The following is a 60,948-nucleotide window of genomic DNA, read 5'->3' on the forward strand; positions in this document are numbered from 1 at the left end:
AATTGCATTTTTCTGTATGTTTTTATATTCAAAGTAATTTGTCTACCATTGTTCTTTTTATGTTTTCTTTTTCTTAGAAATAGATGTAAGCTTTTCAGAAAATATAAGACGCTTCTATCTTAAGTTAAGCTCGATTCTTCATTTTTTTTAAAATTTAAGCTATACATGTGTTTATTTCAACTAAATTATTTTCGTTAAAAAAGACAGTGTCTTTCATACATCAAAGAAAAAGAAGAATAGTCCAGCCATCTGGGTACGTTTTACTCTCACATTTTTGCATTTAAACAAAATGAAAAATATGTCCAGTCTATAAGTGATTTATTTAATTTTCTCAAGGTTTTTACTGGACACAATTGTCCTATCTGTTTTTATTTTGTATATATGTGTGAGCGCGTGTCTGTATCTGTTTTTGTATGTATGAATGATTTATTGATTTATTTGCGTTTTGTTCACATTACCTTCTTTGGAACGTGTATTTTTCTTTTTCGAATATATACGTTTTAGATGAATTCAAGTAGCCTAAATATCCTATCTTTGAATTGTAGAGGTCTTAACGGTTTAAAAAAAGAATTGAGTTATTTAGATTTTTGAAGCAGAATAATAGCAGTATTTACTGTTTACAAGATACACACTTAATGTTAAATATGTATAAAAATATATACTGTGAATGGAATAGAAAATGTTTCCTGGGCCAAGGAACATCCAATTCACGGGGAGTTGCAATTCTTTTGAATAAAAATATTGAATATAGGGAGTCATGTTTTCATCTCGCTCCGTAAATAAACTGTTTTTTTACACTGTTGGACAAGGAATACAATAGGTGATTCATAAAATATTGAAAAGGTATCAAACTTAAACTAAAATGTGTTTGCATTAACAAAAAACAAGTTGATAGGTTGAAATGACTTTTTGAAGTTTTTCCTAAAAGTTCATAAAATAGAACATTGTACACGAGTCACGCTCGAAATACCAAGAAGTACAGGGTGTGCGAAAAGTTGTGAAAAGTTATGAGTAACAATAATAAAAGAAACCGCAGTGCAGTTAGTAGTACTAGTGAAGTCTATTCTAGCATCAATGAATCCCCAGTAATAAACCCTAAGAAGAAACCTAATAAGAAAAATCCTACAAATAATACAGAGCAAGATATCCTAGTAAAAATGTCAGAAAAACATGAACACAAAGAAAGCGAAATGACGCTGCAGACGATCAAACAAGAACTATCTCAAATCAATAAGAAACTTGCAAACGTAATGCAAAAAGACGACGGCTCAATACGTACACTGATTAAAGAAACAATTGCTGAAATGAAAGAAGAACTTCTAAAATCCGTAGATAAAAGAATTGACATTTTGGAATCAAGACTTTTTGATAAGGAGGTAGAGAATGATAAATTAAAAGAAGAAATAAACAGATTAGATAAGAAGGTAGAAATGCAGAATAATGATAATAAATAATGTGCCCCCTTCATCCCCCCCCCAAACAGAAGGGGGCACATCCCCCTTCTGGCAACTCCCTGGTGTATCTTTTGGTTGGGGGCCGCGCCGAAAAAGTGGTCACTTTTTTAAACAACATTTCTCAATCAAGAAAAAGTGTTGGGGCCTAAATAAGTCATTTTTTCACCATTTGAGACAACAAAAAAGGGGGGGGGGGTGAAAAAGGCGTTAAAAGGCGTGTATATCGCGTAATGGGTTAATACGATCCCGGCTGTTTTTAATATGACTTGGCAGTGGTTAATTCCCGGGATCGCTTTATATCTAATACCATCCCGGTTTTTCTAAATGTGATATGTTAGATCAAAGATATTCTGTTTAAAATATTGTACACGTATTGTAATGATTTCATAGGGAAATGATAATCTGTCCTAATGAAACGTTTGTTTTAATATTTTTAAAGGTACAATATACTCATAATTATATTGATAGGAGTAACATTATTTGAACATTACAAGTCTGATTCTGTGTCGATAACGCCAAGAACAGGTTGTCAATTCCCGGGATTACTATATGTTTAATATGATCCCGGATCCTGGCTTTTCTATAGGCGATCCCCACCTGTATTTAGTGTATGTATTTACTCTGTTTACATGCATCGTATTTCTCTTTGTTAAACTGAGAGAACTGGCTTCCATAACTTTATATGTCACTTTTATTTTGATGTTCGCTGAAGTCTTTTCAGCTAACAGAACTGTCATTTTTACATTTAAACACAACCCTGCGAGTCGCTACTAGCTTTTCTTAAAAGCTAACCTTGTAGACTTCACAATTGAAAAAAAAATAACCCTTATAAATCTTTACGGTCCAAATACAGATCAACCATTTTGTACAGTGAATTGTTTAATATCATTGACAGAATAGGAAACGATTCTTATATCTTGTGTGGAGATTTGAACTTAGTTTTAGATCCTGAGAAAGATTATTACAACTATAAATTTGTAAATAGTAATAAAGCTAGAAATTTTATATTACAAAAAAATAAATAAATCAGCGAAATCTTTTTGATCCATTCAGAGATTAATTTTAAATCTAAACAGATACACTTGGCGTAAACCGACTCCACTCCAACAAGCACGCCTTGATTTTTTTCCTGGTAACTGAATCAATTTTTTCCTTTTGTAGAAAATATCAACATTGAGACAAGCTATTAGTCAGATCATTCAATTGTTATAATGAAGATAAAGTTTAATGATTTAATACACGGAAAAGGTCTATGGACAACAAATAATTCCCTTTTAAAAGATAAACATTGTTTGAATAAAATACAGACACAAATAATTGATATTAAAAAACAGTGTGCTTTACCTATATATAACCTTTAAAATATATCGGAAATATCAAATGATGAAATTCAGCTTACGATAAACGATCAGTTGTTTTTAGAACACTTTTAAGAAAGAAATGATGAAAAAAGTATAATATAAATGAACTACATGAAATCGAATCAAACTTGTCAGACGATAAACTTAATCGATAGCAAGAATTGCAAAATAATTTAAAAGAACTTAATAATATTCAGCTTCAAGGTTATCTTATAAGGTCAAAAGCAAAATGGACGTTAGAAGGAGAAAACCCTTCAATTTTTTGTTTGCGGTTTAGAAAAAAACAATTACATAACTAAAACTATACTAGAGATTCAAAAAGATGACGGTAGTATTTTAAATGATCAAAAGTTAATATAAAAGGAAATTAAAGATTTTTATAGAACTCTTTTCAGCAAAAAGTTGTCATATGATGCAAAGGATCAATTTTTACAATTTGTGGAAATATAGAAGCACCGGTTTTACGTGAATCGGAATCCAATGTACGAGGTATAGTCCAAAAGGACCCGAACTGGTCTATTTAAAAAGATTATTGACGTCCGATTGTCATGAAATTTACCATGAAGGTATTTTTAATTAATTTGAGTAGCAACATGTATGAAAAGAAATTAATTTAGTAAATATTTGGAAATATGCCCGCAACCTGTGTACGGAGCTTTTCAGAATTAATTTGATTTTTCTAGAAGTGAATAATACTCTTTCATGAATGTCACAAAATACTGGCGCCAGAACGTCGTGATTTTTGTACATGACGTCAGCTAAACGTTACAAGTAAACAACTGCAAAATTTCAGCGTGATCGGATGACGTATCGCCATTCTGTGCACGATTATTCAAGCCACGTGAAAATTTCTATACGAAAAAAAGACAACCTCAGAAAAATGTACGGAGCAGCGGGCATTAATAAAATTCTGTGCGAGGTCAGGAATGACTCTGACTGATACCTGGAAGTTTTTGAATCAGAAGGAGGATGTTCATAATTGTTCTAGGACACATGTGTTTGACTGGCACAAGCGTTTTAGGGAAGGTCAGACGGAAATTACCGATAGTGCACGAAGCGAGAGATCGGGTAACGATCAGCGCTCAATCCAAGATGTGAAGGACGTCATCGCCAAAGATCGGAGAACGTCGATTGATGATATCGCAGACACCGTCGGGCTTTGTCTTGGAACTGTTCATAATATAGTGACGAAGGATTTAATATGGATACGGTATGCGCCCGCTGGGTACCTAGGCTACTTACAGATGAAAACAAAGCAACCTGTGTAGACGCTTCCCGAGAATTTTTACGGCGATATGATAGAGACGGCCAACGATTCCTAAGGTGCATTATCACTACGGATGAGACGTGGGTGAACTTTTTTTTACGAACCGGAGAGTAAACGAGAGTCGATGGTGTGGAAGCGACCTTCATCACCTCCTCCCCAAGAAGGCGAAAACCTGCAAGTCGGCGTAGAAAGTTATGTATATTTTCTTCATGAATAGCCAGTGTATGCTGTTGCAACATGCGGTGACAAGATCGGCGACAGTCAACAAAGACTACTATAAAAAGGTAATCATTAGTTATGTCGCATAAAATATTTTTACTAAATTTCTATGTTTATTCATATGTAAGGTGAAAAGTATATAAAATATAACAAAAAGTGAAAGAAACTATTATTTTTATAATTTGCCGCATTTGTGGTAGTTTAAAAAAAATGAATTTGTTATTTACAGGTTGTGCGAGGGATCTAACGAACGCTTTTAGCGAAAAGCAAGCAGGGTGCGACATCGAAAATTTAATTTTTCATCAAAATAATGCACCCATTAATGTTTTGCCCGTTCGGGGGGGGGGGGGGTAAGGTTGGGTTATGGGCATACACGGGGCTTTAGCCAGAAGACCATTCCTGACAGGCGGGAATTTGACAAAATTGTGGAATCCGGGTCCCGGGTAATAGACTTTGGCCGGTTTTTACATCCCGGGAATCGGGAATTTCGACGCCACAAAATAAGAAAGGGGAGTAACCGCGAAAGGTCTAGAGACGATGGCGATATTTTTATTCGTGTTTTTGAAGTGTTTTTCAATTTATAAGAGGACATGCAATCTCGAAGTCACCGCAAGTTTAACTCGACAGAGACCTGACCTCAGGGTTTTTGTCAATTAAACGGCAGTTTATTCGAAATGAATGAATATTTTTTGTATTGCGCATATAAATATTATCAAATTATATTATTATTTGTAATAACTGTTCAATCAAAACATCATATTATAAAACTATAACAAATCGTTTTCCGATATGTCAAATTTCAAATCGTAATGCAAGTAATGGTTCTGCAGAGTGCTCTTCTCTTCATTTTAGTGTACGGAGTATTTTCATTAGTCTAAGGTTTTCACACGACCAATGAATGCATCCGTTTATACATGTGTATTTTCATTTTTGATGCAAAGGCGGCAGAGACACGGTCTTCGAAAAAAGGTATTCGGGCACAATGACATTATGAGTGGAATTTCATAAATGATTGCCTCAACATTAAATGAGTCTTAGGCCAAAAAACTATTTTTTTTTCTGAAAGCCATACAAGACATAAGGGGTATTGCATTTCTGTGATCTTAATATGCGTATTTTATCATTGACATGGTGGAGAATCATTGATATGGTGACCGCGTAACATGGTATCTTAAAGTCCATTATGCATTTGTAAACTTTATTTGTATTCACTCCAATGACATCAAGTAGATATCTGATGTAAAAATTTGCAGACATGAAAGAAAATCTTCGAAATACGCTATAAATATATTGCGCTCATGTAGCGCAAATGTAATAATTGAAGGTAGAGTATGTTTGGATAAAAAAATAATTTCTGAAGAATAGTAATGCGGAAAAGAGCCATTTTGTTCAATAAGAGGATAAGTATGATCTTGATCTGATTATTCAGTAATTGAAATTTTACTCACAAAAGCATTATGTTCCTTTAAACTTAAAATTGGTGGATTCTCCTGAAAAAGTACAATATTGTTTAATATAATGTTATTGGTGGCTACTGCAAGTCCTGTCAGTTACGCATACTCTGCGTGCTCTCAACAAAATATGTTCAGTTAAACAAAAGATATTGACACAGATTTCCAAGGTGGACATCTTAATCTGAAAGATTATCAAATGCTGCGATACCATGTCATGTGGTCTCCATATCACGTGATTCCCCACCATAATTGAAAGATAAGTTTGATAGACTACTAGTAGATTTTTGAGAAAATAATGTGTTTTCTACAAAAACGAAAAACAAAATTCAGTATCATTTTTTTCCAATAGAATTAAAAACAACCTATTGTTTTATCTATCAAAATATATGTTGGAAATCTTTGTTAAGTTGTGCTACTTAATTATTAATTTCGAAAAAATCCAGGCTCTTGAAAGCTCCTATCTAGGCTCAAGCTCCTATCCAGACTCAAGCTCCTATCATGGCTCAAGCTCCTATCCCGACTCAAGCTCCCATCGAGGCTCCTGCTCCTATCCAGGCTCTTGAGGAGAGTGCATCAGAATGTGAGTACACCATGCAACCCAGCTTAAAAAATTTTGTCAGTTCTTTTTGTAGCTTTGTGTTCATGGTGAGCTATAGTTGTCGCTTCTTCATAAAACTTTGACATAATGTTTGGCTGAAATCTCGGCAAAGTTCAAAGCTGGGTCATGTGCGGTCAAAAACTATGTCACTAGGTCGAATCTTAGAAAAAGAATGTGAACACATTAGAGGCCACATTGTTGGCCCATTCTTCATGAAACCTAGTGTAAATGTTCATCTCTATGAAATATAGAACATGTTCGAAATTAGGTCATGAGGGGTCAAAAATTAAGTCACTAGATCAAAGCTTATAACATTTTTGGTCCAATTTAAACGATCCTTAATAAAGTTTGAAACCTTAAAGATTATAAAAATGCCCTCTATTTCAGGTATAAATGTGGAAGTGGTGTCAAGGTTTGGCCGCAGGAGAAGGAAGAATCTTATTTTTAATGACTTTTTGTGTTAAATTTAATGTTAAAACACAATAAGAAGTTTAAGTTTTATAAGTGTTTTGCTCACCTGAGCTGGGAGCACAAAGCTATTGTGATCGGTGGATGACTGTCTTCGCAAGTCTAATGTCCTCAACTTTCAGTGTTTTAACACTCTAAAAGGCCACAGATATGGTTCAATCATAATTAAACTTGGTCAAGATGTTTACCATCCCTAAAGAAACTGGGTAATGTGGAGTCCGAAACCAAGTTACTAGGTTTATTTTGCAGCTAAACTATTCTAGGAAAATATTAATCCTTTACTCCATAGATACGTGTTTTAACGCATATGCGACCAGTGCAGATCCAGATCATCCTGCACATCCGTGCAGTCTGATCAGGATCTCCACTGTTTCTATTTAATATCCATAAAAGAATTTCTGACTGAAAAGAGAACAGTGGGTGTCCTGATCAGACTGCATGGAAGTGCAGGCTGATCTGGATCTGCACTGGTCGCATATGCGTTAATACACGTATTCATGGGGTAAAGAGTTAAAGTGTTTATACGATTGATTGTGTGTCAGTGTCTGCATTGGTTTAAGTCTTTTAAAAGTCATACATTCTATACTATGAAAGATATTCAACTGAAACTAGGCACCGATATTTAGGGGGACTACCACTACCATACTAAGAAGGCCTACAACCCTGGATGCATTTTTTTAGAATTAAACCCCTTTATTACTTGAAAATACCAATTTAATAAGTTTCTTCTAAGTCTAATCATTTGAATAGTATCAAAGTTATTAAACTGAAATTGATACATATATAGTCATTGGGACTATACCTACCTTACTTCAGAGGCCAATTAATCAGGATTCATTTTTTTCATTGTTTTTTATTGATTGATCTCTTAGATATTTACTCTCTCCCCTACCCTCCGGGGCATTTGATGCACCAAGCAGGCTCAAGGGTGGGGATTTAGACAAAAATGGTTGTCTTTAGGGTGAGGATTTAGACTTCAAACATTTTAAGATGTCAAATTCCCCTTGGTCAGCCCGCCCCCCCCCCCGGGCGGGCAAAATAATGACAAATGCATAACCCTCCAGAACACCGCGCAGACGAGACACTCCTTACTATTGACTTTTTAGGATATGAGCGGCTACGTTATCCCCCTTATAGCCCCGATCTCGCCCCCTTATACGTTTGTGTTTTCCCTAGACTGAAAGCAGATTTGAGGGATCGGAGGTTTGATACAGAAGATGAAATCAAATATGCTGTGAGGTCCGCAATAAGAAGTTACACTCCTGAGTGGTATGCAGACATTTACCGGAAGTGGGTACAGCGGCACAGGAAGTGTATTGAACACAATGGGGACTATTTTGAAAAAGCATGAACGTGAAGTTATTTCTGGAATATGAGAGTCATCTGAACGTCGTTAGCGTCGTCGACGTCGCCGAAGTGATCCGTACGTGACATAGTGTGTAACTTTAACGGGGTGTTAAATATGTGTAACATTTATGAAAATCATTGACTCTTATATATTCATGCAGCGATTTCTCTAAATTTTAATGTGATATATGTCATTATAAAATCATACACAAAATAACAAAGTTATCGTAAGTCCGGGAACTTTTTGACTATACCTCGTATTAGAAGGCTATATAAGTTATGAAGAAGCTAGTAAAGTTTTACAAAATATGGCAAATAAAAAAAGCCCGGGGACATCAGGCTTTAGTGCAGATTTTTATAAGCTATTCTGGAAATATTTAGGTCTTTTTGTGGTAATCAATGATGCTTATACTTCAAATAAATTGTCAGTGACCCAAACAAAAGGTGTAATAACATGTATTCCATACGAAAATAAACCTAAACAATTCGTGAAAATTGGAGACCTATAACACTTCTGAATACGGTATACAAAATTGCTGCAGGTTGCATAGTATATAAAACTAGAATAAAACTAACTCTAGATAAACTAATAAATAAAGATCAAACAAGTTTCACAAAAGGAGGATATATTGGAGTAAATACCCGTCTTTTCTATGATATCATGCAGTATACTGAAGAAAATAATATTCCTGGACTTTTCCTTTTAATAGATTTTGAATAGCTTTTGATTCACTCCCCTGGTCCATTTGTACAGAATGTAACTTTGGTTCCTCTATAAAAAAATGGTTTGATATTTTATATAAAGTTGCATCTTCTGCTTTTAATAAATGTGTGTTTTTATGTGATATTTTTTATTTTATGTGCTGAACTTCTAGCTTTAAAAATAAGAATTGAAAACATTATTAAAGTAATAAACATTAACAATGAAGAACATAAATTTTCACAATTTGCAGATGACACAACAATGCTTTTAGGTGGATCAAGTGCGTCTTGAAATAAATCTTTGGAAATCTTGTCAGATTTTGCACAACTATCGAGACTTAATGTTAAATTTGATAAAACTAAGGTTGTGTGGATAGGGAAAATGAAATATTCTGAAAACAGTATAAAAACAAGATGGAAATTGCCTTGGAATCAACATTAATTTAAAATGTTAGGCATTAATTTTCATGTTGACTTAAGTAAAATAATAGATTTAAACTGTACCGAAAGAATAGAAAATATCCGAAAGGTTATTCAAAATTTGAAAAGAAAAATTCTCACACCAATAGGTAAAATTGCTGTCATTAAATTTCTTTTGATTTCATCTCTTAATCCTTTATTCATTTCACTACCAAACACTTCTGAAGATGTAATCATTGTGTTAAATAAAATGTTTTATGGCTTTATTTGACAAGGAAATGTAAAAATTAAGTATTCCGTTATTGTCAAAACTATGCTGAGGGCGGCTTGCAGATGATAAATATTTCTGCCTTTATCATGTCATTAAAATAACATGGTTTAAATAGAGGATATTTGTTTGTTTTGCATGTAAGATTGGAATATAATTTCACTGAGTGAACACCAGATGCAATATTTTCACGAGTGGCGTAGCCATTTTAAGTATTTTTTTACTGATTGTGCCGCGTAACGTCACGCATTTGCCTTTGTGACGTCATCTTATCATGACGTCACATGATCAATTTTGAAATATAGGTCTGTTAAATTTCTCTTATTTTGTTACATTTTTAACATGATGTATGATGAAATCGACTTTCTTTTCCTAAAGAAGCAAAATTTACGCATGACGGCATTTTTTGCTGCCTGTTATTCCATTTAGTTATGATTTTCTTTTCATCCGCATTCAGATATAGTTCGGCTACAGTGAAAATTATATTTTATATATTTCACTAGTGGTTTATCAGAATATAAATATCTGATATATTACATTAAAACACTGGAAAGCATGAAATAAAAGAATAATCTCAAATGCTTGTTGGATAAGTATTCTTTACGACAAAATAGATATGCAAAAGTTTTTTCACTGCGGAAACCATTACTTTGATAAACTTGCAAAAGAAACAAACTTTTTTGAAGGATACTTTTACAGCCTAATCACGATATATAGAATAAATTCCAATCGAAAAATCATTCTTTCGGAAAACATCCTTTATTTTATAACAATAACATTTTAATGGTTTCAAAAAGCGTATATTTAAAATTGTGGTTCGATGCTGGTGTTTATAACATAGAACAGCTTATAGCACCTGATGGATTTTTTTATTTTATAATGAATTTTTTAATAGATACAATGTTCAATCTAATATCTTAATTTGCAATTGTATGATTTTATCAGTAAAGCAATTTTTAAATAGATAATATAATATATAACATCCCATAGAAAAGCATTGGCCCAGACATACCGCTATACTTTAAAGATATTATATCAGATATAAATGGAGCAAAACCTTTCTATAATATATTACATAAAAACAAATCAAAGCCAACAAGTATCGAAAATGGACAAACAACCTTAATTTAGCTTTAAGTGAAAATGAATGGAAAATTATATTCGAAATGCCTTTTCGAATTACAAAATGTGCCATGTTGCAATGGTTCAAAACAAGAATTTTACACAGGATTATTGGAACCAATCATCTTTTATACAAAATAAAGTATATAGAAAGTCCTTTATTTTCTTTTTGTAGTAATGATGTTGATAGCTATGAGCATCTATTTTGTATGTGTCCAATTGTCAAAAAAACTATGAATGAATTTTTTAAAATAAATGTAGCACCTTTTTTATCTTTGGGTATAAAAGAAATGATGTTTGGCTATAATGCAACGGATGATCTATCTAACGCAAAAAATACAACTTATTTTAAGTATACTTTAATGTAATACTATGTTTAGCAGTGTAAAATGCTTGATCTTTCTTTATCAATGATTGCAGCCAAAAAACCTTATAATACAAAAGCTCAAAACTGATAAAGAGGTAGCAATCGTAATAATAGATAACCAAAGTTTGATAATGTTTGGAGTCTTTTTAGAAAATTTATGTCTTTATTTTAAAAAAGAAAAATATCAGCTAAGACAATCGTATTTCTACACTGAAAAGTATTGTTTTGAGTAATTAAGAAATAATTCAAGCCAAAATAGCATGCATTAGATTTTATATAATGTTGATGCTTTGAAACTATTTAAAAAAATACGGTTATGATTGCGCGTGTGAATGCATATGTCGTCCTTGTCTCTTTGTGTTTTTTGTTGTTATTTTTGTGTTATTTTTTCTTTTCTTTTTGATTGTTTTGTATGTACATATAGTAAAACATAACAAATCTGCTTGTCTGACGGTACAAGGCTTAGAGCTTTGCTATTTTGTATATAATGACATCTATGAGTCCTCTACCAAAGTTGTTTAAATTATGCCCCTAGTGTTAAAATTGCCCCGCCCCAGAGGTGATAATTTTCATTATATGTATATAGTTTAAAAAGTCCTCTTTTCTGAATTGACAAAGGCTAGAGGTTAGATATATGGCATGAGACTTTGTGTTGTGAATATCTACCAAGAGTGTTCAAATTATAGCCCTAGTGTCAAATTGGCCCCTCCCCGGGGTCATTGGTGTTCACTATGTACATATAGTAAAAAATTAAAAAATCTTATTGTCTGAAGGTACAAGGCTTAGAGCTTTAATGTTTGATTTATAATATCAACCATATTTCCTCTACCACAGTTGTTTAAATTTTGCTCCTGGTGTCAAAATGGGCCCTCCCCGGGGACCTTGACACATAGTAAAAACAGAAACTAAAACAAATGTTTTCTGAATTCGAGAAAGCTACAGCTTAGATATTTGACATGAAATAATGTTTGGTGGACCTGTATCACGATTGTTTGAATTAAACCCTTGGGTCAAAATTATGCCTTGCCCAAAGGGACAGTGACCTTCTTTCTTGATATTTGATGTATAGCCATGATATTTGGACTATGTGGAGATTTCAAGTTATAAAAAATCTTTGATATCAGGTGACCTAGATTTTGATTATCTGACCTACTTTCTTGTTTTTGATGTGCAGCTATTGAAATTGATCCATGTGCACAAATTAAGATATAATGCTTTGATATCAGCTGGCCCAGGTTTTGACAGTGCCTTACTGTCTTGTCCTTTGATATACAGTCATGGAAATTTGGCCATGTGAAATATGACCATCACCACCAAATTTACTAGCCTCAACTGCATTTATAGATTCCTACTCTAATCTTCATTTGAATAACAATAGATTTTTATCCTGCTATTGTCTATATCATCAGCAGGATAGAAAAACGTGATTAAAAGCAGGATAAATCAAATACATGGTTGATGTCTCTGCGAAAGTAAATATTGGCTCGAAAAAGCTCGCCAAGATACACTTTCTTGCTCACCAGATAAACCTTCTTCCTCCCGACATCAACCATGTATTCTCTTTAACCACTAATCTAATTATAAGGATTAGATAGGTCAGTGATCGATGCATTATGGCATCTTCAATTGTATAGAAACAAACAAATCTTATTGTTGTATTAATGCGGTGGCATACCATTTTTTCACAAATGCAATCTTGTTTACTTTCAAATTAAATGTAAGCATTAATCACAGCAAAATTACATGAAAACTTCAGACTCGCTTGATTTAGTATGTACATGAGTAATAATGAAAAGTGGCACATCCCTCACGCCCCCTAGCACCGACTTAAGCTTTACTAAATTTTCAACACTTAAAAGTGCTGGATTAATGATTACAGAACCAGAAAAAACACAACACCACTGAAGTGAAGTACGTGACAACTTATTAACCATATTTTTTACTGTTGGTGTATTCCAATAATACATTTTATTTATATATTTGTTATAAAAAGGGACATTTTGAGATCTCTTTATCATAATATCTATCTCTTAATAATATCCAACCATCACAGGGACGTAGTCTTTGAGATTTTGGATAAAACCACTAGGAATCCTGAACATTTCTGAGCATTATGGTTGGATGAAGTTAAGATTTTGATGTACCTGCTAAGTATACTAATCTTTTCTTGCCCAATATATCCCAGTGAGATCCTTTTGTGTTTATCTCTCATGAATAAACTTCAATTTTTATATATGATTTTGTTTTCTTTGCTTCTTCTTTTCAAAATATTGATACGCTGTATATTGAATTCAAATTGTCTCATTTCCTGCCACCAAACTTTAAGCCTTATATCTTGGTTTAATAGATTTGATTTTATATTAAAAATTCAGATTAATTTCTATGACATAATGTGGTTTGGATCTATGTGCAATTTGTACTTTTATTGAAAATTTAGAGTTTCTGTTAATTAAAGTGTTTTACATGCATGACACAGGGAATGAACCGGGTCATTCTTATTTTTTATATGACCCCATTCTATATCTGTAAAGGTATGGGAGTTGAAGATGCACCACATAAGACGTAATATACTAGCAATTATGGTTTGACTTATATATTATTGATACACGCCTTTGTCTGCCATGTTTTTTAAAGAAATTAAAATAGAAAAGGTAAACCGATGTTAGCAACTGTTTCATTTCTAGGCTACAAACAGTGAAATTGCAGTTACAATTTTATAATACAGTTGTCCTTATATTATGCAATAAGAATGTTCTTTTAAGCAGGTAATTATCTTTATTTTCATAATATATAATTGAGCACACAATTGAAAAAAAAATTACTTAGAGCTGTCAGCGAAAGAAATGATATTGATGTATCGTTGATATTTTTCTGTTGAGCAGTACCCATTTTAGAAAAGCAATAATATTAATTTAATAATTGAATGAAATTTTGAAAATTCAACCTAAACATATGCAGACGCATATTCCATAGCAGTGATGACAAAAATATGTTTGCGAAAATCATGCAATGGGCATTTGTTTGAAACGGGACACATTTATGAAGATACCATGTTTTAACTGAAAGCATTTAAACAATTATGAAAAAGAGTTAAATATAACTAGTTGATACTTAAAGTATGTAATTATCAATATATCTGTGCATCATCAATATTTTTTCATCTTAAATTTGCTTTCCACCGAATGAATGACAGCTCTAATGTTAATTGAATTATTTAAAAATATCAACAAAATTCAAATATTGAAACATTCCTAGCTATATTGTCTGTTGTCAAATTAAAATAAAACATTTTCTTTAAATCTTAGTTTCCTAAAGTAGATGTATATATAAAATTTGTATTTCAGAAATAATTTTGCTATCTAATAATGCAATAGTGAAATATTTTCATGCAGTTACAATACTTTTTGCATCAAATCATTTTCAACTTATCTGTAAGAACATTGGCGAAAAAACCCATGTGAGTGTATTTACTGTAGCTTTTGCACCAACAAATTCTGAAGCTGCACTTACGTTTTTTATTTTTATGCCAAAAAAGTCATTTTTGTCAAAATTCAGCTTCTAAACTTCAGAGACTTGTGAAACTTAGTATTTCTAACCAAATAATGACAAAAAGTGATTTTCTCAAAAAATGTCAGTTACATGACATTGTTCTCCAAGTTGACGAAATGACTTTAAGAATAAATACACTCATTGCATTGATAGTGGTTTTTTGCCATTGCATTGCATATTCTTGCCCCCAATTTCTGGCCCCTTCGAACACATGTGGTTATCTTGTTAATTTTAAGTGACAACTTGGGTTTTTCCAATGTCTTGATTTTGCCATTCATCAGTTAGAATTTCCTTGATGAAAATTAAAAGATTTTTATTTTCATACATGACTTTAAAATATTATGAAATACAAAGTCTGGTGAATTGAGTTGTCTATTCCACATTTTTCTCTAATAATGCCCTAATTTGAAGACGCTTTTAATGGCCAAAATAATAAATGTTGTGCTTGATGAGGTAATTTTACGCGAGTTAATAACCCAAAATTTATTGGGTAAAATCATAGTTTATAATAAAAGTTATAGCGAAAAAAACATCATATTTTATCTGGTAATCCCAGTATTTATAGTAACATTTTGTAATAACACTTAACGTTTCGTTTGAAACAAAATCTAAAATTTCGACAATACATTTACTTCATAGTTTCAAGATTAAAAAAATTGTCGTCTGTATTTCTAACTCAAATTTTCAAAAGTTGCCAAGGTCTTACTTCAGGATCAAAGATCAAATAACATATTCAAACATTCATTTGTGAGTTTAACTTTAGTATTCATTGATGAATTTTGATATAACTTAGAACAAATGTTCTACTTGTTGAGTTGAGTCGCTTTCACAAGGAGGTCAAAGGTCAAATAAAGATATCAAAATGTGTTTGTACACACTGTATCTTACTTGTGCTTGAAGTGTTATGCTTATTGGTCACGGGATTTTCGACTAGCCCGCTTGCGCTTAGCTCGACATAGTTGTCAAATTGTCTGTTCAAGGTTTGTGTGTCAAAACTTGTCTATGCCATAACTTCTTTTCTTTGTGCAAGGCATAACATAAATTGAGTTTTTCAGGCACAAATGTTCACCATGAGACTATATGTCATGCATACGAACCAGGTTACTGGGTCTAAGGTCAATGTCAGCTAAGATGATGCAATGTCAAGATATTGCCTTGGGTATAAAGAGTATGTGTTGAGCACACTCACTAACTTTTTGATCTGAAACTTATAGGTTCCGGTTTAAATCAAGACGAATGGGCTCAATGTGCTGCCAATGGGCATGACTTGTTTGCTAAAATTTGCTGCAACTTTGTAAGCAATTCTTAAAATGAATTGGCTTCATACTTGTGCACAACAAGAGTTAAAAGTTGATTAAATTGAACTTGACTTTGAACTTTATTTGACCTTGACATTTAGTAAGCCTGAATATGTTCACTGTCATTAACTGTTTTTTTTTTTAAATTAGAATTTAAAGATAAATACACCAACACCTATATTCTGATATATCATCTTTATGGATGGACGTGTCATCAGTCATCCAAACTTAAAGTTTTTAAGATAAGTGCTTCTGAGCATTTTTAAACTATAAAACATAATATTGTCAAATAGAGCTCCTTACAAAATACTTAATGGTAACATACTTTGTACAAACTGCTCTTCCACTTCATTGTTGATAATATATATGATATAACTATAATCAAGTCTTAAGATTTCATTGTTAATTCATAATAGATATATAATGTGCCTGTTAAATATTAGTATAACACTGACTGCCTTCATTGTATTGTTAATCACTGTTTACTAGTACAATCATACTTTTACTGTACCCACACATTTTTTTCAGAATTTAAACTTTATTTTTAAACCCGCCATAATTTGGCCAAGGCATATAATGTTACCTTGCTCCGTCCTTTCGTCATTCTGTCATCACCAGTTCCTATTCATTTTGGTAACGGTAACTTACATTCAACGCAAATTTGACATATGTATATATCATAAAAAATGCAGGTCAAATTCGAATTTGGTCATGATCCGATGACTTTTAACAGTGTTGTGCCCTTGATGAAATTTCAGTTTTCAGTTTCCGTTCATTATCTCCCAAACCATATTACACATTCACCTCAAATTTAATATATGGGTACGTCAATGGAATGCGCAGGTCATGTTTGAATTCGGTCATGATGTGATGAATTTTGGCAGAGTAATGCCCCTTTAACTTTGCAAAAAAAGAAGAAATTTTCAGTTTTCGTTCATTATATCCCCAACAGTTGTACATAATCAACTTAAATTTAAAATATGGATATGTCATAAGAATAATATACTGGTCAAGTTCGAATTTGGTCATGGTTTGATAATTACTGACAGAGTTTTCCCTCTTGAATTTTGAGAAAAAAGAAATTTTCGGTTCCGTCCCTAATGACTGTACACATTCAACTCAAATTTGACATTAAGATACATCTTAGGAATTAGCAGGTCAATTTGAATTTGGTCGTGGTTCAATTGTTTTGAACAAAGTTATCTCTCTTGAATGTTTGAAAAAAAATGAAATTTTCAGTTTTGGCACTCAAACTTTTGTGGAAATGAACGTAGTCATTATCTCGGCTACAAATATGGAATATGCAATTTACAAAAGGTTAACACTGAATAGTTTCAGAGCCTAGAACTTTGTATAAAAATGTATAAAAATGGTGTATGTTAACATTGAATAGTGGTATGGGCTTTGAACATAGAATGAAAAGAATAGTTTGTGCAAGAAAACTGGAACTAAATATTATAAAATTTGAATTTTTAGCTGCATGCGGGGACATCAATGGCGAGACGACGCATTTTAGCTTAGTTATTTATGCAAGTATCTGTATACACTATTTATTCCTATTTCTTATTTCAAATAATCAGATAAAATGCTTTCTTTTCCCAAGCTTCAAATTATTCTGAAAACCAGTTGGATGTGGTAAGGTGGAACATATTTACTGTTATTATACTAGTATACTTTAAAAGGCATGCTCTGAGAAAATGTATCAAGTCTCAAACAACTGATTCTTCTTGTGTCCTAATATGCTTCAGTACGTGTTTCAACATTGACTTTGAAAGATGGAAGTTCAATTCTATCAAATTCATTAGAAGTAAACAGTGGAGAACCTCATACATTGACGTGTACATCTAGTGTTAGCAGACCAACAGCAACCATCATCTGGTATTTTGGAGGTCAGAAAAACAAAACAGAAACAACTAGGACATCTACCTTTACATTCACACCAGATTATTCTGATAATCAGGAACAACTTTACTGTAAAGCATTTAATATACAGTCTGAAAGCCAAGCTGTATCTTCAAATCTTGTGTCACTGTATGTTAAAGGTGAGTACAATTTTACAGTTTTAATGTATAGTTTAATTTAGAAAGTTTTATTGAAAACAAGATTTCATCATTTTATAGGAAAACATTTCTGTAGTAAGACAGTATGGGTTACTGAAATCCTTTTTGCTATAGGGACAGTTATGATCATTTTGTGACTGCTTATAATATTTGCTCATTTGCACTTTCAGTTACCTAAATAAAAAAAAACTTTTGAAAATAAAATAAAATTAATTGACATTAGTTAGAATACTGAAATATTTTGTGATGATATAATATCTTAGCTTTATAACACATAATGTTAATACATGTTTTGTTGTCCATGCCATTTTTTGTTCATTCTTCCATTGCATTTAAGTTCTGCTTTCAAAATTAGAATATATGCATTTGAGAAATTTATCTTTTTTAAGAGTTCCATGTACATTTTATTTCAGTGAAGGTAGCTAATGTTACATTAAAAGATGGCAACACTTTATCATCTGGAACACTTAAAGTGACAAATGGTGTCTCTAAAACATTGACATGTACAGCAAGTGAAAGTAGGCCAACAGCGACAATCATCTGGTATATTGGAAATGATACGAAGAAAACGGAAACTGTCACACTGTCATCTTTTAGATATACTCCAGTTATCTCTGACCATAACAAACAAATTTATTGTAAAGCTTCACAGTCAGGAAATCCAGATGTTTTTTCTAAAAGACTTTCTCTTTATGTTAAAGGTTATCCTTTTTCTTTCTATGACCTTTGTAAATAGTTTGAATTGACTATAATATATGACATCTGTACCAGCTTTTACTTTAACGTTTAGTCATATGAAAAAAAGTTTAGATAAACAGTAAATTAAATTGTTTCCGAATCAGATAGCATTTCATATTTAATTTCAGGAATTCATGTATTAATAAACATAATAGAAATATTTTGCATAGATAACCAATTCATGTTATTTTAAGTGCATGTAAAGTATTGCAAAATCAATGCCTTTATTGTTTTCCCCACTGTTATTTGTTATAATCTCAATTGTAGTCTGCTTAAATATGAAGAAATCTTGATCATTTAGACTGTTTATTCCAAATTAATGAATAGCTACTTAAAAATGAACTTTGTGCAAGTGATGTTAACAGAGTGAAAATTCAAATAACGTAAATAAAAAAATTAATGCATAGACATTTGAAAAGAAAATTTATTTTAATATCATCCTTGATATTCAAACATGTATTTTATTAGTTCTGTCACTTTTATATATATTATTATTGTGTATCACATATCTAAAATTTATGTTTTCTTCTTTTCCAACGCTTTGGCTTTCTTTGATAAAGTAAAACACATTTAACTTATATAAGGATAATTAAACAAGTGTTCTCATATTTTCAGTTTTAGCTACAACTCCTACAATCACAGATCTGACAACAGAGAAGTTAGAAGGAGATCATATAAAATATCGGTGCACTTCTTCCCAAACACGACCTGTTGCTATAGTTACATGGAAGCTGGGTACTCAAATACTGAGTGATGTGCAAAATACAGAACATAGTCATGGGAATGATCTTAAATCTGTTACAAGTATTGTAACATTTACTGCCAACAGAACTGGTAACAACAAAACAATACAATGTGAAACTACAATACCTGGTCAAAGTAATTTATCAAAGGCTCAGGATAAGATGCCTGTATATTGTAAGTAATTTTATTTAAAGCCAAACGTCCTTAAATCAATCTAATACATGTTTTGTTGATAGTTTCAAATAAAATTTGTATCCGGTTATTTGATTTAGAAACTAAGATTTACTCATTTGTGTAATAGATTTATAAATAATAAATTGGCGACCGGTTTATAAATAGTACAAAACCATTTTTTAGCTAAAATATTAAAACTATTATCAAACAGCTTTTTGTATTTATTTGCTTGAGATTGAAATAGTTTGATAATGCCAGTTATTATTATAAGAACTTTTTGTTTTTCTAATAGTAAATCATTAAACGACTACCACTTATTGTGAATGCATTCAACAGAGCAAATGTAGATAAACATTTGCATTTGCACCTTATTATAGATAAAACTAAATATGACTAGACACTGGGTTTGTTGAAACCAATGTCGATGTTACATCCTATAATAATCAACGTTAAACATCACAAATATTGTGTTTTGTTTTTGTAACTTTATTAAAGGGGTATAGTTCCAATGAAATGAATAAGTTTGAAATGCATTTACAGGGCTCCAGATAAGATGTGTAAATAACTCAGGAAAATCATGCAAATAAAATTTCAAGAACTGGTTATTACGCTATGAACAGTTCTCTTGTGTAACTGAAACTTAAACCTAAATAGTTAATGTCTTAATGTAATGCAAGTTTTTTGTCATGTTTCTCCCGTTTTGCGCTCTTTCATGAGATCAAAGAGAAATCAATTTTGCCTTAACATATTTTATCCGAAAAAGTGACGGTGCAATTAGCACTGTTTGCCCTTATGCAGATTGCAGTGGTGCGAGACAGATCAATTACTTGACAGTAAATTGACTGCGTCAGACAGACTAATTTAAAACGAGCTATTTTGCTTATTGATGTAGACACTGGTCTGCACTGACCATGTGTTTAATGGTTTAGATGAGTGTTTGCAATTTCCAGCATTGGCAACATGTAAATAGCAAACCATATTTAGAAAATAGATATGATTAAATTTGTTTTCCCAGTGAAATATTTATAAAGCAAAACGTGTCATATACATGTATTTGCTTTTGCTTATTAGTAACAGCAAAGAAGATTGTGTTTGATAATTGTTATATATGTCACTGATGCATAATTTTCATTTTGACACATAAAGATTTTGATTATTCAAGTTCAAAGAGTAACTAATTCGTGTGTATATCAAACCTAGTTGCAAAATTAATTCAAAATAACGCTTTCAATGCTTAAACAAATGGCAATTGTTTTATACATTGTACTGGATTTTGGATGAACGTCATTTCTGGTTCATAACAACAACAGCGAAATGGAGAAGTATCTATTTCTGTATTAAAATATAAAGGGGAGTAAGCTTAACAATACTGTACTACCGTAGGTATTTTTACAAATGTATACATTGTAACAGTATGAATAAATTTACAAACAAATTAAGGATTTTACTTTATTTATATATTTTGTTCCATTATTGAAGCGAGTGCCCAAAAAATAGTAAAGGCCTTTTGATGCAACCCTTAATGATAGTTAATCTGAATTTCATTGTGTTGGATTCCTTTTATTTAATATAGTTACATAGTATGAGTAAAGATATTTACTGAATTACTTAAAATATGAATGAAAATTAAACAAATCTTACTTTAAGAGTACATGTTTGTATGTTAAAAGTATATATGATCATGAAATAGGTCATTATAATGCTGTCAAGAACTATTAACAACGTATTGTTCAATGTGTTATTTTTCATATTTGTAGGGCCTCCGTCACAGCCTCGAATTATGAATGATAGTTTTCCATTTCTAGAAGGTCAGACAGGAAAGAGTATTTATTGTTCCTCATCTGATTATGGTAATCCTACAGCTACAGCAACATGGACCACACAATATGGAACACCTGATAGTGCTGATACAAGGAAACTAAGGTTACCTAAACTAACTTATCAAGTTGATAGAAGTCCAGTTAAATGTCAGTTGAATAATTTATTTACTCAGAGGAAAGGTCTTCAGATCCAGTCCAAACAATATCTATTACAAGTGGAATGTAAGAATGTTTTCAGCTTTTATTTGCTATTGATTTTAATCCAATATATAAATGTTTGTTTAAGTAACAACAACTTTCGTTTGACTAGCTAGATTTAGTCAATGCGGACTTTTGTTATATCATTCTATAATGATAACAACCTAAACAAAATGCTGAAATTACTAGCCCTGTCTAGAACTCGTAAAATTATTATCACATTCGATTATTTTATATTGTTTAAGGAGGCTACCATTTATATGAGTTCTTTGTTGAATATTGATATCAATATAAACGGTTAAGTAATATTACTCATTGCCTCAAATAATGCTGAAAACAAATCAGTCATATTAATAACCTAATTATGAAATGCCGACGGCATAATACAAATACGGTTTTTCTAAAACAACGTATATTACGTTAATGCATTTCCAAACATATGGCCTTTGATTTGACATAGATTTAGAAAGTTATTTAATATTTAACTTGTTATGTTTTTAGTTTTATTCTTTTCACACGATCTCCGGTACATAATACACATAAGGATCTCTGATTAAAGTGTTGAAATATATTCTCATTGAAAAGCGACAAGTTACTTGATAGAATGACCTGGAGGTATATATGTCTCTTCTTACATTGGTAAGATCCTTGCCAAAATATATATCGTGGTTAATATAAATTGGTATTGACATTCACCATGGTCAGTAGATAACCCTAAAACGTCTTGAAGGTCAATGTCATAATTGTACTTGGTGCAGATTCTATCTCCGATTGATAATTTGAGAAGTTGCTATCCCTATGTTTGCAATACTGGTAGACATTGTACATGGCCAGCGTGTTATATGGTTATTAATTGATTGTCATAGTAAGTCTTTATGTGAAATCCATATTGAATCATTTACTATGATTTCCTCAGGCATAGGTGTTTGTAACGTACAAGTTATCAAAAAAGAACTATTGGATAAATGATGGCTGTCTCAATCTTTGACGGACTTTTTTAAAAGCTAAATAAAAATGGTGTGAAATAAATATCTTAATATGTCATTTAATCATAAAAATGAAACATTTTCACAAATTGTCATAACAGATATCAATAAATAGCACATTTATGACATAAATGCAATAGCAACTATGTGTATCACGCCATACTAGCACGCCAAACGTCGATTTGAAATACGACGTTTAACCTACATTCTGCGCCTTTTTTAAAGTACTTTCCAACTCTCCCTGTCATTCAGGAAACGGTTCGCTAATTTTTCGTACTCTATACCCTATAGTAAATCTATCACATATACAGGGTTCCTTGCTATTTATTTAAATATCAATGCAGTTAAAATAAATTTAGCACGCACAAAAATAAATCAGCCCTTTGAGTTCTTCCGCAGCTTTTAATATGTGTAATCACTGTAAAATATTCCAAATTACAATTGATGTGTATTCTTGTGCATATTACTTCCTGAGAAAGATTTCCACTCAGAAATAAAGTCCTGCAAACTAACATTACAAACAACCTTTAGAGTACTCAGAAATGACACTTCATGTACACATTTACAAATGGAATAAACAAAGGATATTGAATGAGTGTAGATTTAATGCTTAATTTATTGAACGAGTTGAATAAATGAGTTAAATGAGTTCAATAAATTTATTATTGAATCTACATAAATATAATGTTATATCTATCACATATATAAAATCAGAACGGTAAACTGTTAAAAAAGTCATTTTTATTGACACGCCTATAGTGTTACGCTAACATAAGCGTCCTTTAACGCTATGTTTATATACAGCGCAAATGAAGTCACGTCAAAGTGTTAATACACTTGTGAAATATCGTTTTTCTTTTAATAAAATGCCTTTACTACACCACTTCGCCGCGAGTTATGTGATAATTTAAAATATCATCAGTATCACTAGGGATGGCTTGAAACAGGCAATTTAAAAATTGAAAAGAACTACTTTCTAGACTGCAACGTGATGCAACGCATAAATGGTCCCGCTAACCCATGTGTACACATGTGTTTGTTTGACAAAATAATGTCCCGTCTCGTTTAACTCGCTTCAGAAGTGGGAAATAGGCGACGGAACTCGGTCTTCCTTTCTGTCTTTTTTTTCTCTTATTTTCTCCTACTGTAGTGTACAACTCTTTTTCCGTCCAACACATTTGTAAACAAATGCTCGAAATAAATCAGAACATCCCGGCTGTTATTCATATAACACGGACTTAATATCGAGTGTAAGTAGTTCTATTGTTTGGTCATATTGACCTTAAACATCTAAATATTCAACAGCCCTTTGTTGTTAATAATCGGATTACACAGTGAACCACATGGTTCTTATGTATGATATATGTATTACAAGCTTGATACTTGACTTATTACAACAATTATTTATTATCTTTAGCAAAACTATGTTTTTATGCATGCGAACTACTTATTGTACGACTTCACGTATTGAAATAAATGAAATTAGAAATTAGAAAAAAATATAACAGCTAGACTTTATCAACTCGAGTTGCACATGATTTAAATATCTATACAAAAACTTTTGTCTAAGTTACAAACTGGAAATTCCACAGCATCAGGCCACGGCGGCCTCGAGAACTGCACAATTAATAGCCCACTGTGCGTAAAGCGAGGATGTTATCTTTGATAATGTAATGTCCTGGGACTTTTATTTTAATTTAAATGCTTGACGATTACGAAATATTATTAATCTGAATATATGGATCAATCTATTACACATTTTCTTTAGTTATAATTCAATGTTATTTAATCAAAGGGTCATATTTTCATCAAAAAACTGCATAAATTTGACTTTCAAAGGAAAATATAGTCAATTTATGAATTGATTAACAATATGTCGGACTGTTATTCGATATTTTGAAATAATCTAAGTTAACAAGTCCCATCATTAAAATACTATTTGCTAACATTGCAAAGTTTCTTAGTGTAAGTTAGACAGAAATAACGCAAGAATTGTGTGTATTCTTACTTTTCTGTTCGTGGTCTCTGTCAAAGATTTGAAGGAAATGCCCGAGAAGTTGCGATAGGTTCGAGAAATGTTGATAAACTCTTCTTTTTTGTACTTTATGTCAAACATACTATTTTACTTTTCCTAAGAAATTCATTATAAAAAATGACGCTAAACATACATTAAAATTGTGTATTAATGCTCAAGATGTGTGTTTCCCAGAGATAATGACATGCCTTGCACATTAAAATGATCTTGTTATATAGGGTTGACCGGCCAGAGTTTTAGCAATATGTCCCCAAATATGCCCCCCCCCCCCCATTTTACTGACATTTCTTCTGATCACAGTATTGACATGTTTTAAATGCAAATATCCAAATGGAAACAGTTCATAGAGACCTATAAAACAGTCCATTTTCTTAGGGAAACACTGCAGAAATAGGTTCTAAAATAATTATCATATACTTGTAAGCATCACATTTTCATCTAATCACCTGATGCCCATTTGATATATTTATTGTATTATTGAAGATAAATGTTGTTTGTACATGCGCATGTTGATACTTTTATAACAACAAGTCGACTTATAGATTTACTTTTAGACTTTTATTTACTTCATAAATAAAATTTACTATATGCTATATATACTATTTTCTACATAAACCGTACAATTCTGCAATCTAAGTCTCTAAACGCTTATTGCGTAACATGGAGATTTCAATGAATTAATATACAGGACAGCTTCCTACTATTGTGCGGACAACTGTATTTATTAACGTTGACGTCATTGATGTCGTTTCCATATCAATATTTTCATTATCCTCCTGATGATATTGTGAAACTGGTAGAGGTATAATCAAATTACATAAATTAAGTTATTTAAGTAAACACTTGCCAAACATATTATCTCTTTGTAATTAGAATTTCATATGGCGTTATTTAATTTGTTAATTATGTCAAATATACACAGGTACTTCATTATTAACTTTACTTTATCATCATGTTTATGGCAAATTACGAAATTCATGTATATAGCTATTACTTCTATGGATCTGGCTATAATATTTTTCAACCAGACTACGTTCGCTGGTTTGAGTGAAATAAGGATTATAGATTAGATTGTTTAAGTTTTAAAAAAATCAGAATTTTGCTATATAATGTTTCATTTGGCTAACAGTGTCGAAGAGAAATGGATAAAGGGTAATATTTCTATCTGTACTTTATTAAATTAATTTGGTTAACTTATGGATTTAATTTGTTTGTTTAAATGTTATATGCTGTCAAACAGTAATAAAATTTATACTCATGATAAACTGGTTAGAAGAAAACTAAGTCAAATCTCGTGACCGATGTGAAAAGTTATCTTTGATCTAGATATTCCACTTTCTACAAGGAGCCCGTGTAAAACTATTTTCCAAGTAATCTTTTCCATTAGCATGTCTGGAGTCATTTCTGATTTTATTTGATGATCTATTGATTATTATTTTGATCACCTCTTTTGTTGTTGTTTTTTTACAGTCAAAAGTTTATTAAAATGAAATTACCCGTAGTGTAATGACCAAGTGAGAAATGTTGATGTTTCTTTATAAATCGGAAACAGTCCTTTCTATATATGTCAAAGGTTTGTAAAAATGAAATGACATCTAGTGTATAAACCAATCTAAACATATATACATATTATGACACTTATTTCAAACATAAAGGTTTTAATCTAACACGTTTTCTAAATATATTATGCAGATTCTCCAAGAATTCAGATACTAGTGGATGGGAAACAAGTCAGTACTACAACAAAAGATGAGGGACAAACTTTGTCTGCTACATGCAATGCAACTGGTAACCCTAACCCAGTTGTAGACTGGTTAGGGCAACAGCCTAGAGGTCCTACTTTGTCATTTGACGATATAGATAGAACAGATCATGGAAGATACACATGTAAAGCTACAGCAACATCAACGCATTATCCAAGTCATAACTTTATTACAGAAGAAGAATTGAATGTCATTGTTAACTGTAAGTTGTTTTAAGATGTTTTTTTTGGGCATATGCAGTCTTAATCTATCGAAAAATACTGACATATTTGCATCGTTTATTCTTAAAACTTCTATTTTTATTTTTTATTTATTCATTAATTTATTTATACACATTTTGATCGTCAATCATATTGTACTAGTTCTTTGTTTAGACATATGTTTACAGCGATATGTTTTATATCTAATTTGTTCATGCTTTATTGTCATTCAATATTTCAGTGCTTTTTATATATTTCTCATATTTTGTTGGTGATGCAATTAATTCAAAACAATTACGACATATAATTATTATTTATTACATATTTGTTATGTATTGAAATTTTGATTTTAAAAATGTAAAATGTTATTACCGTATATTTAAAATTAAGGTTTTGAAAAAGTCTCTACAATTAAGCACGTACTTATTACGTTTATTAAATTTTATGTTATCTGTTATCTACAAACAGACAATAGCACGCATGCATGCACACATACAAATATCTGAAGCGTTTGTTTAAGGCCAGTTCTGATCGGTATGACGTTTACCACTTAAACTTAAGAATATAAGAATAACCGCCAATTTTCCGTTAGCTACCTAGAAAGCTACTTGACATGAAAGACTCAAAATCCTTGATGTGATTTAAACTCACATAGTTAAAGACTATATGTTCGAAATAACCGACCAAAACCATTTGTAATGATATAAGTAGCTCGATGCTATTATAATAAGAATGACGTCACAGTACAACTTCAAAAATCCTAGCAAAAGGGATCATTTGGTCGAGTGCTTTAAAGTGTTGAAAATTGTGTAGCACTCAAGCCGGTGCTAGGGACGTGAGTGATGTTGCACTTTTTCATTATCCCTAATGTATGTGAACTTAATAAAACTGAGTCTGCAATTTTCAGGTAATTTTGCTGTCTTCAATGTTTCTGAGAGATCGCTTTTTCCAGATAGTTATACATCACAACAGAAGCTGTCAAATGCTTTGTGGCAGCCATAAAAAATTGCCCCATACCTTGCTTCAGTGTTGTTATATTTTCCTGCTCCTTCCAAATATTTATGGATGGACATCTTACTGAAATGTGTTTAGAAAATCAACCCCTGTATTAAGAAAAGTTTGGAATTTCCCAACAAGTCCGGGGATACAAACAAATTTTAGTCACAGCTTTCGAAAATAAGTGCAAAATGTTGATTTATCTACTGTGAAGGGTAGCGAACCGTAAAACTACAACACGTACCGGGAATAAGCTTAAAAACCACGTTTGCAGAGTTTATAGATAACATCTATTATAACATTAATATTGACATTAATGTATATTTGTATAGTAACACAATTTATAAAGATAACGCTAAGCAGAATATATCAATGAAACGTAAATAAAGATATGAGGTATAAATTTGATTTTGTGTCGGACCTTGTACCTAAACATGTTCTAAAATTATAATTTTCTTTTTGCATTTTATTTCCCAATTACAAGTTTCATTAATACATAAAAAATAAGTAGTAGTTTTCTTTTAATGAAGTGCCAATTTGAAAATATTCTTCGAAACATTTTATTAAACATGCAGAAATCGGGTTTATTATCAACACTGTAAAATTGGGCCGATAAATCTTGGAACCGAATTTGCACATAAGGCCGATTTGGGTTTTGCCGAAAAGTATTGTTTGCCTATCAGAGAATACTTATCAGTTTATATTTCAAAGAAATTAGTTTGCCCAACATGTTGAATGTTTAGACATGTTATTCCAGCTCATTACATAACTTCTTTGAGTTTGTTTTTTTAATTTGCATACGCTGCATTTTTTGTTCGGATTAGCTGATTATATTTGCACATTTTATTGAATTCATCAATATGTACCGGATGTCACAGCCGTGTAAAAAAATTCAAACGTCCATTGTGAAGGTTAAACCTTTTTGAATCAAAGCAAGACATGATAGAACAAACAATTCAGCTTTATTTATACATGAATGTTTCTTAAAATTGTCAGATTCTTGTGCAGTAGTATAAAACATTTTATACAAATTATTAAATTATATTTAGATGCACCAGATGTCACTGTAAATGTAAGTAGCCGGAATCCAACCGAGAACAACACCTTGACAGTTAAATGTGAACCTAAAGGAAGGCCTACAGATTATCATTTCTCGTCAATTGTACATAAATGGGGAGATGTGGTTATATCTAAAGTACTTAATCCAACCAATGGTGTCAAAGAAGTACAAAATGCTCAACTTCAAGATAGCGGTACTTATATCTGTGAGGCAAATAATGGCATTCGTGACAGGAGCAAGAAGCTTGATCAAAGTGGAAACAACACCGTCAATGTTAAAGGTTTGTGATTATTAAATGTAGCACTGTAATTCTTAGAAGCTTCTTGTTTTTTTTTCTTCATGCTACTTGCGCTGAATGAGTTTGTTTTATGATACACATAAAAAAGAAAAAGAGGGCTGATTTGACATGTTAAGAAAAATAATGTACATGTACAATAAAAAGAAAAACTCCATTTTTGTCCCAAGCATTGACAATGCATATGATTGGAACCGTAATTGAAAATAGGAAAATGATAAATTTATATTGATTTTAATAAGAAGAAACTTCCACATAGGTTTTTCTATTAATTGCTATATCTATAATACAGTGCGAATACAAATGGGTATTTATATTTGTACTATCAATAGCATTCATTTGTTGGTGCCCCACTCACGATTAACTGTTAGAAAAACAAAACATACGTTCAATGCATCTTTGTACAAATTCACAAGTTTGCGAGAATTGAATATAGTATCATAATGAAAGTTTGTTTTACACTTCATTTGTTTAATGATTGAAAGATTGTACGCCGGAGAGCTGTATATACTATACTATACTATATATATAAAGTAGTATCAAAATAAAAGTTTATTGTAAAATTCAAGAATCAATTTTTCTTTATTAATTTGGAAAGTATATGTAAACATTTCTGCAACAGAAATTTTCCAAAAACGGGATAAAATATAACAAATTTAAGTTCCAGATTAACTTAAAAACTGTATATACATCTACATGTCTCCAACCACAATATTTCAAGAAAATCAAACATGAGCAAAATTTGTACCATTTGAACCATAAATATCCGTTACGTAACTTTGTCAAACCAGCTCAAAGGTTAAAGAAGCAGCAAAATTTCAGTAAAGGGTTCACTCGGTCATATAATAGTACATGGTGATATTGTACCTATAATTATCACGGTTACTATTTTTCGGAACATAAAAGATTTAAACACTATTCTTAAAACAATAATCGATTTATACAGTTTAAAGTTATGGTTCCGCTGAACGATGGTATTTTACCTTGCACCTTAGATTTCATAACTTTTTACCTAAATTATAAGTATATCCTCATTAATGATGAACTGCAATTCATTTTTAATTTCATTTCGTCGAAACACTCGGATGCAACTGGATATAACATTGTCACTATTCAAAATCCCTGCCATTTGTAAAAGCTCTTGGGATCGATCGGTTTCAGTCGGTATTTACTTAAAAAGTACGGAAATGCTTTTAAATTAATAAGAATCATCAACAAAACTGCGACACATCAGTTGTCATTCGATTTTATAAGATGAGTATTATGACGGATGCAATTTTATGTTTTGTAATTAATAAACGATATGAAAAGCTGTTTATACACTTCTATTTTGAATAATAGCGCTGTTTGAAAGTTTGTTACGAAACAATCGAAAAAAGAAGAATCCGTCGTCTGCCTATTAAATTGTAAACAAACAGATACAAATTCTAAAAAAAATTAAACATGCTTTATGTCGTACGGTTGTTGTGATTATTTCAACATTGGTGTTGAAATCGGGAAAGTACAGAGGGATTCTAACACGTTCGTTCTTTATGATCGGCTCGTACCAAAATAAAACGTACCTAAGCTTCCTTAATTTTTGTATCAAAATAAATTATTTGGCATTTTGCGCGTCATGTATATATTATTGATATCAATTGATTATAAACCGATCAAGCGTATGATATCTGATATAATGAAAGGAAAGATAATTTGTCAATCTGATGTTATAAAGTTTAGGGTATCACCAGATTAAATAACTAGAAAACTGCATACAAAATCAATTACATACATTACATCTATAGACTCCGGCCACCGAATGCTATATGATAATATATATACTTTTATTTAATAAGCAAATAAGAAATGGAAAAGAACTAAATTATCGTGAGATGCCTAGAATTTTGAAAATGATTACTCAAGACCTTGTTTTTGTAACAGCCTTTTGTAAAACTGCACATTATGGTGAATAATGTACAAATGAGAGATTTCATTCCAATTACTACAAACATAGTGCAACCTCTGCTGAGCAACCATCTGGTAAATATGAATTGCTATACCATGAACAGTTACATTCCACTGAAAATAAGATTGCAAATAATTGAATCCCCATCTCTTGTAAGAGCCACACACATTTAAGGTTCGAGTTTAACAACTTACACAGGCAAAATATTTTACCCATATTTTTCAATTGCATATAAGAATTTAGGCATTCTAGCCAAAGATAATTGTAATTGTTTTATATTTATCAAAGCAGACATGTTTTTCTTCTGTTTTGGAAAAGTTGTTCCGGTTAGGTGGTTTCCTGCTTACATTTGTTAATGCATGATTGCACGGGAAACCAGCTGTAATCGTGCCAATCGCAACTTTTCGGCCCTTTCCGCCACTCTTCGGTTTAATGATGATAGCCGATTTAGTTCCGATTGCAATTGTGACAATTCGGGCAATTCCGTCATACTGCGGAATCAAACGAAGTAATATTACGGAAAGCTAAGCTATTTTAGTTACTTTGGTAATCCCAGTTTGTTTATATAAATAGGATTTCTATTTTTACTTGATTTATCGGTTTAAACCGTAATAAATCATAAACGAAATTGTTCCGTTTCAATTCTTTTTCAAGACGCAAAAGTTAGTTTCTTTTACAATTGTTTTTGTCTGTATTAGTTTTATACAATAGAGAATGGTTACTGTAGCTCCAAAGGGTGGTCCTGCTTACCTAATCACACAGAATATTAGTGCATGATCGAGTTATATTTAGATCTAATGAACGCAATTCAACGTCTTGGTGAGGTAATCTAAAAATAGCCCATGCATATCATTAACCTTACCACGTTCTGATCTACAGATAGCGCATCGTATATGTGGTCGTGTAACATACATACATGCTTATTAATTGGTACCACGTAACGAAGTATTTAAGTGCATTTACTTGGCCATAAAGATGCTATATAAATAAAATTAGCAACTGCCAAAACGAATGATTTCTCTGCGAAAATAGTGGAAATGAAATATGCACACTTCTTTCCCTTCAGTATGAGAGATAGATCTCCACGTTAGTATTTTTACTATTGATTATTTTCTTTATTAGTTTTAAACAATAGAGAATAGATTTCAAATCGTTTTGAAAAAACATATTCGTTTTTACGCAAAAAACCAACTAAATAAACACTTTATGATATACAAATACAGTAATTCAAAAAAATTGTGATACTAAATTGAAACAAAAAAAAAACAATTTTAAAGGGTTGGGGTGAAGGCACAACTGTGCAAGCCTTTCCTTTTAAAAGGAAACTTTATTATAATTAGGTTAGTAAGTTTATTACTTATGATTCATTTTTTGCTTCTACTGAAGCAGCATTGCATAAAGGATACAATCCTACCCCTGAGATTTTTTTTTAATAAAAGATTGTGTTTCCACAAGTTAACTAGTATTTACTATCCCCTAAAATATTGCATAAATCTTCTCCCATTTGAAATTTGTGTCTCGCGTTGCTATTTAGTGCAAAGCTTGGATTTTAACTAATCAAAAGTAACCACTCTTAAACAACTAAAATATTTAGACTAAAAATCAGTTTCCCTGCAGAAACTGTGCTGTAGCTTTTCTTTATATCTATAAAGCAAACAAAAAAATTCAAATGGGTTATGTTCTGCGCATGATTCTAAATTCATTTTCCATTATCATACATGAACAGGCTCACCGAGCCTGCAACATTTCAATTTTGTGATTTTTGGCTTTCTTTAGGGTTTCATTATTTCTATTTTCTGATCAAAAGATGCCAGATGTACCTCTTCAGGTTCCTTTTTTCAAAAATTGAGAATAAGATCACATATTGTAAAAATGTTTTTCAATTACTTTTAAACGTTTAATTACACTCCACTTCTCTTCGAATGTTCCATGACACCTTTCTAAATGTTAAAATAACAAAAACACCGATACATTCACGTATTTGAACAATGGCAGTAGCTAAACAAAAATAAAATGTTTTTAAATGAACAGCATATCTTCCTTTTCCTACTCTCAAAATTATACACCGGTGACATCTTGACAGTGATAGTTTAATATATTTACATGTAACTGAAGCCTTGAACTTATAATCAAATGGACTCATCTACAAAACTACTGGCAATTAGCTGCATTCCTTCTAAGTTACATAAACCATATATACATGTTGTACTTAATGACATCCTGATCATTGACTGGGAATGGGCTTTTTTCTTACCAAACAAACAACACTTAGGGTAACGCCTTAATTAATATATTGTTTATTTCCCATCAAACTACCTACCCACAAATATCATAGCTACCTAAAATATTTTATTGTCCAGAAATTAATTTTTACTTAACATGGAAGCGGAGCGTGTCAATAAGAATCACATCTTTATATCTGATTCATGCTTTTTAAATTGTAAATATAAATATACAAATGTTGGGATATTTGTTGAATAAAACTGAAAATATGTTTTTAATCTTTGAACAGATGCTAAACATTTACAATTTGTTTGAATTCCATCTAATTTTGATAAACAAAATAACAAGAACAAATAGATTCGAAAGAATAAATATTTTTATATATATCGGCCCACATAGATTATGTAAACTGGAATGAGTTGAGGGAGTAAATTTAAAAGTGTGGTAATTTTAAGGCTTGTCTTGTTTAATTGAACAAAATTACTACATAAAGTGCCTCTATTTCAATGGCCTAATAAACTGGACTAGACAATAAACAATTCATGGACTAGTAACAAAAAATCTTGGCTTCTTCTTAGATATTTGAATTTACTCAAAAAGGAGGAAGTACAGTGGATCATCCAACACGAACCACCACTGGGCGGAGACAACGCTTGGCCATTTTACTTTGTCTGAAAGCAAACAATTAAACTGTTGAAAGAAGTCAGTTAAAAGTAAAAAAAATATATTTGTTTCTTTCTTGAATTTTAATAGGTCTGTCTAGTCACACTTGATATTTTGTCCAAGTATGAATCATTTCCATAAATAAATAACAATTTTAAAATTAGAATTTAATATTACAAAATGTCATTTAAAGGTCAAAATCATACCTAAATCCACATATCTGTTTGGTCACAAGTGTTGTTTTGCCAACATATGAACCAAATCTGTACATAGATAACAAAGATTATGACCACTTTACCGAAATAGAATACTTTGACCTTGACCGTCAAGGTCATTTAAAGCTAAAGGTCAGTTCAACCTTTTCTTATGTGTTGTGAAATTCAATAATTTTACTTTCAAAGTCAATGTCATTTATGAGTGAAGGTCAAAGTCTGTCTGGGGAATGTGAAGGTCTATACTAAAACATTAATATGTTCATGTTTAAAGACAATCAATTCAAAATAAAGTTAGATCCACTGATAGCAAAATGCGAACAAAGCCAAAATAAATTTTGACATTCAATATGAAGATCAATGTCATTTATGAATAAAGGTCATTATTTATAAGTCTGGTGTATTTACATGTCTTGTTAAATGAGCTGTTGTGACCATGTATGAAGACAATACAGCAAAAACTTTAATAGTTTTGACAAGGTACAAGTTCGTGGACAACAAAGCCAATGCCAAAGTGAATGTAACCTCTATCTTATTTAAAAACAAGTCTAGATAAAATGAATGATATATACATGTATATCAAAATAAATACTTGAATAATATTTTTAACTTTGTTTACCACATTAAAGCTTATGACAGCGCAAAATGTTCAATAGATTGGAAAATATATGTTTTTTGCACATGCATGAAAAGTAGAGTCATTTCTAACAAAATGTAAAAACAGACCTTGAGTCATGACAAAAGAATAAACGAGATAGTACAACACAATATCTAAAAAGATATTTTATAAAACTATCATGACAACCTGGTATTCAATGTCAGCTCAAATATGTTTGAATGGTTGGGCAACCAGTGTGATACTGTTTTTACCATTCTTTTCCATAAAAAGTAAGTCTTGCCTTCATAGTTTAAAAATATGAATACCTAATCATAATATGTATGGATCACATGTTGCCTTGTATGTCCATGGGTTCAATAAACCAATATAAACATGTATTCAACTGTATTTAAACTTAATCAGTTTTCGATATAAAGTTCTTCAGGATACATGTAAGTAGTACTGTACATGTGTTGGACCCTTTTAGCCATGTACGTTCAACCTTAAGAATTTCATGATCAAAAATAGCTCTACTTGTGCAAAATACTTGTCAGTTTCAGATGCAAGACATAATTCTGCTATACAAACCACTGATATTTTCACAGTTTTGTAACACAAAATATTTTTTGAAACCTAATACAAATATAACCCCTATATATTTTTTCTAATTTTGAAAGGTATTTGGTAGACTGAATTATAGCCTGCCATCACTTGGCTCCTTTCAAAAACTTTCGGCAAAGATCGAGTCCTTATTTTCCGCTTCAAATGCATTTGGGTCGAGGTAATCTTTGATGTCCCCGGTATTGCAACACATGATTATGATGAAATTGATCTTTTTCTGTTATTGAAAATATAGCATACTAGTAAAAGGTTTAACATTTTTATCATTCAAAGCCATTCAATAACTTTAACTGCGGAAATGAGACAAAAATATTGATGTATTTTTTCAACTTATTTTTTTTCCTCTCTTTTATTTCTTTGGAGATTTGAAACCCCTGGATATTAGTCCAATATATCAGACTTTACGAGCTAATTTATGTCCGTCAAGCTTACCCCAAAGCAAATATATAACATACTGACGTTATATTTAAAGGACTAGATCTACCCTTTATAGTTAGACATGCTATAGAGAAATGTCTGTTTTGTTAGTCAAATGTTTTAAACTTTTTTGAGTCACATGAGGCTATTTCACAGCAATGTAGTTACGATGCCAGTTGTACAGCCTATCTTTCTATTAACACTGACAGAAACAACAATATTGTGATCGGTAATTAATATTTTCTCAAAATCTTTAACGGTATTACAATGATAATAACATGGTTTATTAACTTATAAATTCCTAATGGATCGGGCTTATCTGACCTTTTATTTAACAGTTTAACTTAAAGGGTACGAAAATAACCGAGATCGAAAACTTAACTTACAGACGTGGATCTGCAAACTATCTTTAACATATGTCAGTACTATTCAAAGAACTATAATGCAATATATATGTTTTTATATTTATAGGTTATTTTTTTTTAATAAATGAAGACCAAGAAAAAATAAAAATCAAACAAAATATAAAGCTCATAATTATGATCACCTGTAAATTAGAAAATGTACATGTACGTAGTACAGTAGTATCTTCACGGTCGCTATTGGAACTTTTCACTGGCTTGATTCAATACCCAGGCATATCCTTGCTTGAATGAAATGACTGTTTCTATTCACTTTCCGCCTTTTCCTTTACGAACCTGAATTTCCTTTCTCGTACGTTTCTCACAGTTCGTATATTGTACGCCAATATTTTGATTTGATAATTATTTATATATTAATCACGTGACTCCAATCCGAACATTTACGGAAATAATCGAAGGGCAATTTATAAATCTTAGTTGACTAAGCCAGTCAAAAAAGTGCATTTTTTTAACGGTCAGAAATGTTACGGAGAGCATTTCTAAGTTGAAAAAATGTCAAAACTTATTAACTTATGCATTTTATGATAATAAGGTGTTATTCTGACCATTTATTTGGATGAATTTTGCCAGGAATATAACTTTAAAGGATTTAAAACGGAATGAACAATTGCTCGTAGTGTTAAGTTATGTATCTGATATTTTCCGATTTTTCCTTGTACCGATTCGTTCACTTTGACGTTAATTTTTCATTAAAATTAAGTCGTATTTTGAAGCGAAGCATGCGCATAACAATTTTCGTAGTCTGGTTCTAATTATTTAAGGCTTAAATGCGATGTATAAGCTTCAGTTTGATATTCAAAAATGGATGCATTTGGTACAATGTGTCCGGGGACTTGGTTTGAAATATGTCTAAACGAGTAAAGGTCTATACCTTTTATTTCTCGAAAATATTCAGTTACATTCTACTGTTCAATAAATAATGAACACAAATTCATCACTGTACACATTCTTCAGGTTTCCTGTTCTAGACGTAAAACTTAGAAATACTGCGGTGAAATAATCATCAAAATGTACTGCTCTAGTTGCAAGACACATAAACAGACAACTTTATCTGTTTACATGTAAATGATATGACTTTACAAGTAATCAAAAGTAATCAACTCCTACATTAGTGAACGATGGGGTGGGGAAATCATCTGGTTTCGTCTGCTTGTGTACAAGAGAGCCATTTGTTAATTGTGTTCAGTGCTGTCTTTATGTATATTTATGAAAATTTGGTCGTCATATCAATTTATTTTTGTAGATATCGCTGCCTAAATAAGACGCCGCTTTAACTATGACGCACACACATTATATTTTATATGAACTAAAAAATGACAACAACACAAAATACAACAAAGATATAATCATGTTATAATTACGTTAAAAACACACTATTATTTTTCGTTAAACATAAAACTGTGACTACTTATTGATAGTTTATATATACAAATAAGAATAAATTTCAATGGTACCATTTGGTACATGTTAATAACAGGAAAGGGTCAACTAAGATATCCTCTGTAAAATTCGCTGCGTTTTCTGACGATGATGTCAGTTTTTTTTAAGTGCGCATCTGCCACCGAAATCTTTTAATTCAGATACATATGTCAAATAAGTCTAGAAAATAAAGAAATTCCACGTATTTGTTGTTATTCTCTCGTTCTATTTTATATCTCGTATGAGACGTAATTTCATAGACTGATGCGATATCAGAGGTGAAAATCCGTAATGTTATGTTAATATCGCTCTTTCTCATCAACCTACTGATATTACCAAACGGCCCTTATCGTATACCTTGTGCCATATTTAAGTTATACCATTCGTTCAGTATATTTTGTAATAAAATGAAAATTACCTTCTGCTGAGAGTAGAAGAAATCTTGACAAGATCAAAAAACGAAGATCTAAAAAAATGTGTTTGCTAAAGCCTGGATTGATATCAATTTTCTCAAGTGAGAATTCGGTTCTATTACCGTCAGCTGTTGTAATGTTTATATAAACAAAGGCTTAGCCTAAGATTCTCTTATAAAAGCCTAAAGTTCCTAATTTCTTTAAAAAGGAAATGAAATAAATATCACATTACATGCCTTTTATTGTTATATTTTAAACAAATGATAATAAATCTAAAGAATGTAAACATTAATGCAAATTTGCAGTTAAAAATAATTTCTTGATGAGTTGAGATAAACAAAAATATTAGTTTAAAAAAATCAAAGCGTTTCATAAAGTACCCCGACATTCAGGGATATTGTAAAGTAAACACTCAAATACTTTCAACCTAAAAATCTCATTATTTAGATTTTTTTACACTCTTTGCTTACATGTTTAAACTGTCTTTTGTTTGGAATATTTGCCTTTTGTTTGGAAAATTTTAGCATCACCTACAGTAGGGTGAACGTGTCAGTTTACACGCAAAACGCACGTTACACGCTATACGAACGCACGATACACGCTATACGAACGCACGTTATACGCACGCAAAACGAAACGAAATACGCAGACGCACGCAAAACGATATACGCTAAACGAAATACGCTAAACGATATACGCACGCTAAAACGCACGCAAAATGAAAACGTTTCTAAACCTTTATTAAAATATCGTAATCATTTTAAGTTTTTAACAACTTTAGCTACATGTATCTCTATCGTTTAGTGATAAATTTTGATTATCATAATTATATATGCATGGTAGCTAGAAATGTATTTTAAACGAGTTTATGTAAGAACTGAAATGCACTCAACCTACAGTAGCACCGAAATTAATTTTTGTCACAGCCTCAACAAATGATTTTTAGAAATATTTATAAGCTATCATGCACTAATATCGAAATTAAAATAGTTATGGTAACGTGTTCCTTTTTATGCGCAATCGGATAAAGAACTATCCCTTGCGTTCACTACGTTATCTCTACGACATGGCCGACATTGAAAATGCATTGCAATGTTTCATAAATATACAGTGCTAACAATTAAATTCAGATGGATTTATTAGGCAAATCTATATATTAAGTGAGGCTGCATCATAAACAATCGAACTATATAATCTTGAGTGTGAAATAAAGGAATTAACTATTTTGACAGAAGTCACGAAAACAGATTAAAAACACAGGATTCTACCACGGATAACATTAAGGGAAATGGATAACATTAAAGGAAAAGCTTCCAGAATCAAGAATGATTAAATTGCTGGCACAATACGTAGATTTAAGTTGATGTCCTGTATGTTTCATTGGGACACCGCAATATTTACTGTGTTGTCGCCAGTAAAAGCTTCTCAAAACGAAAGTGAAAGTAGAAATAAACAATACTGAAATCCAGTGAAATCACTAAAAAAGGTAAAATTTCTAGGGCATTACAATATATGAGTATATATAAATATTAAGAACGCAATTTTATTTTAGGTCTAAAACTGTAATCGAGAGGAAAAAAATGAGGAAAATAAGGAAACTGGTTGTGATGTTAAGTTATTGGATATAAAAAGACAACACAACAGAAAATATTTTTCATATCACTTAAAATTGAAATTTATTGACATGCGCTTAATATGTATTAATATGCTTTATCACACACCGGTGCCGATTTTGCCACTCGGTAAATATGGTATTGCACATCCGTGCATATAATTTGAAGTGACGTCATTAGCGTTGTATATACAAACATTGTGTAAAGACGTGCTAAATGTTCACGTTATACTATAGGCGCGTAAATGAAAAACTAATCTTATTTCTCTTTAAACGGTCTTTATTTTGTGTATGTGATACAGTAGGGTGAATGTTCCAGTTTACACGCAAAACGCACGTTCCGGAAAAAACGCACGCACGTTACATGCTATACAAAGCACGTCAAATATCCTTATCATATAAATTTTTAACAACTTTAGCTAGATCGTTTAGTGATTTGATTAAATGATAGCTAGCCATTCATGTATTTTAAACAGGTTTATGTTAACTAACTTATCTTATGTCCCAGGTTAGAGCTGTAATGATATCAATCCGCGAATGCACTCAACCTGGCACAATATTATTTTTTGTCGGGCAGCCGAAACAAATGATTATTGAAATTATAAGCCATCAAGCGCTAATACATGCATTAAAAATGATTTAACAGGGTCGTCTTTATGCACATTTCTGAAAAAATACTTTGCTTTATACCAGGAATCTCTTAGATAGATAATAATTACTTCGACACCGCTTCTGGTGTAAACATAATAAAACAAATGGTAGTAACTTTAGCAAATCAGCGATCAAAATATCAAATCATTTACATACAGGCGAACGAAATTAATACATGACCTTTTTAAATAAAGGAAAACATACATTGCAGACCGGCACTCCAACATATTTTCCAGACAAGGGCTAAATCTATATGTTTCAGGACTTTACACCTCCTGGACGTTTCGGCCCTGAAAGTTTCAACCTCAATTTTTAACCACCTTTTTTCAATTTGATAAATATATAATAAATACCATGCATTATGGGTTATAAAATATTCTAACATGACCCGCATTTACCCTATTGAACATAGAAGAACAGAAAGTGTGTGTTATTATGCAACAGATGCACAGTTTGACATTCTATATTTAGACATGTGACGTAATCATTATACACGTGACGTAACCACTAAAAATCTGACGCGCTGAAAATAAGTACGGAAACAAATCAGGCGCAAATTTGCTTAACTATCAAGTACGGCAACATTTATTTGTTGATGTCGTGTTAGAATCGAAATAATATATCCAAATCAGTGATTTTATCGCTTGATAACATCACTATTTGTCGTTCGAATGTGCATCATTATATCACTCGGGCTACACCCTCGTGATATAATTCCTCGCATCCGAACTCCAAACAGTGATGTTATTGAGCGATAAAATCACTGTTTGGGATATATTATTTCTTAAATATATATAATATAAAACATACTTGCAAACATGATTGATATAAAAAAGCTTTTCGGTGATATAACGTATAATGAAATTTCCCTGGGAAAATAAATATTAATTTGATTTTTTATATGAGTTCTGAAAAAATTATCAGCTGTAAAACTACATGCATATATTTATTCTTTTTTTTTTCAAAAAATTAAATTCCATAAAAAGATATTGATAAAATATGTTTTAATATAACAGATAAGAACGATTATAGAAGTGTGAAAAGCCTAATGAAATTTTAATGAATTAAAGTGTTATATTAAGAATAAACTTCTATTTTGGGCCCGAAACTGTAAGCGAGAAAAAAATGAGGAAAATGGAGAAACTTGTCAACCTCATGCACCGCGATCCATAAGTGCCAGGAGGGGAGGAGTGTTGGACTCCAATAATTTGTGAATCATGTGTAAACTGTAAAGTATATGGATTTACCAAAAGAGCAGCGCATCAGAAAATATGTTTCATAGTATTGAAATTGAAATTTATTGACATTTTATGCACTATATGTTATAATATGCTATATTATTATTAAGGAACATTAAATGCCTAATACCTTCCTTTTTTGTTACTATCACAAGTTAAAAAAAAAGAAAGGTGCTGCTTCACCAGGACTTTAACCCGGGACCCTTGGAATACCGTTCCGCCACTCAACCGACTGGACTATATTGTATTAGGCTGCTTACGCATCATCTCCCTATATAGTGAACAGTTTGGAACCATTACATATTCCCCTGCTTTATTTAAATTCGTCCTTGAATGGGTACAGTGAACAATGTGAAATAGGACTTTGAGTTTTATACCATCCATCACAGTCCCCTTTGGAATAGGTGATGGTATGAAACTTCAAGGCCAATTTCACATTGTTTTATTACTAACTGTTGGGAGTCAAATGTCAAAGGGTGAGAAAAATATGCAGCCTGACTGGGACTTGAGCTAGGGACCCCTTGAATACAGTGTCGAAGCTGACTACCGACTAAGCTATCAGTCTGCTTGCACATCTTCTCCCCTCAATAGTGAACAGTTCTGAGCTGTAAAAATGAAAAAATCAGTTTTACAGTATATTTTTTGTGATTCCATATACCATGCAAGTAATGGTTCCCTGACTGGGAAGGGAACACTTCCTTACTGATAGTGGATCTGAACCCCTCTGTCTGCATTATAGGACATTTGTCATACCTTTTCTTATTTTTCAATGAAATTTGGTGGATTTTTTTTCATATCAATCAAACAGATGTAATTGTTACTCAATATTATAGTAATATGTTGCCTTACTAACTTGGTTTCATTTCCTAGGAGGTTACAATAAGGTAAAATTACCCCCATTTTCTAAAGATGTAATGTATTTGCTTGAACAAATAGGCATCATAGAAAATTTACCCTGTCTTTCTTCATTGTCAATATAATTCAATGGGTTTTCTTATTTTAGTCAATTAGATGTAGTAGTTACTTGATAGTATAACATTATTTGGCTTTACTTACTTTGTTTCAGTGACCAGAAGGTTATAACTTGATAAACTTACCCAAATTTTCAATGATTTAGTGTGGTAATGTTATTAATAAGGCATTATAGAAAATTAGCCATTATTTCTTAATTTTCAATGAAATCTGTTGGGATTTTCTTATATAAGTCAATTTGATGTAGGTATAACTTAATATAATAATACTATGTTGCTTATATAACTTGATTCATTTACCATGAGGTTATAATCAGGTAATATTACTCCCATTTTTAATGAATTAGCGTGTAAGCTTGTATAGTTATACATCATAGGAAATAAGCCATAATTTTCTGAATATTCAATGTAATTTATTGAGATATTCTTATTTTAATCAATTAGATATGCTTGTTAATTAATATCATAGATTTATGTTGCACTTATAATTCTGTTTCATTTCCTAGGCTGTTATAATAAGGTAAAAATCCCCATTTTGTAGTGAATTGGTGTTCTATCTTGAGACAGTAAGGTATCTTAGGAAATTTGCAATAACTCTTATATTTTGTAATGAAATTTGGTGGAACTTCCTTACTTAAGTCAATTAGATATGTTTGTTAATTAATATGATAGATTAATGTTCCTCCTATAGCTTTGTTTAATTTCCAAGGCTCTTATAATTAGGTAAAATTTTCATATTTTGTAGTGATTTAGTGCATTATCTTGGACATTTAGGCATCTTAGGAGATTTGCCATAATTCTCATATTTTGTAATGAAATTTGTTAGGACTACCTTATTTTAGTCAATTAGATATGTTTGTTAATTAATATAATAGATTTATGTTATATAAAAAAAATTCTGTATCATTTCCTAAGAGGTTAAGTTTAAGGTAAAATTACCCGGTGTATCAACATTTTATGTGGCACTGCTTTCTTTAATAGTTGGGGTCCACATAGAATTTACTATAACATTTATATTTTTCATGGACAATTATTGAAATCTTCTTTTTTAAGTCATCTTATTAAAGCTTTTAATTAATAAAGTTTATTTGGATTGAGTTATCAATTACATTACTTTTCATATGGATCTTGTATTATGCTCTTTTTAATGAACTGACCTACCTATGAAGCATAAAATTGATATTGTAGGAAAATTAAAATTACAATCAATTGAAATTGTACAGGTCCCAAAAGATATATTAGTATGCAAAATGGGTTTTTGTAAATTTATATAAATACATAGGTGATATTTAAGTATATTATAGTTAGAATTTTATCAGTTATGAGGTTTATAACTTACTTGAGGGAAGTTAAACAAGTGACTTGGGACTACAGCATACCTATCTAAAAATCTTCAAAGAATTATATGGTTATATATGGAAAGGTTATATACTTTTAAGTTAGCAAAGGGCGACACAGGCTCATCTCGGGTATCTCAAAGGGGTATTATGTTAAGTAATGATTACGGATTGATAAACCTTAAAAGTGATTTTAGATAATATACAGAAAAAAAATCAAGAAAGCTATATATGTTTATCAAAGTGGGTTATATTATGGACCTCATATAAGATTAAGATATATTTGAGCCGCGTCACGATAAAACCAACATAATGGGTTTGCGACCAGCATGGATCCAGACCAGCCTGCGCATCTGTTCGCCATCAGTGTTATAAGGTTTGTAAAAGCCCAGGCCACATACAAAAATAGTAGTCTATGCCTTGATTATGAGCTGTCAGATAGGGGAATTTTGTAAAGGGTGGCTAAATAGCCTGTCTGTTGTGATTACATGTCTAAAAAGTACAACATGGTATATATTAGCCACCATAGAATTTTTTATCTAGAAAAAAATCTAGCTATTTTTATTTGTACAAAAATATAGAAATAGTACAATGTATAATTATTAAAATGTTCACTATACATGTACAAATAATGAAACTATTAACAAATGTCGGTACAGCTGCGGTACGGTATTTAGAGGGTCACGGGTTCGAGTCCATGTCAGGATGCACTTTTTTCTCACCCTGTGACTGACATACATTTGTATAGCCCAGCTAGAAATTAATTCACAATGCTAAGTAACCCTGGGAAATTCGAAGAAATATTTGCATACACAGTAGGTTTATAACTATTCAGTATTTAAACAAGTAAAACGTGTAAGCGGCCGAATAGCTCAGAGGAACTCAAGAGCCGCGGAATCGTATTCCGAGTGTCAGGGGTTCGAGTCCCTGCCAGGCTGTTACATATCAATATAAATCTGTCAAGAAAAATAGGAAGGAACTGTCTAAAATAATTATCACCCTAAATAGTATTCGGATAGAATTAAAATTAAATTAAAAATTAAATTCGGACAGTCTTTGATGAAAAGTCAGAAGATGAACTTGTAAAGGGGGTGGGGTGCTAGTCTGATTACCATCATTTGATGTCTGACGAACTTCATATCTAATATATATTGGTACGCATATAAACACCTGTTTGCTGAATTGAATATCAAAAATGTTGCAATTAATTAGTAATTATATCTTATGCGTATGTAAAATAGGATTAAAACTAATTAACCTTCGGCGTAAAGCATGTAGAAATCTGACCAGTATTCACCGCGAGGTCACAAACTTTAAAACTTTAATGTAAATATCACAATAATACTTCTTTATATAATATTTCTATTCTTTGACAGGGACACAGAACATCTCTTACATGTTTAAGAAACAAGAAATTTACATAATATATCTAAGATATTCTTTTACTTCTCAATAGTAAGTTAACAGACGCAAAACGCTTAGACGAACGCAGACGCACGCTAAACGTTTCTGGGAATAAGAAACGCACGCTTTCAGACGCACGATAAACGAAAAACGATACACGGAAAACGATAAACGTTAAACGCTTGTAAACGATGCACGCTTGAGAAAGCGTTTCAGCAAACGCACGTTGCACGCTATACGCACGCACGTTACACGAAAAACGGACGCACGAAAAACGCTATTTTTGACAACCGAAACGTTCACCCTACTGTAAGATACTCTTAAAGGTAGAAGACAGAAAATACTCCGGGAAACTGGGATTTGCAGCCAATATAACAACACCATTTTACAGTGGCCACCCCACTAAAACTGTTCAATTCAAATTCCAAATACTCATTCAATGTGTGATTAACAAGATCAGTTTTATTGACTTAAATGTTTACTGAAATGTATGATGAATGTTTATTTTATATTTCAGTTTCACCAAAGTTGCTTTTAAGAATTGGTGATAGAATATTTGCTGGAGCTCCTGAGAGCACAGTCAATATAACAGCACCATTTTACAGTGACCCTCCACCTCAAATTGTGCAATTCAAATTCCAAAATGGCATTGTGATAAAAAACTCTACCAAATATAGAGTGTCATTCTTTAAAGGAAACGTCAAGGACATGTTTTATGGAAAAGAAGTGGAACTAGATGGTTACTTTGCTCAGCTTCAAATAAAGGACGAGGAAGAATCAGATTTTGATAACTACACCTTGGTCATTGATAACGGGATTGGATCTTATAAATCATGGATTTTGAAACATGTGTCCCAAAGTATGTCCTTATTATTGTTATCATTTCAAAAAATAACACTCTGTAATACTAGTGTTTGGAGTGTCATCGTATGCGCAAAAAAAATATTTTCTATCAAAGTTTTCATAGCTACTATTCCTGCACTACTATCATTGATATGTAAGGAGAAAATTGCTTATGCGTATTTTATTGTATTGCTGTTAATGCTTTAATCATTCAGTTGTTACAATTAAAGTCTGTATAAAGTGTGTAAAACATAATAGGCAGTAATTGTTAATCTCTTTTAAGATGTTTTATTTTCTTATACAACGAAAATGTTGTCATACATAGCCTTCTAATTTGTATTTTTGAATTTCTGCATTAAGCAAGAAATGCCAACGAACCGATTATTGAATTCAACCAAATAAGAAGTATATGTTCATTAAGGTATGATCCACCTAATGCATTACCTCCACTTTGAAGAGTATTCAAATAGGCTAGAACTACTGTCATCTGCATTGTAACTGAGGGGCGTGGGTTCAAGCCCCAGAAGCGGCAACTATTTTTTCTTTCTTTTTTTTTTCTTTGAACATTATTTGTGTCTCTCATATCTATCTTGAGAAGAAAAATAGTGTTTCATTTTAATTATGAAATTATTATTGGTATTTATTGGCTAAATTGTGCCAAATATTTCATCAGATATGGTACCTGATATTTGCAAAGTATAATAAAATAAAAAAAATAGACGGTAAAAGTATTTTATATTTGACAAGCGCAACCATTATTCTTTTAAGAAAATTTATGCACAATTTGAAAACAGCCCCTGATTTGAGTAAATTTAAGGGATATTTTGAATAAGGCCCTTCAAGTAGAAAATGATCGAACAAGTACTTAAAATGGGTGGAGTAGGGTAATATTTATATACATATTTCAAACATTTTGAGTAGAAACAATAATTTTGCTGGGTCATTTGCTAGCTGAATCCTATTATATGTTTCTCAAAAATGTTCTGTAGGAAAACATTTTTTCATAATGATTATATAATAGAATATTTAGAGTTTCTCATTTCTGAAAAGGAACCCTTCTAATAACCAAGTTTTACTTAAGAAAAATATCCATAACTCGCAAACTATACGATAAACTTTGTTTAAATTTTGCATTCTTGCGTCTTTTAAGGTATACAACTGACATATGTTGTCATTTTTATAGTTCATTATAGTGCCCATTTGGGGGCTCATACCTTAAAGACAATCAGAATACAGCTATGCTCTAAAAGGAATTCAAAAAAGATTCCATTGAAACTGAGAATGTCTTTTACATTTATCCATATAACTGCTATGTCGGATGCGTATGAATTAAATTTCATCCATATATGCTATAATATGATGGCCCTTCATATATATATGATAAAAAGTGACGGAACAAGAAAAATTATTCCTAACATTTTTAAAAGATGTTCTCAGTTTAATTTATTGCCTACCGGTTTCTATAATCATCAGGGCAAATAAAAATAAAACCATAGATATATATATATATATATATATATATATATATATATATATATATATATATATATATATATATATATATATATATATATATATATATATATATATATATATATATATATATATATATAAAGGAGGCTTTTGCAAAACTATTTAAAAGCACATTACAGAACAACTATTTCTTAAACAAAAATGTTCTTTTATCAAGCAAAAAGTCATTAGAAAATAATGATTAAATATCCTAAGCGACAAATATCCATTTTTAACATTTTTCATTTTAAGGCAAACCATCAGTTCCTAGGTATTTCAATTTCACCGGCTTCAAAGATGGAATACCAACATTTCTTTTAGTCGGCAATTTCAACGGAGGACTTCTTCAAACATTTGTTGTAGAAACAACTGAAGCTGGAAAGGACAACTGGATGGAGAGACTTAAATTTAATGAAACTGATACAGCATTTCTTCAGGCCGAGAAACTTACCTTTACTTTCAACATAAGCGGGTTGCAACCTAATGTATATGATGCTAGAGTACGCACTGGAAATGATATCGGCTGGATAAATGAAGCAGAATCGCCAACTGTCAAATTTACAATTTATAGTTCTAGATTAGGTGAATATGTAATTTTGTATTTTTAAATTAAGTGGTATTTTATACAGCTTTTGTTTAATTTTGAAATAATAGTGATCTTAAAATATTCTTTCACCTTTTAGCATTGTGGGTTGAAAGAGGTTCAAACTACTAGAGTCTATGCATCACTTCGCTCCAGCAGGTTAGGTTGTTGGCTTGCAGCCACGGCTGCAAGCCATCTGTTTTGGAAAAAATGTTCCGGTTAGGTGGTTTCCTGCTTCCATGTGTTAGTGCATGATTGAACGCGAAACCAGCTGCTATCGTGCCAATCGCAATTTTTCGGCCCTTTCCGTCACTCTTCGGATCAATGATAATAGCCGATGTAGTTCCGACTTCAATCGTGACAATTCGGGCGATTCCGTCACACTGCGATTTCAGACGAAGTAATATTACGGAAATCTAAGCTATTTTAGTTACTTCGGTAATCCCAGTTTGTTAATATAAATAGGATTTCTATTTTTACTTGATTTATCGGTTTAAACCGTAAAAATTACATACGAGATTGTTCCGTTACAATTCTTTTTCAAGACGCAAAAGTTAGTTTCTTTTATAATTGTTTTTTGTTTGTATTAGTTTTATACAATCGAGAATGGTTACTGTAGTAATATTCCGTCTCCAAAGAGTGGTCCTGCTTACCAAATCACACAGAATATTAGTGTATGATCGAGTTATATTTAGATCTACTGAACACAGTTCAACGTCTTGGTGAGGTTATCTAAATATAGCCCATGCATATCATTAACCTTACCACGTGCTGATCTACAGATAGCGCATCGTATCTGTGGTCGTGTAACATAGTTGATACATGCTTTAATTTTAAATTGGGTCCACGTAACGAAGTTTTTAGTGCTTTTAACTGTCTATAAAGCTGCTTATCAATAAAATTAGCAACGCCAAAACGAATTTTTCTCGCATAAAGGGGAAATAAAAATCGCACCTAGTCTTTTTTCCCCTTTCTATGATGAAGATTCCACGTAGTATTTTTACGATTGATTATTTTCTTTATTAGTTTTATACAATAGAGAATAGATTTCAAATCGTTTTGACAGAAAATATTCGTTTTTACAAAAAAAAAATAAATAAAATAAACCATTTATGATACACAAAATTAATACCGTAATTCAAAAAATTGTGATTATAAATTGAAAAAAATAAAAAATAAAGGGTTGGGATGAATGCACAACTGAGCAAGCCTTTCCTTTTAAAAGGAAACCTTATTTTGATCCCTGGTGTTGCTTTTAATTTCTAACAGCCAACGTTAGCCACAAACATCATTTCTGTTTCGGTGCCATAAGACTTATATTATGTTGAGGCGCCGTTAAAAAACATAAACAAAAAGTCAAATATAAATAAACTGGTTCCGTATTTGAAATAGATGTATATCAAATTGTAAAACAGTTATGTAATTATAATTTGTAACGTGTACATTGTAGAGACTATCTTTAATATATGAAAGCTGTGACTACATTATTACATTTTAGAAAGAGAGGCTAAGAATCAAATTGCAGTAGTAATAGGGGGTGTTGTTTCTGTGGCTGTTGTAATTGCATTCGTTGCTCTTTTTTTAATTTTACGAAGAAGGTTTTACAAAAGAAAAGGTAAGCTGTATAGATGTAGCTTTGCTAAGAATATTTTTTTAAGAAATTGAAATTTTAGCCGTAATTACTCAGGACACGAAAATTGAAGAAACAACTGTACAAACCAATAATCCTGTTCAATGTTGTTTTTTCCTCTATATTGTTTATCTATTGTGTTGTCGTTAAATGATGTTATTTGATATGGTTTAGAGCAATTTATTCTTTTGGAGAAGTACACAGTCGTCGAAACTATATTGGACGGGGCGCTATCCATATTTTATTAACTCTTTATTTCACACAATCATTTTGTTGGCATTCTGACAGAATTGTCTATCTTTGATATAGATTTTTGAAGTATCAAAATGAAAACAGGGCTAGCTGAAATATGATATGCATTTGAAAAAGATTATTTGGATAAAAAAAATTTAACAATGATATAGAGGGGTGGAATTTGGATGTGATATAAAACATTTGGACCCATACAATGACAATAAGCCTATGTGGGTGTAATATGGATTTTAATTTGGATATTTTGGAATCGCTCTAGTAAGCTCTGGAAATGAATACGAGCTTTAGTTGATCCAATATTGAGTTCTGCTGAAGCATTACGTGTTGGAAATTCTGAAAGTGTACTGATTTTATTTTTAAATATGTGTAGTAGTAGTGTTCAACTGTTGTTTTGTGTTTTCTTCGTTTTGTAAATTTCAAATGTATTTGATATTCATTTTAATTAATTATTGATAATAACTTTCGTAACATTACTTTTACCAAAAAGGCTATCTTTTTTCAGAATGTAATGACAATGGAACATCGGAAAGGTAAAAATCGTAGCCTGTAATAAAGTGTAACATAGTTTTGTATATTGTCGACACCATACAACTATGTATAAATATTAAGAGATTTTTATTTCTATCTAACAGAAATGTTTAAAATATTTGTATTTGTCTGTTTGTTTCATTTTACGCCTTTTTCCAACAGTATTTCAATCATATAGGCGGGTAGTTTCCTACAAGTCATTGACTCTAACCACTCGACCACGGATATTTGTATTTAAAATAGGTAAAATTATGTTGTTTTTTATGGGGAATAGTCGAAAAAGTTGTAACATGGAATGTTTCTGAAATTTAAAACACAAGAAATCTGTGCCTGAATAGAATGAATAATAAATGTCCCTCAACAAAATAAAATGCAGCGATGTCAAGTACATGTTTAACCGTTTAACAAAGGTTTTAAGCATGAACTATCCTGTCAATATGAAATTTTGTATTTTTTTATATTTTTTTTACTTTTTTCAAATTGCAGGCAACAGAAGTTTAGGTTATTACACAATTTAATTTAATTTAATTTACTAATTTTAATTTTAATTTTTTTATTGTTGACAATATAACAACACTGCAACGTTTGTAGGATCAATCACATAAGTAAAAGGAAAAAGGTACAATAAACAACCGTTCTATAAAGAGCAAACATTTTTTCGTAAAAAGTTTTGTTTTTGTTTCATAGAATTTCTGTCCATTTATGGAAAATTGAACGCCATTTTTTATACGACGTCGCCATAGTGACTATGGGTAATACTTAAGTATAAATGGGTTTTATTTTTGCTGTCAGACCATAAGCATAATTCCCGAAAGTATTTGTGACGAATGTTTCATCACGATAAAGGCACAAATGAACAAAATATAAAACCTTCCCGGATACTTTTCAAATAGCCTCCGCAAGTTTAAGAAATTCAAAGTGTTATCAAGAAGCCCTTTTGTCAGCATCAGTTACACTTCTGTCATTTTTTTGTAAAAACCATAATAATACAATTATTCGTGCAATAAAAATATGTCTCAATATGTCTGTCTTTTTTGCAAATGAAATAAATACTTTAGAACAAAATAATGAATATGAAGGAAATGGTCATCTGACAGAATACGAATGCGGAATTGCTCTTAAAGACATGAAAAATAGCAAAAGTACTGGAAGTGGCGGTATAACTACTAATTTTTACAAAATATTTTGGAATGATCTAAAGCAATATCTTACTAATTCTTGAAACTACTCTTATGATAACGGAAATCTTACGGAACTTCAAAAACAAAGTATTATTACTCTACTTCCAAAGGAAGACAAAGATACTTTATCAATAGATAATTGGCGTCCGATCTCTTTGCTAAATGTAGATAACAAAATTGCGACAAAAGCAATTGCAAATAAAATAAAAAACAATCTTCCAAATATTATCAGTCCAGAGCAAACAGGCTTTATCAAAGGTATATATATTAGGGAAAATGTTAGAATTTTACAAGAGACAATCGAATATATTAATCATTTAAATGAAAAAGGGCTTATGTTTTTTTTTCAGATTTCAATAAAGCCTTTGATAGTCTTGACCATAATTTCATGAAAAAATGATTATTGAAATTTAAATTTCCTCATCATATTATAAATTGGGTTGGCCTGTTTATAAAGATGCAAAATCGTGTATACATAATAATGGACATCTATCCAGTTTCTTTAAAATAGAAAAAGGCGTTAGACAAGGGTGTTCTTTATCCCCTTACCTATTTATTATTTGTATAGAATTACTCTCTAATGAAGTTACCAAAATAAAAATATAAAAGGCATGAAGATTATAAGATAGTAAGATAGGAAACATTAAACTAAAACAAACACTTTTTGCCGATGATGCATGTTTTATAACTGATGGAGAAAAAAGATCGTTTCTAACACTTATTTCAACACTATTTTTTTTTAAATATATCAGGCCTTAAATTGAATAAAGATAAATGTACTATTTTAAAACTTGGAAGTTTAAGAAATACTCATATCAATTTCTGCAATGACAATAATTTTAACTGGACATCTGAAAAAGCTAGCACGCTCGGTATAACTTTCACTAATAACATAGACGAAATGCTTAACACTAATTTAACACCTAAACTGAAAGAGTTCGATCAATGTTTGCATAAATGGAAACGATGGAAACTAAGTCTTTTTGGAAAAATAACCGTTCTTAAAACTTTTTTATCCTCTCACAGTTTTACATAACCCAGACCAAGAAATCATAAATAGAATAAAATAAGCTCATGTTTAACTTTCTATGGGACAACAAACCAGACAAATTATCAAGAGATAAGATTATTCAAGGTTACCAACATAGGGGGCTTAAAATGTTAGATATTGAAAGTTGTATACATTCCTTAAAATGCTCCTGGGTTAAACGCATTAAATTGCAGCAACATTCAAAATGGGTTAATGTATATGAAAATATGTTAAATAGGAAAACAATTTATATTTAAATGTAATCTAAACATAAAAGATATTGAAAATTTAGATATAGGATCTTCATTTTTAAAAGACGTACACAGTGCTGGTCGTATGCAAACTTTAATAAAGAAATAACTGATGTTGGTAAAGAAATTATATGGAACAACACGAATATAAAACTAAGTAACAAACCATTTGTTTTCTGTGAATGGATGGAAAAGGGCGTAATCTTTATCGAACATATATACGAGTATAGGAAGAAACAATTTTAGAGCTTTAACGAAATCAAAAACCTTTATGGCATAGCTAAATCAAACTTTTTAAACTATCATCAACTCATAAAATGCATAACAAAAGAATGGAAAATAAATCTAAAATCTGAAAGGATACAATACAAAGCTAATAACTACTTAATTGATAAATTAAAACCGCAAATTAAAACCTGCCGATTTATTTATACTATGCTTATTCAAGAGAAAACAACAAACAATCATCAAGAAAACAAACGGGAAGCTGAACTCTCAGGCAACTTTGAATGGAAAAATATATTCCATCAAATAATAAACACAACGATTGATACCAAACTTTGAAGTTTTCAATATAAATATCTTATGCGTATTTTGCTAAACAATGAAAAACTCTTTAAATATAATATGGTGGAGTCAATGTTATGCGATTTTTGCAACTCGGCACCAGAATCTAATGTACATTTATATTGGGAATGCTCAAAATTCAACCATTTTGGTGTCAAATCAGGACATTTTACAAACAAAAAATTCTACAGACAAAACGTTGGTATCATACTAAACTGTCAGTTTGTGTAATGTGAATATTCAAAATAATATGATATCAAACTGAATTAACAATATTTTACTCTTAGGTAAATATTTTATATTTAAAAATAAATACCAAAAAACCGTACCAAACTTCAGTGAATTTTTAATTCTTAGATATAAACTTAGTTTAGAAAGACTCATTGCTGAAATGAAAAATAAGGTCGATGTCCATAACAACAAGTAGAGCATATACACATCATAAACATATGCGACTGACTGGAATCTATTAAATATTATTTATATAATGTATGAAATGTATTTGTTTGTATGAACTGGATAACAGAAATATGTCTCAATGTCCATAAGTTAACAATATATTGTATTGGTGTAATGTTCACTTATTTTAACTCAAAATGTAAATGATAATACAAAATGTGTTTATAACTTTGCTTATATTGAGTGTGCCCAGAATAAAAAGGAAAGAAAAATAATGAAACGTACTGCTAGCTCTACTACATCTGTTTGTACTACTACAAACAATGCCACCACTTCTACTGCTAATACTATAATACTACCACTATCTCTACTGCTAAAACTCCACTACTTCGGTTTCTACCTACCATTACCACTACTGCTAAAACTACAGGTATTTCCATTATTATCTAAGGTGTAACACATTTCATTAAGAATTAATGTAATTGTATATCGAATATTTCAGTCGAACCTATGAAACTCTTGATAACAAACGAGACGAAGCCAATACCTACAGCTCAGTAGCATCATTTACAGGTAAAATGTATTTTATCAAGATTCCTTGACAAGTTGTAGTATTTAATATTTGGCTTATTTGCAATATTTTACATAAAGGTCTATACAATAAATAGTTTTTAAGAGTTTCTAACATTTTTTTGATGTTAGAATATGAGGAAGATTGGTAGTGTAGGGGTGAAGGTTCTTTATCCGAAGGTCAAGAATACCAACTGTGGTTGAATTAACTTTTGAATTCAATAATTTCCACTTCGTGAAATATTTATATGCTTCCCGAAGGAAGAGCATATAATCGCCGCTTTGTCCGTCCGTCTGTCCGCAATTTGTTATGGACATAACTCTAAAACCACAAGAGGTATCAATCAACAAGACAGGCAGATAGATCTTATTGAGTAGAAGTGCAGTGCATAAGGACCATGACTCTGCCTTGCCTAGTGTTGAAGTGATTGCCCTTTTCTTATTTTTACATTTTGAACATAATTTTAAAACCACAAGAGGTTTATAATCAACAAGAAAAGAAATTATATCTCATCGCGTAGAACTAAATTGCATAAGAATCGTTACTCTCTGCCTTGCCTTATTTTGGAGTAATTGTCCTTTTTTCAACTTAACATTTTGAAACTTTGTCTGGAACATAACTCTTAAACTATTAGTGGTATCATCAAGATACTTATTAATTAGATATATCTGATTGAGTAACTCTGCCTTGCCTTGTTTTTGAGTTCTTGTCCTTTTCGAGTTTTTTGACCGAGACATAACTCTAAATACAAAAGAGAAACAACAAGTGGTAGCAACAAGAAGCTTACTAGGTTGATAAATCTCTATGAGTAAAAGTGCATTGCAAAGCACCGTAACGTTGCCTTCCCGAACTTTGGAGTTATTGCTATTTTATTTGTGTGTCGCTTCTACAGAGTATTTTCTGGTAAGATGATTTTTATTAGACTTATATTCCTTTAAATAATTTTACTTGTTTTTCCGGACAAGTCCTTTTATACCACTTGTGCAATCCATCTTTACAGGATTGATCGGTAACTAAAGAACACGCGAATATTTTCCGTTTGAATGATTTTTTGGCTGAGTAATGAATGGCCTTTGAATAAAAAGACGCGTTATGCATTGTTAATGATCTTTTTGTCTCCTGCTACAAAAAAGCTGTTTTTACAGATCGATCCAATTACACTTTGAACTTTGTTCCGGACTTACCTCTGAAACTACAAGAAATTTCAACAATAAACTCTTAAACCCTGATTAATGTGATATTTAAAAGAAAACAAACTCCATGTGCTTGATATTGTTTTAATTGTTTGTATATAAAGTAAAATAGAAGTGTTTTACACCAAATTAGAGTATACCTTTGAATTTTACTTGCACACTTTTCACTGCACTACATTTTTAGTTGAATATTATCGCATGACCGCCACAACTTTTCTTTGAAGATCAGCGTTCGTATTGGAAAACTTTAGGTTGCTCTTAATGAGGTTTTTGTACGCTTTGAGGAGCTCTAAATGAGGTATCAGTACACTTTCTCGCGCATGTCCAGTTTATTATTGTATTTCAAAAAATAAAGTGAGCATACCTGAAAAAGAGCAAATCAAAACATTACATAGTTAACTTCTTTTTTTTCTCAAAAATTATTTAAACACTTGAAAATGCAGATATTATAAAGATGTTGACTTCAGTGGAAAGTGATTGCCCTTCTACATCCTTACCTTGACAGCAAATCTGAAACAATGATCAAATTATTCATTTTTTATTCAAACAATGTCTTCATTTTACAGGAGATTCTGACCAGTAGGCCACTCAGTAAGTGACAACACGTATGAACATGATATTCTGACGTAATTGTAAATAGGTGGAAGTAGTGTTTAGTATGAATCACTACATTTTAGTTTTAAAAGAAATATGCGTACAAGACATACCTCTGAAATACATACCGGAATTCTTATGTACAATATTTCCTAGATTATATTTTGAAAAAGAGCTGGAAAGGTCAATAATATTTCGCATAAAGAAAACATGCATTAGCTTACCTCATCAAATGGTTAATTATGTCCAGTTTTTTAACACTGATATTCCAGGCAGGCGCACCTCAAATGTTTTGTAAGCCCCTTGCGTGTTACTGTCCGTGTTCTTTGATCTAGCGCATCAAGACCCAAGTCGGTCGGACACGTTTTCTTTCACTTTCACTCTTTCTATCAATTTAAGGTTTTTCTTTCTTTCTAAAATCTACTCGAAGTCAAACAATTTGAAGTTGCCGAAACAGTCCGAGTTTTCATCATTTACAAAATTATCCATTTGACTATTTGTAAGTACACCCTTTGTCATTAAAAAAACACCACGCTAAATTTAACTTATTGTCTGCGAAACGATCAAGTCAACCTGTGTAACATTTTTACTATTAACGTAGTATCCAAAATGTCCATATTTGTTCTGCAGAGCAAAATACAAGACTTTCTCACTGAATAAGGAAAACTGCTTAGTTTGAGCGCAAACAACATGAGTCGTTCATTTTTTTACAGTGGTTCAAATTACCTTTGCAGCGAAGGAGCAGAGGCATCTAACGAATGTATTTCTATGTGTATTTCTAAAAATATTTATATGTTTAAATAAAGCAAACATTACGAGAGAGCTTAAATCCCCAAGAAAAATGTCGTGATGGTCATGCGATACAACAGTTACAGAATAAACATTCGGACTTCATCGGCTGGTATCAGCGCATGGGGCGGGAAAAGGGTCAATCATGGAAATTTATCTCGACGTTCCGTCTCGATTAATTTTCTATGATGGACTCTTGTTGTCGCTCAATGCGCTGATACAAGCCGGTAAAGTTTTCGTGTATATTCTATAACTTATACTTATTGACATTTTTGGAAGGACATTTGCTGATATGTATGTGAGTCAATGAGCTATTTGTTGTTGAGGCGACGTTTATGGAAGAATTGAAAACAAATCTGACAAAATATTAGGACATTTTGAACGGGCATTATGCCACTTTTAACAGTGAGGAAATAGTGTCTATGAAATAAAAACTCATTCACAAAGCTTATAAAGTCCATACGACCAGTATTTGTAGAATATTATTTGGTTTAAATTCACAAACTGGAATATATTTTGCAATAATAATTAGCTAGAAAAGTAGTTTTTTTTTCCTAATTTTCATAACTCTTACTGATATTTATTTCAGAACAAAAAGTGCCAGATGAAGAAGTAGCTTACGAAAATTTACGTTTAAAGCAAATGACTGTAACTACAAACTGATGCAGTGTTTCTTGCGACTTACACAAACATTTGATTGTCAGTAAAACTTAAATCTTTAAAAACTTATGAAATGTGAGCTTTGTATTTTAATTTAACTTCAATTTCTAGCATAATATATATAGAATATCAATTCATTGTGTCTCGTATGACATGATACTTTAAATGAAAGTATGTGCTTTTGTACGATTAAAGAACACTATATTGTAATCATATATAAAAGTTTGCTTCCAAATTTGCATTGCATATTATTTTTTTTCCTTCCTGGCACACGAAATGACATTCATTTTACCACTAGATATGTATTGTATGTATTTGATATTAGCACATGTTTTATTATTCATTTATCATTCATTTGTTTGACTTGAATGTCATCTTAAATGAGTTTGACTTCCTGTAAAATTTACAGGGCAGAACGGAATTTGAAAACGATTTTTCACTTGTCATTTTAAATAACAAATTGAAATCTGAGAATCTGGCCATTCTAAATAAGATATAAAGAATAGTAGTTGTATTATAAATAAAATATAAAGGATAGTACTCGCTTTTATAAAATACTGCTGTAAACGTGTAGCAACCTTGACAGAAATTGTTCCATTTTCAACAATATGCCATAGATTGTTTTGTATGATAAAGAAGTGAAAATACACAAATAAATAATTTAAAGTATATATTTATTTTAATTCTACTCTTAATTTCCATTTCATGATACTAATTTATGCTATAAATGTTAAGACTCTTATACGTGTTATGTGAATTATGCAAAATGCAAATATGTCAGCCAAAGACATTTTAGCTAGCGGAAACAATAAAAGCAACCAGTTTATTTACATAATGATTGGAAAATACCTCGGCATTCCCATAACGTCAAGCGGGAAAATATGACACCCCGAAGGCTCGTAGCCTCGTAAAATTCTGGCAAGCTGATTTTGTTTGGTAAAGCGTGTCACCTTACTTCATAATCTTTAGTTGTCGTGGCCTAATATCCATGTCAAAGTACACAAGTCACGAAAAGACACGGGTGATAAAATATGCTTATGTCATAGGACGAGAAATATTTAACTATATTTAGTTGTGTTTAATCGCGTCACATTCTAATAAAGTATGAAGTTAACCCAGTAAAAATATTGTGTGTTACTTGTCCAAAGTCGGGACCAAATATCCTGTTATGTCCTCTATTATCACTCGACTCTATCATCTGTACATGTCGTTAGTAACCTGTAATGTTATGTTTATTTGAGGATTATTAAAATTAACACCTTAGCTATATTACAGCTTTATTGTTTTACATTCATACATACACTGTAACTCTCTTTAAAAACATGATATACATAACATATTAAAACAACTATCTAAATAGCTCCACCTCTTGGGTAGGTACTAAGTGTCAGTCATCACATCCTCCCTTGATTTGAATAGTTTCTCACGTAAAATTCATAAACTAATAATATCTATGTCTAATATGAACAAATAGAAAACTAATTGCTTATAAGATAAATATAACACTTTAATGCGTGCTTATTAGATAAATATAACAATTTAACACAACTTCTAATGTCAACACACCCTTTGTTTGATAACACAATTATTATCCAAAGTATGGTTTTACATGACACACATTTCTGTAATAAATGTTGCCACTTGTACTTATCACCTTCACAGATGTCCCCTTTTGACTTACAACCCTACAAATATCATTTGCCTAATTAGTTAACATTTTATCTTTATTTTTCTCATGTCTGAGAATTAGGACTCTCTGCCCTATCTTGAATTTTATGTACCCTTTGGCCATATGTTTGTTTGCCCAATATTGAATTCTGCGTTTCTGTATCCTGTCCCTATTTCTCAATTTTGCGTTAACTCTTATTTCGTCTAACTGTGGAATTTTTGTTTTAACATCTTTGTTAAACATCAAAAATGCAGGTGCAAAATCTATTTGACCTAGGAAAGTATGGTGTTGTCCTACAATGTTTGATGCCATGTTCATGAAAAAATAACTTAAATTCCTCACTGCAAAACTTTGGTGCATTATCCGTTCTAATTTGACTGGGTTACTAAACATTGCATACCATTTACTTAACTGATTTATGATTGACTTACTTGTGGTTGACTTTAAACTTGCCACTAAAGGATACCTAGTGTAATAATCTATCAAATCCAACAGGTTCTCATTATTTATTGGACCCATAAGATCTATGCTTAGTTCTTTCCATGGGGAAGATGGAAGTTTTGTCATTACCACAGGAGGTTCTTGCGGGGTTTGAGACAACATCTGACATGCATGACAAGATTTTATCATGATTTCTACTTGTTTGTCTAAGTTTGGGAACCAAACTTTTTCTTTAATTAGCCGTTTTGTGTTCTGTATTACCATATGAGATGAGTGGGCGGATTGAAATACACGGGATTGTAAATGCTCTGGAATGCAGAGTTTATTACCCTTCAAGATAAGAGAATCTTTGACCGAAAGATTATGTCTGACCTAGTACACGCCCGGCAAACTGTCGCTCCACTTCAAAATTGTGGTATACGGTAAAACGAGCGAACGGCATTTCCGAGATAGAGCGGAAGGCCGATTTAAACGGATAATTGTAAGTGTAGTTTATGTTTTTGCCTCGTTATTCATTAATAAGTTGTATTTTTTCGAAACACGGAAAATGTAGTTCCGTGTAGGATTGATTTAGGCTTCCAATGATCTAAGTTGTTACAAAAAGAAAATTGTATCAAGCCTTGGAGAACTTTTCCCCCTGACGAAATGAACGACGATTTGTTAAATATCAAATTTCAATTCGTGAAAACGCTCTACACTTAGGATTTTTTTATTTTGTTTTACAAAAATATTAACCCGTAACAAGAGCTAGCCTTTCGCGCAAAATAAACTACTCTTGGTGGATTTCTTAAATTTGTATATCGATTTTTTTTCGAAAGTAGTGGAGGCAAAGGGCAAGAGATGGAGCGAAAGGACGGTTGTTGTGCGCAAGGCTCTATTGAGTTGGTATAAATAGCATAGTCTACGAATTTCTATAAAAAAATCTTTCAAAGTTAAAATAGACGTACTAAAATGTGAGAGCCGGAGAAATATGAAAATGTATTAATTTATTTTTACTATAACTAGGTATTTCAATTATTAGTAATTTTAGTCCGTACACCGACTGAGAACTGCCATTCTTATTAAGTTCGTTTTGTTCATAGATACTCTGAAAAAAGGAATAAAATTTTACGATATTTCTTTTAATTTATTTTTTTTTTCTTTAAT

General features: G+C 31.4%; 2 protein-coding genes across 2 annotated transcripts; both read left to right on the forward strand.

The window, feature by feature from the left end:
• The first annotated feature begins 6,253 nt into the window (after nucleotides 1-6,253).
• LOC132757956 (basement membrane-specific heparan sulfate proteoglycan core protein-like) lies at nucleotides 6,254-28,956 on the forward strand. The gene is made up of 7 exons (XM_060749454.1): nucleotides 6,254-6,335; nucleotides 17,643-17,936; nucleotides 18,368-18,472; nucleotides 19,308-19,610; nucleotides 21,368-21,652; nucleotides 26,342-26,614; nucleotides 28,658-28,956. The coding sequence occupies exons 1-7, from the start codon at nucleotides 6,254-6,256 to the stop codon at nucleotides 28,954-28,956; spliced, it is 1,641 nt and encodes a 546-aa protein (XP_060605437.1).
• LOC132757959 (uncharacterized) lies at nucleotides 26,250-57,814 on the forward strand. Its single transcript, XM_060749456.1, has 8 exons — nucleotides 26,250-26,614; nucleotides 28,658-28,948; nucleotides 45,627-45,968; nucleotides 47,717-48,046; nucleotides 49,546-49,662; nucleotides 50,432-50,459; nucleotides 54,388-54,458; nucleotides 57,622-57,814. The coding sequence occupies exons 3-8, from the start codon at nucleotides 45,818-45,820 to the stop codon at nucleotides 57,693-57,695; spliced, it is 771 nt and encodes a 256-aa protein (XP_060605439.1). The 5' UTR covers nucleotides 26,250-26,614; nucleotides 28,658-28,948; nucleotides 45,627-45,817; the 3' UTR covers nucleotides 57,696-57,814.
• The last annotated feature ends 3,134 nt before the right edge of the window (nucleotides 57,815-60,948 follow it).

Source organism: Ruditapes philippinarum, unplaced genomic scaffold (genome assembly GCF_026571515.1).
Source record: "Ruditapes philippinarum isolate M1 unplaced genomic scaffold, ASM2657151v2 ctg5421_1_1_1_1, whole genome shotgun sequence".
Lineage (NCBI taxonomy): Eukaryota > Metazoa > Mollusca > Bivalvia > Venerida > Veneridae > Ruditapes > Ruditapes philippinarum.

What these genes read in the sequence shown, in the direction of transcription:
- LOC132757956 (XM_060749454.1), top strand. Translation starts at nt 6,254, where the DNA reads ATGGCTCAAGCTCCTATCCCGACTCAAGCTCCCATCGAGGCTCCTGCT. An exon ending in TGAGGAGAGTGCATCAGAAT is followed by an intron (nt 6,336 to 17,642) that starts GTGAGTACACCA and finishes AATATGCTTCAG; the next exon opens with TACGTGTTTCAACATTGACT. An exon ending in ATATCTATTACAAGTGGAAT is followed by an intron (nt 21,653 to 26,341) that starts GTAAGAATGTTT and finishes TATATTATGCAG; the next exon opens with ATTCTCCAAGAATTCAGATA.
- LOC132757959 (XM_060749456.1), top strand. Translation starts at nt 45,818, where the DNA reads ATGTTTTATGGAAAAGAAGTGGAACTAGATGGTTACTTTGCTCAGCTT. An exon ending in TTTGAAACATGTGTCCCAAA is followed by an intron (nt 45,969 to 47,716) that starts GTATGTCCTTAT and finishes TTTCATTTTAAG; the next exon opens with GCAAACCATCAGTTCCTAGG. An exon ending in CTCAGTAGCATCATTTACAG is followed by an intron (nt 54,459 to 57,621) that starts GTAAAATGTATT and finishes TATTTATTTCAG; the next exon opens with AACAAAAAGTGCCAGATGAA.